Raw genomic sequence first — 72,089 nt, 5'->3', positions numbered from 1 at the left:
TTTGACTTTATTATTTTTCCAAATATTTAAAATAAGCTTTTAGACTTGTATGGGATCTACTCGAACCTATCAAGCAATTCCACCAAAATTCCAGAAATATACGTGACCTGTAACTCGACATACAACTGCCAAGTTTCATGAATCTGACTTTATTATTTTTCCAAATATGTAAAATAAGCTTTTGGAGTTGTAAGGCAAGTACCTGAACCTGTCAAGCAATTCCATCAAAACTTCACAAATATATCTGATCTATAATCGGACACACAACTGCCAAATTTCATGAATTTGACTTTATTATTTTTCCAAATATTTAAAATAAGCTTTTAGACTTTCCATTTTAGACCAATTCCACCAAAACTTCAGAAATATATTTGACCCATAATTGGACACATGACTGCCAAGTTTCATGAATCTGACTTTATTATTTTTCCAAATATTTAAAATTAGCTTCTGGAGTTGTATGGCATTAAAATTTTTTATATTTTGCTGAATATAAAAAATTTGCTGTTGGAGTTGTATGGCAGCCACCCGAACCGGTGCAGCTATCCGGTTCGGGTGGCTATTATAATTTTTAGAGCATGTGTAGAATATAATTGGGCACATGTATACAAAATTTTATATTTATAGCTTTATTAGTTTTTGAAATATTTAAAATAAACTGTTGGAGTTGTATGGCAGCTACCCGAACCCGTTGTCCGACTTAGTCCAATAACAATAGGGTTCGTCCTTGGCACAAAAGAAAAAACTTGTGAAAGTTTGGTGTCGATTGCATTATTCGTTTTTGAGTTATCGTGCGATCGGAAGGACGGACGGACGGACGGACGGACGGACATGTCTAAATCGACGCAGAATTTTACGCTGAGCAAAAATATATATATATGTCCATACCGCAGATGACTCCTTCAAGTAGTTACAAACTCCATACCAAAGTTAATATACCCTTCACGAAGTGCAGGGTATAAAAATCTGATGTAATCAGCACATAACCGATAGCAATGTGTACTGTTTAGTTAAGTAAAAGTGTTACAGAATATTATAAAAATGCCTGTTAAATACTTCTTTCCAATTTTAAGGGCGTTAGTAAGATTTTAGTTAACACACCTAGTAAGATATAAAGTTGGCTCTTAGTAGAATTTCGCTTTGTACTCAACTTTAGACAGACCTAAAAACAGTTTATTTACACTTCCCTACCACGGAGAAGTGCGTTCCCATCGAAAATTCGATATGCAAAATTTGTTGCCATCGTATAACCTACCTTATAGTGTATACAACGTAATTTCTGACGAAGAGGGTTAATTAACTTAAATTGTTTTTTATTTATGGATTGTTATAATCTCTTAATTTATAAGAAAATTTTTGATAAAAAATTGAAATTTATTCCTTTGAGAGGACTGTCGCTAAAAGATATTTCTATTTGTGTAGTAAGTTTTCTAAAAGTTTATGTTTGACGATAATTTTTACTAAATGGTGATTGTTTAATACATACGATCCTCAAAGGTATTTTCAAGTAATAGTAGTTTATCTAATAAATCTGTAATGTTGTGTAAGATTATTTTTAATAATATGAAATATGTAAAAGGTTTTGTTATTAAGATTTAATTATGCGATATTCGTCTTAATATTTACTTACAAAATGATTCCATTTCATATAAAATGTTGCTTGCTATAAGAAAATGCCTTACGGTACAAAAAAGAAATTAGTCTACATTACGTTTATCTATAAGTTTAACAATGCAGCGTTATGCTAATTTCAACTTGGCTAACTCAATTTCTTTTGAATTGAATCTGATATTCCTAATTTATTATGTATTTCTAACTTATCATATACCATTTAAATGAATTTTTAAAGGCTTTAGTAAATTTTTAAACAAAATTATATTTTTTTCACTAAATATTCTAAAATGGGATAGTATTCTTTTACCGGTGCAAAATAATTAAAATGACCTAATTATGCACTGACCTAATCTTAATCTAACAGTTTGTGTCGTGCTCCATTGTTATTAATGAAATACTAATATCAAATATAATGCTACAAATCAATTGTCGATAACGAAGGGGGCAATTGAACTTTTCCCGAGTTATTGGTGTTTTATGCCATTTTGAAGTACATGTTTTTGCCCTTCATATTTTTTGTTCAATTCACATGCAGAAATCGATTTATTTCCTACATAACATTTTACTAGTTAAGGTAGTGGTTTAATATTATTTTTTGCATGAATAACTGCAATTGAACATGGTTTCTCAGCTGTAATTTTTGATTATTAGTTTATCTTTGCACAAATATGGGTAGATATAGTAAACGTTTTTTGTTTTGATTGTTTACGGTTTGAGATAATTTTAACATGAGATGAACTTGATAGCCCCTCGTATTAATAACTTGATAAACGTTATATTTTCATGAAAATATTCCACATAAAAAAAGTTGTTACAAGAATATACATACCGGAGACAACTTCTTCAAGTGGTTACAAACTCCATACCAAAGTGAATATACCATTCACGAAGTGCAGGGTGTAACAAAGTGAATGTTTTATTAGGAAAGTGTTTTTGTTTTAACACAACAATAATATGCAAATATTACAACATGCGATACTTAATTCATGTTTTCATAATAATATGTTACGCTAGAGTTGTTTTATATTAAAATATGAAATTCAACTTTCAAAACTCTTGTATATCTATAGGCATGAGATAAAAATCTGATGTGGTTAGCACATATTCGACCGGAATGTGTATTGTCTCGTTAAGTGAAAGTGTTACGGAATATTATAAAAATTACTGTTAAATACTTCTTTCCAATTTTTAGGGCATTAGTAATCGTATAGTTAACACACCTAGAAAAATGTAAATTTGGCTCTTAGTAGAGTTTCGCTTTGTGCTACCCGAATTCCCTGAAATGCTCGCTAGTTAATTTTTGTAACAACCAGAACTCAAATATCAAATTTTTAAGAAATTCCATCAATCCGTTCCATAGATATGCTAAAAAATGTAAAATCAGTTTTCGAGCCCTGATCTTTCCAAAAAATTTATATGTTCATTGTTTTAATACGATAAATTCATATATTAAATTTGAATGAAATCGGTTGATTATTTCTCATTATATACGTAAAAATGCCTATTTGGCCCGTTGTAAACGTTCAGTTGCTGACACCTGATTTCCACAGTCGAAATAAACTTACACATAAAATTTCATCAAAATCGGTTCAGCCGAACATGAGATACACGCGTACACACACAGACCGACAGACCGACGGACCAACGGACCAACAGACCGACAGGTTGCTAAAAATAGTTTATTTACACTTCCCTACTATGAAGAAGTGTACTCCCATCGAAAACTCGATATGCAAAATTTGTTGCCATCACATGACCTACCTATTGTATACACAATAGTGTTGGTAATAGGATTATTGTTATTTTGCATATACAAAAATGCAATTGTTTTTCATAAGCATTTGCTAAAATGCAATTGTATAATTATATAAGCAAATAGTCAAATTATTTTTCTTAAATTTAAAAATATCAATTTAAAGCTTCAATTTCGTATTTTAAATAAATGAAAATTGTGGTGAAATTGAATGACATGTGCCCGCTGTTCCATATAATGGAAATTTATTTGGAATTATACATAAAATGTACGATATGCAATGTAATTGAAATCAAATAACATCCTCTGGATGAGAATCGGAATGAAAATAATGAAACAACGCAAACATACGTGGAGGCACAGAATAATAATGGCAAAAACTCATTTAAAATCCAATTTTTCCTTGACCGAAAACTTTCATATTTTGTTTTTTCCTTTCTTTTTGTCCTTCTACCTACTATAACATTATTTCTACCTTAAAAATAATTTGGTCTGTTTTTTTATATTTTCAAGTGCCTGTCAGTTCCGTTTTATGTCTTGTCTCTTAGTTTCATTTTTTTATTAATTTTCTGTTTTTGTTTTTCTTTGATTTTCTTTGAACATATACCATTATACATTATGTATTCGAGGTACATATGTATGTATTTCTTATGTATGCACTGAGTGCTATTAGTATGCCCAACGGCACAAAAAAGTGTATCCCAAAGGAGGCATTTTTAGTAATGGCAAAAAGATGTAGTACTAGTCCGTGATGTAATTATTTTGTGGTTTGCTGTTTGTATGCCTTTTTTTATATTACTTAAAATTTAATTCATGCACTGAGATGTATCTATCAGCGTAAGGCAAATTATGCGAGGGTTACGCATTTACTACAGTCATTTAAAACAACATTTTTAAAAATGCAAAATTCTGCAATGTAAAAAAGAAATACTGATTGATTTTTATTGGTCTAGGAGACTGTTGGTTTCGTGCATGAAAGGCTACAAAATTAAAAGCTCGATCAAATTTTTTGTATTCTCTATAAATTTAATCTGAATCAAAATAAAAAAAATACGTTCAGCTGGCATTACTGCTCATTTATATGCGTAAGAATTATGCACTTCAAATCCACTTATTTCGCTCCTCCGTAATTCTACTTCTTACTTTCTCTGTCTGTCATATACACTTCAAGTAGAAATGAATTTTATTTTATAAAGATGAATTACTTATGCTGGTACAAAAAAACTGATAGGCATGTTATTTTCTCTAGTTTGTGTTATTTGATAGGTTTTTTTTGGCCATCATGGTATCATCACATAAAAGAATTTAATTCTTTGTGTTCTTCTTTGTTTTCATTTTTCATTTTCTTTGTTGTTTTTTGCTATTTTATACTCAAATTTATTGAAGTGTATTATGAAGTTTATTCATAGCCCATAAACAGAATTTTATATTTAATTTTAAAAACTAAATGTTAGAACTTAGGTTAAGAAGTATGAGTATAATGGTTTATAAATAGCTCAAATAGCAATATGTACCGAATTATCAAATTAATTTAACTTTCCCATATAAGACTAAACACATCCCCAGATCATGAAGATACTAAATAGTTTTTATAGCACTTCTTTTATATATAATATGAACTAAATATTCTATATATTAAGAAAGTCATATTATATAAAAAATTAAATTATGATTCATCCTTACTTTAAATTTTAGTATCTTAGAGTTTCACCGACATAAAATTATGTTGTATAATATTTTAAGCGAAAGAATTTTAAAAGGCCACATTCTTAACAAAAATTAAGAAGTAATGTGCAATCTGTGTGGATGTAAATGTAAGAAGCTAATGTGACAAAATAAGATAAGACAATATTTTTTTCTCATCTCTTTCTTTCATGAATTACTTAGTGTTCATATAAATGAACATGTAAAATTTACATAGGCATACATACATACACACATTGCAGCCGTATAGAAAAACATTAAGAAATATATTTTCCATATTAAAATGCCTCTGAGAAAAATTTTTCTTACCTTTATTATTCCACTTTGGTGATAAAACGGAAAACACGGAAATGTTGTGGTATAGCGGGTTGGTTATACAGGTAAAAATTAATTTTCTGAAAAAAAAAAATTTTTTTGTTTTTCTTAGATTTTTTTCGCATTTTATTTTTTACGTTTTTTTTCTTATTTTTATTCTTGGTAATAAAAAAGTGATAAAGTTATGGTGTACTTTATAAAGCTAATATATCAAAAGGCAGAAAGTTGAAAAAAACGCGGGTTCCTAGTATAGAAGAGTATATAGTAGGGAAATTCTGAATTTAGATGCTGATGCAACTTTATATGAGGGTTGAAGTTAGAATTGAACAACTTTTGTTTTTCTTTCTACTGTCGCCGTAACTTTTAATCATTTGATACACGTGAGAAAATTTAATTCATGTAATAAGAAAGAAAACATAAGATATAATACACAGATTTTAATAACGTATAGATGAATTATTTTTAAATGGATAATAATTCGTGTTTTTGTCGTTACACAAAGAAACATTAATCTAATTAAGAGTTTTTACTTTTTGGATTTCAACCGTTTATATGATATGTACCTGTTCGAAATTAGAAGTTTTTAAATATGAAAAATTTTTATAATTCGTAATTAAACTTTATTTTTTTAAAGGAGATTGTTATATGAACTTACACACATAATTAATTTTAAATTTAATGTAAATACCTAGGTATGTATGTAAAATCATTGCAGTTCGTGAGTTGTAATACATAAAATTTTAATATTTTCTTTAAATATTTAAAATTTAAATGAAATGAGTGTTAGAATTTCGGGTAAATTAAATTTAAAGATTTAAACTCATGGTTGGAAAAAATGATGAGGAAAAGGCAAAATAGTACCCACGTATATGTTAGTACGTATAACCTACATACATACATATATGTATAGCAATTATTGCTTGATATGTTAAGTATTTTGAGATGTTTCTTTCTTAAAAGGCCAGTTTACAAAAATTTAGATTTTACGCTAGATGTATAACATACACAAATATATTTTTAATATTGTGTCTATATACATTAGCTTTTTTGTTTCCACATCTCCCGGAGGTGTGCAACGAGAATATCATATTTAAGTATTAATATTTAATGTTATATTTCCAATTTCTGTCCAATATGTAACATTTTGCATTTATTTAGATTGTTTTTAAAAAGCTTTTTTGAACCGATTCTGTTTTTGCAATGCTTTTAATATTCTTGTTCTACATGAATTAGTGCAATGTAATGTGTATATATGTATGTCTTTTATATACAAATACATATTTAAAAGGTTATAAAGTAACAAAACAATTTTGAGACAGACAAAAGTACTAGCAATTTTGTTAATTGTACTGATTTTTGGAGAAAGTGTAAATATATCGAAAGATAACAGGAATCTTGAGTTAAACGGTTTTAATATCCACAAGTTTTGTTGTTAATTTTATTTATTTAATTTAAATCTAAAATCATTCTGCAATTATGTCAAAAATATATTGCTTCGAATGTTAATATTCTAAGCAATATATTTTTAATAAATGTTATACATATGTATGTATTACATTTATACGATGAATTAGAAAATTAATTAATTATACCATGAAAATATATGCGTCTATAGATACATAATTCTAAACATCATAGGAAAGAAAGAAATATAAAATAATTGTACAAACTTTTTCTGAATAACAGAAAATTATGAATAGGTTGAATTTATTTTATTTTCTATGCCAAAGATACTTTTAGTTTATGCATAAAATAATACCACATTATAAGTTAGTTTACTAATTAAACAACTTTTTCGTAAAGAATGATGATTTATGATTTTTTCACTATGGATTCAAATTCATCATAATGTCAAGTTATAAATTAATTATAGAACAGGTTGAGTAAAGTTTTAAATTTTAAAAAATCTTAAATTTGGCTTCAAATTATAATAAAAATTTATTTTCTATACTTAATATAAAAAATTAATTGAAGAAAATTTATTAAAGAAATCTTAATAAAATTACTTTTCAAAAATTTTTGTGCTGACGTCAGACTTAAGAAAAAAACTGCATATTTTCACCTTCGAAATTTCAAAATAGTTTCCAAATTCTTCAAAATTTTCAAAACTGCTAAAATGTCATAATTTTCAGGAAGTCTGTAAGAATTCATAATTTTATAATTAATAACCTCAATATCAAACCATTAAGCCTTTATTACAATTTAAATAATGTTCTATTTAAAAAAAAAAGAAGAATTATTATTTCGTCAAACTAAATTATTCAAATTTAATAATAGAAAACTAAATTCAATTTCGTTTTTATTAAATATTTCTTAAGAATTCTAAGCGGTCATAAATATTAATTTATGAATATTGTAAAGGAAAATCATATTGCGACCATTGTTAATTTTATAAAATGGTAGGAAAACAAATTTATAAAACTTTATAGATATACATATGTACATATATTTAACTTTCTCTAATGAAATATTAAATAAAAACTGATAGGACGCCCCCATAAAATATTGAAATAACTTCAAAATAGCAAGATGATAACAAAAAAGAAAAAACTTCCTCTCCTTAAAAAAAAGAAAAAACAAATTATAAAAAACCAACGGAATTAATTTTATAAGGTTTCCTTTTATTATTACATAATATTTTTTTTTGTGGATTTGAAATTGCTGTGCTACACAAAAGGACCATTATAGAAGGGAAACCAGAATTTCAAAACAGTATATTAAAAATCAGTAAAAAGTAATAAAATTTGTGAAACATTTTCTTTTAATTTCATGAGCTCAATAAATTGTATTTTTCCTATAAGAATAATTTATATAATAATATTTATACTTACATAACCTTCATTTACAGGTTGTTTCAACTTAAAATGAAACATAGACCGCACAATTATTGACAAAATATTACTAAGCTTAAACTACTGTAGTAGTTATATTGATTGTTTACGAATTACAAACTTAGTGTAGAGCAGTATGCTTTATTAATTATACAGAATGTAAAGCTTTTTAAAGCCAAAAAAACCAAACATTTTTTTTAAATAATGTAAATTGAAATTTCCTAGTAATACATTCAGTTCTATTGAGTTGTCCTCAAGAAACGATGTAATTGACAGACATTATTTCGTTTTAAATTTAATGCTTAAAAAAGCGTAAAATTCCCCAACGTTATAGCATCAATTAATTTGTCAAAACTGGTATGGTGACACAAGAAATAAAGAGATCCTTTGCTATGCTATAGTAAATTTTGACATACTTTAAAACATTTTTTTTTTTTAATTTTGATAATACGCATGTATTACTTATAACAAGCAACTTGCTAATCGTGGAAATTATTTTAGTTTTTCATGAAAATTTAACGCTATAATAAAAAATTAACGCAATTTAAACTTAAATTTAATTATGACAATTAAATTTATAAATGTGATTTACTATTCTAAAGTACTTACAAAAAATGAAAACTTTAAAAATGGAACTCCTGCGTTTACCTTGTGTATACACTTTAATTTTTTGTTATGGTAAAAACTAATGGTTTTGAAATTTATTAAAATCTGCATTTTTTTTTTTCTGTGTTCACATTTCGGTTTTCTGAATTCTTTAGTATTTTCTATAATGATACCATAAAACACCCAGTCCTCAAAATATTCATGAAAAAAAATATCGTAAGAGGTTGTGGCTATTTAAAATGTTCTTTCAATATTAACAAAGTCTAATGAAATTCAAGAAAACTAAATAACAAGGAAAAAAAGCGAAATATTTGCTACTTGTACAATGTAATAGAAGAAGTAAAAAAAAACATATCAAATAAAAATTGAAAATTATTAAATCCTAACAACAAAGGGGACTTACCAACAGAATATTGTTTTTTCTTACAATTTTTTATTCTTGTTTTTATCTCCTTGTTGTTAATTGCTTCATTTCTTTCATTTTTATTTCCTTTTTTTTAATAAATAAAAATAATATCCTTTGATAGAGAAAACATTGCAATATTATATAAATTTTATAATAATGTATACATATATATACATAGTTGGTTTTTACATAACCAATTCATATTGTTAGATATAGTTATTTACACAACTTATATACGATATGCATGTATGAGTGTATTGTGGAAAAAACTCCCTTACATACTTTTGCATACTTGTACATACCCCCTCTACATACATACTTGCTTTTTAAGAAAAAAAAAAAATAATTTGGTAAAATTATTATTTTGACTTAATACACACACTGCACACATGTGAATTTATTTTTTAATCAAAAATTAAAATAGGTCAGATCCTGAAATTAATTTTTCTAGATTATTAAATTTAAAAAATGTAATTTTTATTTCAAAATTTTCTTTTGACTCTACAACATGAGATTCACACTATAAAAACAGATTATAATAAGAAGATAAAAGTAAATTTTAGGTGGTAATTTACTTATTAAATTCTTCAAATTAAAATTTATTTAAAAATTACGAATTAAGTTGTCCACCAAAAGTTAAAATAAATTTTTTTTAAAAATAAATTAAAGTAAAATGTAAGTTTCGTGTGCCAATTGTTTAATAGAAGAAAATTGCTTTAGATTGTGGGTTTCTGTACATAAATTAACTTCGTTTCCTATACATAAAAAAAAGTTAATGGTTGAACAAAATTATTGCCTAGGAAATTTGGTCTATCATAGCTTACTGTGTGCTTTTCAACACTTTAAAATGACTATTTTCCTCACCACTTCTCTTTAATCAATGCTTCAGATTTCTCATATTTTCTAATGCAATTATTTTTTATTGTGTTTCTATGTAAAATGAATATGTTATAGTTACATTTTGTCTCCTTTATTTTGATTATTACTATATTTTAGGACTGTTATTAATATATTTCAATAAAGTCTGTATTTCAAAGATATTTTCGCATGATTTGGCGTTACCAAGCATAGAAGTTTTGAAGCACAGACACTTAAAAAATTAGCTGTTTTTTTCGAATATAAAAAGTTTCTTATTTATTTTATTTTGAAATTGTTGTTTTCTCTTTTTTTCAATTGCTGATGGTTTGTAAGAAGGCGTCATATAGTCTTTTTTATATCCGTACGAACGTATGTTCGAAGGGTATACTAAATTTGCCTTACCGTTTGTAACGCTAAAAAATAATGGTCTGAGATATAGACTCAAGTGTATGGTTTTGATCAGAGTCGAATTCTGGATCGATTTAGTTTTGTCTGTCCGTCCCGTCCGCCCGTCCGTCTCAACGATAACTCAAAAACTGATTGGGCTAAGTTTACCAAATTCTCACAAATGATTTATCATAATAAATGCCAGAACCCTATTTAAATTGGTTATGGTCGTGATACTGGTCCGGGAACCTGACATACAACTTTCAAATTTATTTGGCTATATCTCAAAAACTATATAAGCTTTGGTATTGCAATTTCCCACAAGCGAGTATATTAGTAAGGCCAATGTGTTTGATAAAATTCGTTAAAATTGCTTGACTCTTTTTGGTAGCTGTCATACAACTTCAATAGTAGTTTGCAACACACAGTATTTTGAAAACAGTACTGAAATTTTGCATAAGTTAATACGGTAATATGGCAACTTAAAATTATAGTCTGTTGCTTAGCCAGCTCTGGCATATTTGTTCGCACATAGAATAACAAATTTGTAAGGGTAACACAGAGTTGACATGGTCAACTCGATTTTTTCTCGTTTAATATGATGATGTTACATTTTAAATATTCTTTTGTTTAATTCTATTAAACATGAATACTGGATACTTGCAAAAAATATTATACTTATGTAGTTTGTTAAGGATATTTGAATGTATCGACGTAGATATTTTGTGAAAAAATATTTTGTGTAAAACTTCGTGGTTGTTTTAGATGTGGTTGTTTTATTGAATTTTTCCAAACTGCTTTTGTTTTGCTTTTAATTTGTTCATATGTGCTAATAGATGTCGCGTTAATCAAAGTTGAATTCTGAACAAAGGGTGTTTTTCTAAGGGGACCAAACTATTTTCCTCCAAGGTTCCAGGTCCTGAGAAAGATTCTTTTAAATGTGGGCAGCATGGTTTATTCCATATTTATGATACTAGAAGTAAGTTCGGTAATTAATATTCATAATATTTTTTAAAGATTATCAAGAATGTAAATGCTTAATAGCTGAATAAAATTTTAACATTACGTTGTACTATTTTTAAATTATTCCTTTTATAAAAATCTTATAAGCTTGCCATTAGCAAGACGAAAAGTTTTAAAATTAACTTAAAAAATCTGATGTGGTCAGCACATAACCGACCGCATTGTATATTGTCTAGTTAAGTGAAAGGGTTACAGAATATTATAAAAATGTCTTTTAATACTTCTTTTCAATTTTTAGGACATTAGTAAGCTTATTACATGCCTAGAAAAATGTAAATTTGGCTCTTAGTAGAGTTTCGCTTTGTGCTACCCGAATTCCCAGAAATGCTCGCCAGTTAACCAGAACTCAAATATTAAATTCAGTTTTTTTTTCTTTGCAAATAAATTTTCCACAAATCTAGGTGCAGACATAACATGCTTATTGTAATTTTAATTTGGTGTAATATTCTCACCATTTAAATAAGATCGCACACATATATAATCGTTTACAAAATTATATAAAAAAAAAATTAAAATGGGCAAAAACATCGTTTTTGAAAAGTCCTTAATGTGCGTTTTAATATCCTTCAAGGAACAAGTCATGAGAAAATAAAACCAGAGAAATATTTTTGTTTTCATTTTCTATTTTGCTTTGTTGTTTTTTTTTTTGTATTGATGACCTGATGGCTCATAGATTTTATTACGATTTTTTATTTGGTTCTTCCTGTTTTTTGTTTTGTGTTTTTTTAATTTTTTTTTTTTTAGGTAGTTTGTTTTTGTAATTTTGTTATTATTTTGTTGCCCTCTAAACTTTTTGCTGTTGAATTTCTTGTATATGTAGCTCAAATCATACAAAGGAGAAGGAACTAGGCTGAATAAAGATTCATAGAAAAAAATGTGGGAGAAGAAATACACAACAAAAGCAAGCTCTTATCGTATTCTCGTTTTGGTTATTTGAATTTAATATCCTTCCTTTTTTCAATATTTCTATGAATATTGAGCACATAAATATCTATATATTTCTTGAACGTATACATACACAATATAATGTATTCGACTTGAAAGTGGAATACGTACATAATAATATATTTGAATGTTTTTCCAATGTAAGATGTAACCATCAAAATTCTATCGTAATTATTTTTTAAAAAACAATATACAATCAAACAACACGTATAGGACGGTGGAAAGTGTTTCTTCATTTCTGAATTTTCCAATGGTGTGTCACTTTATGTTCTAAACTAATTCGAAATTTAATTGCTGTAAATATTATTAAAAATTTTATGCAAATACTTATCTAGGAAAAGTTCAAATATTTTCTAAAAATAAGAGCTGCAATATATGCTTAACGAAATTATTTTAATGTTAATTTTAATTTAATTATTTTAATAAAATTCCTAATTGTTTTAATATTAATATTCTCAAATAATGTCAATATAATTTTGTTGGTTCTCACAAAAAATCAAAAATTTTTCTTACTTATTTCTAATATGGAAATAATAATCAGTCATAAATATTGTTTTAAATTATTGAGTTTGTGCAGCACCCTGTATACTCTATATTTACCATACACTTCATTGTTATATCTTGTTCCTTTTCTTATTTTACATCTCTGATTAAAATTCTGTTTGACTTTATGTGCGTTTTCTTCTATTTGATTTTCGTATGAGTCAATTTTATTATTTGTTACATGACTTCGGAACTTCTTTAATATGGCGTATTGATGATGATATGAAAGACTCGTAATATATTATGGGATAATAGATATTATTATTATGCTACAAGAATCAACAACAAAAATTTCCATGTTACGTTGTTTTCTTTGCCTTAGTGGTAAGCTGAGGGTGAATTGATTTTGTAAAACTTTGTTTGTTTTATTTATTTGTTTCCTCTCTGTTTTTTCTTGTTTTTTTTTTCATATTGGCATTAAAAAATTTGTGTTTTTCACTTTTTTTCATTTTCGTGTAGTAAATTAAAAAAAAATGATGTTTGTTATACGCACATGTTGGAATATTTTCTATATTCCTCTCTTTCTATAGGCTCTCTCCTATATATCCAGTAAAATAATAAATTATTTGGTTATATTATTAAATATTTCCAAATATGTATACATATGTATATTTACAGATTGCAGGGCTGAGGGCACATTGCTCTGTTCTAGGCAAGTTGTTCCTGAGCACGTTGTTCCGATATCAGTTAGTGATAAATAAAAGGGTATAATCTCAGCCATGAGACTTGAGTACTATTGATTTAATTGGATTGATTTAAGTGAATTGAACAACACCGAAAGCAAATTTTATATATTCGGAAAAATAATAGGGTCAGCTTCATAAAACTTAATAGTCGTTTGCCCAATTATAGTTCACATTCACCGTGAAGCTTTTATAGAATGGTTTCTTTACAGATTTCTATAGAATGGTTTACAGTTTCTCAGGTCTGAAACGTTATGACTTGTAAATTTAAACTGTTCTAACAATTAAATAAAGTTAGACATGAATAAGGTATAAATGGAAATTATTTTTCCAAAAAATTTTAATAAAAATATCAATATTAAAATGAAACTTTACTGTGTTTTATTTATTATAGAATTTAATAACATAAGGGAAAAATATTTTGTATATTTTCGCAACCAGTTGAGAGGGTGGAGATTCTTTAAAACAAATCACTTTTTTGGACTGGATTTAAGAAACTAAGCTATAGCTTTCACTATGTTAGTAAAAACAATACTTTTAGATATTATGCTGTAATATGATAGTGTAATACGATATCTTCACCGGTTTTTTAGAACGGTATATTTTGGTGACGTAGTATATACTTTACTAAAATTTTACTTGGTTCAAAAAGCCTGACTTGCGTTTTTACTTTATACTTAAATATTTTTGTAACTAGAAAACTCCTTGACACCGTTGTACTAAATTCATGTCTCAACCTGTCTGCTTGTCATGTTTCTTGAGCTATAAATAAAAATGTTAGAATTGGATGACTTTTAGACGTGTAAAACTAAATTCGAGTTCCCATAAATTGATTAGGAGTGCTCACAAATAAAAATGTCACTTGGTGTTTGGATAGAATGTGTTATCACCTTGCTTCCGGAGGAACATTGAGTTAAGCACTCCCTGTATATATATTGTAATACATATTATATGGAAACAAAGGACAAAGTAATTTAATATTGGTTTATGTGTGATGGGGATAGCTACCCGTGTAATGCATATACATAGTTTTATATAGGTATGTTTCTAAAAAACATCGAACAGAATTGAAAAGAAAATTAATTTTTTATTAAGTCAATATTAATATAAAAATTTTTCATTTTTTCCCTCAAATATTCAATTTTAAGTCAATAAAAAATCGTAAACTTGTCACAGATTTTTGTATTGGATCAACATCCGCAGTAATGATTTGCTGTTAAAGAAATTTTCTCTTTTTCTCCAAAAATGTGGTATATGTATTCAAATATGTGTTAAATAAATAGGTATACATATGTACATACATATTTCAATTTTTTGAATGAAAAATACATTAATTTTTTTAAGTTCTAAGTTAAGCATTGCTACTCGTATATCATAATGCTTCAAATAATATTTTTTTTCTGGTTTTTTATGAAAAAGAAGCTCTTCATTGAATTTAAATATTTAAGCAGTAAGTGAAAAATTTAATTTTTTATTGAAAACAAATATTGAAAGAACTATATCACTGCTACAAAGCCATAATTCTTCAGCTGAGTGCTATTTTGATCCATAAGACACAACTTTTGAGTCGAGAAAATCACGTTTGAAGTTTAGAAAAAATTTGTTTCGAAATTGCGTGATGGGATTTCCTGCAGTTTTGTCAGTACATTTATTATAGCTTTAAGGATTTAACTGTAAAATTTTATTCAATTTCGACAAACGGATCGGAAGTTATAGCAAGTTAAGTAAAAAGGGTCCAGTGCCATTTTGGTCTATATTGACGTGGATTTATACGACGTGGATCAAAAGTTTAGTGGATATAGATCAAGTAAGCACAAATAAAAAAAAACTTTGTCATCTATGTCATACAAATTTATTGCTATATGCTCATTAAATAAAATAAAATTCGCAAGTAATAGTACTTGATAAATAGATTCCTCTATAATGACAGTCTTATATATTTTAAGTTTTTTATCACAGAGTGTTTTAGTTAACAAATATTTAAATTAAATAAAAAAGAAATTGTATTCATTAATTCGTAATTATGAGCTCGTAAGGTGTCGAACTCAATCTTCGCATATAATTTTAGTGTTCTTGTGGTAAAAATGGGATTTTTTTTTGTCTTTTTCTTTAAAAATTGTTCTTTAGAAAGGATTATGCTTCTTTTTCTGTTTCTTTAGAAAGGATTCCTTAATAAATTCTTTGGAGCCGCTAAGTTATTTTTCCTCGCAGGCTTATATAAATTACATATTTTATAATTAATCTCGTTCATATTGTTTTCATAAAAAATCGCTTTGATTTTGCTGAATGGTACATTATTGTAGTTTAATTTGGTGGCTGGAACAGAGTATGTTTGAAAAGCATCAGGTTGCATTTGGATTTCGTTCGGAATATTCACCAATAATTGAATTAGATGTAGATGCATTTTTCAAAGTTTTGTCAATTAATGAGATGAAAGTTGTCTATTTCTCGAATATTGGAATGTGCTGCTTCACAAAAGTTTTGTGTGATTTCTAATGTATTTTCATTTTTTGGTTAAGAATATTAATTATACTAGTAGATATCCACTAATAGATTGCCTACATAGGTTTGTTGAAGTTGAATAAAAAATATTGCGGTAAAATATAATATGATTTTTATGTGTGTAAATATCTACATACAAACAGAGAGATTACATATGTAAAATGAAAAAGCATCCTCGGAAGCCTATGAAAGTGGTCTTAAGTCAAAAATCGTGAAAGGGGTGTACGAATCAAAATAGCATTCAACTGAAGAATTATAAAATTTTTAAAAATTTATTAATCATAAAGACAAAGAGAAAAGTTGTATGATAGCCGTACGATGAATATTGATTTAAAGAGTTGTTTTATAATAACCACATTGATTCATACAACCTCTGGTTTTGATAAATTAAGCGCACTTTTTGCAGAATCTATGGAAACAACTTCCATTCCATGAAATCCGATATAATCTGAAAGGCTTTTAGAGAAAATAATCGCTATTTCAACATACAAATTTATGTTTTTACAAAATTTCAATAGTATTCGATAGCGTCTACGATATGACTCAACAACTTTTAAAACTGTAAATCAGCAACAAGGAGTCAAGCAATTTAATAGTTTTTTTATATTGCACTAAATTTTTACATACTTTCAATTATATTTTGTATTATGTTTGTTAACATAAGTAATATAATTTTTATTTTCAGAATTATGTCAACGTATTTCGGCAATGGTAAGTAAGTATGAAAATTTCAAGTACAAATATAATTTTTAATTTTGTTAATTTCGTAAACGTTGAAACGCAGTGATATGTTTCTTTTACGGTGAAAAAGCTTCTCTGTTGAAATGACGTGTATTATGTAAGTTATTAATCTTAATTCAATTATCTAATTAATCTTTGTTTTTTCATGAATGAAAGTGATTTGGATTAACAATTAGGTTAATTTGAATTTATTTAACAGTAAGAGCGCTTACAAATCAAGTTCAATATATGAACATGATCTTTGATAAAACTTTGATAAAAGTGCAATTTATTAACTTTTTGGCATTGTCAACTAAAATGTCCTTGCCCGTGTTAGTCCAACAGTATTAAATCATATTATTACTTTGCACTTAATTGACCTATAGCAAGGTCTCAATATTTGCGAAATTTTATTTTTGTAGTTCATTGCTCTAGTAGATTTGGAATATTAAATTGACACGGTTAAACTAGGCATTTTATTAAATAGTAAAAAACCGCTGAAAGTGTTCATGTCACTGGACCAATTTCTTTTCATATATTATTCCAAAAAAAAACAGAAAGAAATTTCAAACTTTGATTAATTTTTTTTGTTATAATTACTTGGAAATTTGAAAAAGTATTAAAATTTTTTTCTTGATATCAGGAAAATTTTAACATTCGATTAAATAATGTTTAAATTCCCAAAAATATTCTTAATCGTCTCGTGTATATTGCACCCAAAATATGAAACGCTTATATATCATGTTAATTAAGTGCTCAACACAAATTTGCATCCAAATATTTCATGCAAATTACCCAAATCTGTATAACAGAGTTTGACCATGCTTAAATTAATATTATGCTTATTTGAATTCCGCATTCATTTTCCAAAAAGTCCAAAAAAAATGCTTACCGCATTTATTTGTTTTACTTAATCAAACAAATGTCTAGTTAATTAAATTTTTATTTGCTGTGTAAACTCTCAATAGACAATCACGCCATTTAAAAAAAAAATTATTTTTAAAGCTTTAACAAAAAACAAAAATCAATATTGATCAAATGAAAATAAAATGAAAAACCATGTCGGGACTTAAAATTAATTTTCCTGTTACTTGTTTTCTTGTTCAAGGCAAGTACTCGTAAGTAAAACTAAATTTTAATCAAAAACAGTTACAGGTATCATGAAGTTCCTTAAAAATGAATTCGCGAATAAAAAAATATTCTTATTAGAAGATTTTTGCACATGCTATTAATATTTAAAAGTTTTGGTAGAACGTCATAATGAATTTATTGCATTTCACCAAAGAAATAAAAATTTTAGAACAACTAACTACAGTAGCAGTAAATAGAAATTAAGTACGATAATAAAATAAAGTGTTTGATATTCTCACGTTAAAAACAAACACAATATGTTGAAAGCTCTGTACAAAACTCATGTTATTCGTAGAGCCTGGCAAAGAGTTGCCTCATGGTCTGAATTATACAATTAGCAATTCGCGACACATTTAGTTTTTTTTTATACAATAAAAAAAATAGGTATTTGTCTAAAATATTCGTAGATTTTTACCGACTGCATTGAATACAATAAGGGAGGTTATGTGATGGCAACAAATTCTACACATCGAATTTACGATGGGAACGCACTTTTCCATAATAGGGAAGCGTAAATAAACTATTTTTAGAGAGATGTTTGTCTATCGGTCTGCCTGTTCGTCTGTCTGTGTGTGCACGCAAGAATCTCAAGTTCGACTAAATAGATTTTCATGAAATTTTGCATGGGAGTTTGTTTTGGCTATGTCACGAATTGATCAACTTTTGGGATATATCAGACCTTGGGAACTGAACGCTGACCACATCAGATTTTTTTATATTCATAGAGTTTTTATACTCTTCCTTGTTTACTAAACGATTTCTATTTCGTACTTGATCCAGAAATATAAGTCCGTCTAAGTAGAACGTGGGTACTTATGACATCGCGAAGAAACTAGATACCCAAAAATATTTACATGTACGCTTGTCCATGTGAGAGGTAGTTGTATAAATTTTATTATTTATATGTTACAGATACTAAAAAACTCAAAAGAAACTTTTTCAACCATTTCGCAAAAATAAATACTCCTATATAAAAAGGACGATGAGGAGGTTATTTACCAAAAAAAAAATTCATTCAATGAGTGATCCTTAAAATGTTTGCTTTTTTGCTTCATCAACATGGAAAAATACCTTGCGGACATTTTCGAATTTTATGAATAAATTCTATTTTTTATTGTTACACAAAAATACTTCAGTAATTGAACGGAATTTAATTGCTGAATCGAAAACAATAATAACTATTGTAAGGTATATAGGAGTATTCAAAAGAAGGTATTGAATTTAAAAAATCAACAAAAATACGATTATAAAAATTTGTGACACCTATAAGGGTACAGCAATGAGTAAAACTTTTGTTGTCAACATTGAAAGAAAGCCATATTATTGTTGAAGTATTAGACAAAACAGTGCACTTGAGAATACTTAATAAAGTTAATGTCGCGCTTTAAAATTCATATAAAATCGTTGATGGTTCGTTGACAAAAAAAATAATAACTTAATATTTTGAAGTGCCCAGGTTATTTTAATGCCCCTTGATATAGAATTGACATATAGGAGGGCTACGGTTATGGTTTAATCTATTTAGCGTAGTCTTTTATATAAACTAAATAATAACAGCAACAAATATAATAATTCGAATTGGTTCGAATTGACTAACTTTATTGTGGGATGGTTTTAAACATTTAATTTATACTTTTTGTCAATCATCAAACAATAGCTAAAGTAGTTGATAAGGTGAAAGGAAGAAAAAACAATGTGGTAAAGTTATTGTCTGGGCAATGACAAGACATTGCCTAGTTTAGTTTTGCAAAGTTTACCATAAAATAATGAAAATTACCGTTAAACAAAACAAATTACTTTGTTTTGTTACAATGGACGTTTATGCCATCCTTATTAACTGAAAAAATTGTAAATTAATCTCAGTACCAAATAGAACTCACATATTAAATTTCAAAGATACTTTTTTTGCCTATGCGACAAAAATGGAAATTCGGTTCGAAGTAAAATCTAGTTGTTCTCTGCTGTCGTACAGGAAGTTTCTATATGGAATTGCAAGATAATCTGTTGAATACTTTCTTAAAAATGATAAAAATCGTATAATCGGCTCGTAGTAAAGATTCAGTTCTTGAGACCTGGCACATCCCAAAAGTTGATTTAATTGTCCCACACTCGTAGTAAAATCAGGCATAAATTTTTGTGAAATCGTTTTAGCCGAACTAGTGATACATAAATACATACATATAGACAAGCAAACATTTCTTTAAAAATAATTTTTTTACGCTTCAGTACCATGACTTTCCGTTTTTGATGGAACGTTTCTGTTCAATTGTATGCAAAAGATGTGTAGCAAAATACATCGCGAACTGATTAACGTACTGGTTAACGCACACTTTACGAGAGAGTGATTCTTTTAATATGCTTACGTGGGAAATTTCAGTAGTATACAAATTTTACTTTCCACCAGCTTTAGAGTACCTACATATGATCAAACTATTTTTCATAGGGGCGAAAGAATAAACACGAACAGATATATCTAAAGCTGAATAAACGACATCACTCATCGTTTTTTCTTCGCGTTGCAAACAGCATGATATAAATTTATATCCATACGAATACAGCTCATACATCAATAAAGTTTGTATCTTCGGATTTCGATGTTCCTTATTTAGGAAATTTAACACAATTTTTTTTTTAAATTTGGTAACTAAATATTATATTGTTAGCAAAAAAACACCAATTAATATTCTAAATCTTTATGGAAAAATTACAAAAAAAGAGCTGCATCTTCTATTAAATCTTTGGAAGGGCTCAAAAAGATTAAAACGGTAACCTAAAGGGTTAAGAAAAGCATCTTATAAAGGCTTGTATGAGTTAAATAAGATTAAAAGTTGAAGAAGATTTGATTTAGAAATTTTGCCGAAATAATATTGCATTTTAGAATAGCAAAATGAAAATTGCACTTAATTTGAATTACAACAAGAAACTAGTATTCTATAATGTAAGATTTTATCGAATTTTCCATTATTTACTAAAATAAATAAAAAAATATGAAATTATCCAATTTAACCTAATTTTCCACAGCATCAGTTCTTCCAAACAGCATACTGTGATTTTATTGTAATTGTATATATAAAAAGAAAAAGCTAGGTACTTTTTATGATTTTTATTAATATTACAATGATTTTCATTTTGCTGCGCTGATAAAAAAAACCTCTCAAAATGCCATTTTATGTGGCAATTTAAATAAAAATGAAAATCAAACTGAAAAGTAATAAACATTCAGATAATAAAATTTCCAGAATTATATTAGGGTTTTCTTAAAAGGACACCGTTTTCGACTTTTTTAAGAAAAAACATAAAATAAAAATTTCGAAAGTGAAAAAAATATTAGTGAAAGATCTCATTTTAAAATATTTATATAGAAATATTACCGAAGAGCAGGGCTGCCATAAATTGATTTCAAAAAATGACACAGAGAATCTAAAATCGTTCCAAATTTTAGTACTCATAAAACTAAGCCAAGAACTATTTAAATAAAGTATAACCCGTTCCTAATTCGTTAAGATATTATGTTGTTGAGATTATTTCACATTCTCATATGGATTACAGCATTCGATATCACAATTCACAGCTTTCTTTAACGTGTTTGTTGTTATATTATTCTTATATTTAATATCGTATAAAATGGTTAAAAAAGTGGCACAATCAGCGTTATAAATCAAAAGTTTTCATGGTACGAAACTTTGAAAAACGGTCTATGTACCATGAAAATGTTACGTTTGCTAGCACCGCCGGAAAGGAAAACTTACAACCATAATTTTCTCAATTTATGAAAAATTTAAATCGATATGACAATATGGTACTAAAATCTTCTTTGGTTATAAAAATTTTGTTACATAGCTCTAGAAATTATTTGAGAAGATCATTGGAATTGCATCAGGATTTGAATTTAAAAAAAATAATTCCACTAAAACCAATATGAACTTAGAAGAATGAGATTAATGAAAGTTTCTAGTGCACATAGGCAATTATATCAAAACATTTTTGAGATGCATATTGTGTCTATAGAAAAGATGTATTTTCATGGTTGTGCACATAACATCAACTTATCTTTATTTCTTTACGCATCTTGTTTTCAACTCGATTTCGACGCAATATGAATGCTATCGATTGAATTTATACTATGTAATTTCGAAAATCAAAATGATTATCATACTACATATATATACTTATGTAATACATATATATCTGCTATGTACAATTTAGTTTTCTATAATTTTTCGATTTCTTGAAAATGAAAAAAATAAAATTAAACGTAGTTTTTCCAATAAAAAAGGACTTCTCCATTTTATTTCTTGATAAATAAAAATTATTTTTACGTTTTTTGAATTCTTTTTTTTTCTATATTATCAATTGCGCGCATATTCCAGATGAACGATGAAAAGTTTTCCTTTAAAAATTGTAGCTAAAGCAATAAAGTTTTTATTCTTTAAAAAAAATTCATAGCTTTAACAAATTTAATTTAGAGTATTAAAAATTTATAAAATGCTTCCCCTTTAATCCAATTGTTTAAACACAGATTTCTTTTAGATTTTTTACATTCAACATTTTATGTACAGTTTTTAAGGGGATTGCAACATCTACTGAATTCGGTCAGGATAAAGTTTATTTTTTTTAATAAGAAAAAACAAAACAGAAAATAAAAACGAAATAGTTTTCCTTTGAATTGAAGTTCGTAAAATTTTTTATGCAATTTGAAGTGTTTTATTTTACTTAAAGAATAGATTTTAAGGACTTAGTCAAAAAAAAACTAAAAAAAAATAAATTATTTTATTTCAAGAAATTCTCGTGGTGAATTTTTGTAAATTTTCATATTGTACTTTGATTTCAAAGCAATTTTTTATTAAAAATGAAAAAAGAAATTTATTTGAAATATTTTGAAATTGCAAAAAATTGTGAATTCAAAAAAGAATTTAATTTTTTCCCGACAGTTTTAATGGCGGAATATAAAAGCGAACATGAAAAAAAACTTCTCCATATGCGCAGGCACGATGCAACTTTGTGAATTTTAAAATTAAAAATTGTTCATGACACATCAAATAAAACATAGTTAAACCTTAATTTTTTTTCCTTGCTCCATATTAACCAAGTCAAGTAAAACACTTATGAAAACTCGAAATTGCTATTCAAATCAATTTTAAATTCATTAAAAAATTAGAACATTTCTGAACATATCGTACAGAATTGCAAAAAAAATACCGCATGTTTCAACTTGTAAAAATTTCTATTTTTTTTGATTTTTTTTCTCTAAATATTTTTTCTTTCAAAATATAATTCATAAAGAAGTGATAACAATTGTTTGTTATGACCCAGACTTCGACATCATAAAATTCTTAATTATTGATTTGTAGTTCATCTAATTTATTATAAGGACTTCATAATTAAAAGTAAAAACCTGCAAGACTTAAGGCATTTTATAATAACTAAATGTAGATTGTAGCAAAATTCAAAATATCGTAAACTAAACAATTTTTTGCGTCTTGTCAACTAAAAATTTGACGATTTGAACTTTCTTTAGAAACTAAGGAAATTATCTATTTTGATTTCAATCCCTATCGGGAAAGTAAAACAACATTTCTTTTCAGTAAACTTCTACGAGTATTTAATCAAACGTTATTTTAAATTTCATTTTTTTTTCTGTAATTTTAAAGGTTGGCATAAAATCTTGTGTATAAAGAGTACTGTTAAAGCAGTATTTTAAATAGAAGAATAAAATTCTTAAATTATAATGGTCCAAATTACGTATTGTGAAATAAGTTAGATAGAGAACCCTGCATGCAATATTTTTAATTAATAGAGACTATGGTTAATTAAAAATATCTTAATCAAAAACCAAATGTTTAAAAATGGTAAATGAATTGGTAGAATTTAAATTGAATCACACACTTACTTCTCGCTACAATTACTTTTATTCAAATGACTATAGTAATAAAAGAATCATATCGAAACCAAACTCAAAAGGAACCGAAGATAATGTCTAAAATTTATTTTTTTATAGTATGCATACTAATTGTGTAGTAATTCACATGATGTTAATAATGTTAAAACTGTTTTGCATATTTGAAGCAACAAAAGAAACTCATTTTAATATCTTACGTACGGAAATTCATTTAAATATAAAATTCATTTTAATATATGTGTAATTGAAATTATATAAACATTTTTTCAATTGAATAGCCTTTACCCTTTAAGTATGAATATTCAAAATAACATTAAAATCCGAACACAAAATGAAAATAGTTCTTATTTACAACCACAATACAATTAGATACTAAAAATTTAATAATTTTTCTTTCATTCCGTTCATTTACTTGTATTATTTCTTTTACTTGTATTATTTCAATCGCAAATAAATTGAATTTATTTTTAAACCTCAAATTTTTCAAAATATTTGGTCAATTGCACAGAATAATTAATAAAATATCATAAGCCAAACATAAATTTCATATTTGCTAAAGCACATAGAAAAATATAATTTAATCTTTATTTTGTATATTTTTATTTCTTTAAGTAAATTCTCTGAATGAAATTTAATTTAAAATACTGATAATATTATTCCTGTATATTGACTTTGAAATTTAATAGATCAAAAAAGGATATTCTACAATACTTCCTTGTATTCTGTATTTATAACATGTACATTCATAAGTCACATATGAGCTAAACAAAATACGTCTATATATTATGCTTAGGGCAAATCTAGTTTGTTCTATTAAAAAATTCCAATTAATTTCCGAATAATTCATCTTAATATAAATTATTTTGTACATTATGTAAAGTGTAAATATATTTCATAATTTACACTCAATTCATTGTGTTATAATAAAATACATAATCTAAATTCTAGATAGAGCTGGAAAATATATGCAGAAATTCTATATTTTATTATAATTTTGTGCAAAAACAAGTATACTTACAGAGTAAATTTATCAAAACTTTGAATGTACTCTGGTTAATTTATTGTAAACATTAAGGCATTTAACTGCATTAATTAACTTTAACAAATTTGAATTTGTGATGTCTAAAAATTGATAAAGTTAATAAGACAAAATATTTCCTTGCCAAATAATATGGGCATGCTTAATAAAATACTGTAAATGTTATTTAAAAGCAACGTGATAAATTTTAGTTAGTACAATGCGAATTAGTATAGGATAATTTAAGTCTTGAGTTTTCCAAAATATATTAAATTTAATGCTCTTCGCAAAAAAAAAATTTAATTCTACATCATATTATGATAGATTAAAGTGGCTTCAAAAAATGCAAATGATGAAATTGTTATTGCCTTTACGCATACGAATGCAATAAATTTACAATTCCTCCGTTAATTTGAAATGCAGATGTTTTTCATTTGTTTGTAGTTAGTAATTCAGTTAGAAATATACCTTTGTATCGCAATAATGTTTCTCTAATATGGAATATTGCCAAAACTTCTTACTCAAAAACTAAGTAACTATTTATAGTATACCATTTTAAATACATAAATTTACGATATTGTGAGAAAAATTCATATTAAACATTTTTATATTATATTTATTATAATAGTTTCAAGAATAAATAGCCACAGTTCTTTTAAATTATATGCATACTATATTTGTAATATTATTTTATAAGAAAAGAGCAAATAAATATTTAATTATTTGCATATCTTAATTTAAAATAATAATTTATTAGTAGTATAAAAAATTCAAAATAAATTAATATGAAGCAAATTTCAACCAATTCAGTAACCACAAGTTATAAAGTAAATTATTTATATTTGTTTTATTATATAACAAGTATTAAATGCAGTAAAACATTCAATATTATTTTTATTATAACAAAAATATTGTATTAATTAAAAATTGCATAGTAAATTGTAATTATTTAATATTTTAATACTTTGTAATATTGTAAATATAATAATACGATATTATAAGCATTTACAAATAATTATTTTAAAATTAATAGATTTTTCTACATATTAAAATTTCTGTTTTTCATTTTTACTTTGTTAGGTAAATACTTATAAATGAATACACACATATTATGTAGGTATCTATAAATTTTTGATTTTATATCAAATTCATTAGAAAAACCACTACGGTCAACATGCATTTACAAAATTTAGTTTGATAATATTTTAAAAATTCTTTTATTATGATATATGAGTTTCCTATTTCCTTTAAATTTCCAAAGAATCAATAATAAAAAAATATTTTACTATAATATAGAATATTATTCTAATTATTGAAATTTTTGCTAGAACCACTTACTGTTTTAATTTTTGCTTTGTTATAGAATCATACGAGGACATAAATATGTTATGTTGGTATGTTTTAAATAAGAATATGCTGCTAGATACGTGCTTGCATGCGTTTAGTTTTCTAGGCTCAGGGAAGGGTGCAATCTAATTAAAATGGTACAATATTTAAAAAATGTAGTAGTGTTAATAAATTGTAATAATGGTTATGTGCATGTTTTCAACTTCATACCTCCTTGCTGCATATTCCAGTCAGAAAAAAAAAACAAATTTAATTGGTTAGGAACTTGCATAATAATCGTAAACTGAAAACTTATTACAATTTACAATACATAACAATTTAATTTTTGTTTTTGTAAAAATTTGTTAAAATTTAGCTATATGTAATTTTTAGCTACGTGTACAAGAAATAATGGGACTTCTTCTGAGTGTCAAATCACTAAATGATAGTACTAATTATCCTAAAAACTTCGATATTATTATTGTAAAGACAAATAAATTCACACAAATGACTCGTGTCTATAATAAAGTTGTTGGAACTTTTACGATAAAATATCGTTATCACTTAGAACAAGTCCCAATTTGTTTTTAACTTCTAAACGCTAAATGAAAAGCGTCAGTTTTTTCTTTATTTTAATTTTAAAAGGAAGTAATTAGTTATAAAAAAATGAAAAACACCCTTTGAGGATTTTGGGAAGACACCACTTAGAGGAAAAGCTCTACTCTAGGCTCTATATATGCCGAATAAATTTATAACTTTACGAATAAATGTATAACATTTCGATTTACATGTGTGTACAAAAATATAATTTTTGCAGCAATCATATATAATAAATTTGTATGCAAGCCAGAATAATTCAAATTTTGTGTTCAAAATATAATTTCATCATACTATGCAACAGCTCGGGTATTTTTTAAAATATTCTCCATAAAGTGCTTAACACAAGTTATGAGAAAATTCATACCACAGTCAATCCAATTTATGTAATAACCTTTGACATGTTTTCCAATTTGGATATTTTTCAATTTTAAATGGCATTGATCTTTCAAAACTAAACAGAGTTTTTTTGTGCACTATACTTGGCTACTGATGAGGCCAGTACTATGTATTCTGGTAATGAGAATTTCAAGTCAGAAAAGTACTTTCTGTTCTGGATATTTCTTTCTTTTAATAAGTTGTACGGTAAAAATAATGTAGTAAATATTTTGGGAGCTTCAAATACATATTGCTATACATTATTATTACCAAATTATAAGATGAAAAAACTAGAATTTGAAATTCAAATGCAAAGATTACAAATCTAATCGAGAAAACTATGACAATTTTAATTTGAAAAATGAACAAAAGGACAACTGAATAACTGCTATACAAAATGTGGTTCTATGATTCATTAGAACTCAACAAATCAATGATTTTGTTTTGGAACACAAACATTTTTGTAGAGGATTACTTTTATAATATACGGGTTGATTTTCGTATTTAACTTCATATTTTATAAATGAAACGGGAGATTTGTTTTAACCAGTGAATCGCAATATTGTGCCAGCATAGACCGCACACGTAAACCATTTATGTCATACTAAATTATATTTTACATTTAAGTAAAATGCAATAAATAATAATTAAATTTAATATGTATTGTATTTAATCATTTTTTAAATGAAATTAAATAAAAATTATTGATTAATTTGAAAAAATATAAAATATTTTCGCAGATACAAAATTTTTATCATATCATGGTGAAATTAAATAAATTAATTTTTATTCTTATAGAAATATCTAGAAATATAACAAGGTCATTTGTAGTTATATATAATTCGATATGGGCAATACAATGTCCAATTATATTTTTATACGAGTATATGTATTCCAGCTATGTATGAAGCGTGCTATTTCGAAATTATTTCCCATTTTTTGAGTATCATGACATAAAAGAGAAATTGCACAAAACCACATAGACCAAATATTTTATATAGTACCTTGACTTATAAAATATTGTGTCTTGTCCATAAAAATATTTTTTATAATTTATTTAAATGTCAACTTTTAATATTTATAGGCATATAAAAAGTACCTACTTATACATGCAATATTGTGTATGTAGAATTATTGTGTGAAATAAAAACTTTTAATAGCTTATAAATTTGTTGGTTTTATTAGGTAATAAGTGACTTATTATTATTGAAGCGTCTACATACAATAACCATTATTAAAATATATACGAGTAACACAGTTACATTTTTTGATACAAATGAGAAAAGCAAAGAATAAAATTATTTATCTATGTATTTGTATAAAAGTATTCCATTTAAATTTTGTGAGCCTATATTTATGCAATTATATAATTTGAAATATTTTCGTATTTGTTTTGATTTTACAATATTAGCTATGAATTTTTGCGTTTGTGTGAATCGTGTTATGTTTTTTTCCCTTGCATAAAGAGAGGGAATATTCCAAGGTCAATTTAAAAGAAGCATACTTACAACACACTTACCTCAATTATTTTCGCTAGAAAATAAGAAATTTGTTGAGTCTGGATATTATAATATATACAAGGGAGTCCGAGAAAATTGAATTTTTGGGGATGGGCGCTCCTAATGTACAAACCAGATGTTTCTAAAATTATTACAGCTTTCAAAGAAGATCAAAAGTGAAATAGAAGTAATTAAGTGTAAAATATACTTATTAAAAATTTGAACCATAAACATTTCAAAAGCATATTTTATAAACAATAAAAACAAACCACAGTTTAAATTTTAATTACAAATTTTCTTAATAATAACTTCCTAAAACCCCAACCACAAACAATTTTTTGATCCACTAAAGTTGAGTAATATCTAAAATTAAGTAAAAATAAATTAAAGTTCACAAAACATGAATGTCATAATTAACATTCTAATGCAATGATTAACAGCTTCACTATGATTGTTGCACATTTCAGTTTGGTGTCTAAAATTTACCACATTCTGAAAAGAAAAGAATATTATTTAAACTTTTAATATTCTGTTGATAAATATAACTATATAGCTAACCGCACAAATATGCACAATAATAAAAAAAAATGGCAAAAATAATTTTATATCTTGTGGCATACAACATCAGTGTGTAAATATTAAGCTAAATTAGTTTGCGGAATAAACAAAGAAAAATCAAAAACCAATTCATAGAAATTTTGCATAACTTTTTCACCTGAATGCTTACTTTCTACACAGTATTTTTACATTTTAAAGAATTTCAATTGCTCTTTCGTTTCTTTGACACAAAAATAAATGTAAGCATATTTTGATAATATAATTTACGAACCTCTTCATGGAGGATTGTGGTTAGTCATTATTTCATTACAACTAAATTATGAACAAAATTTCTTTCTTTAATGAAAGAAATTTTGTTCTATTCAATTTTTAGAAATTTAAAATTAAAGTTTTGAAGTTTTGTTTAGTAATTATGACCGCGTAAACACAGCGTTTCTTGTTTGTCCGAGGCATTCAATGTATATCTTTTTTTAAAGAAAAAATTTTAAAGAAAATTTTTATTTAATTTGTATTTGTAGGACATTATCTTACCTGCAAACATGCTGGAAAATTTTGTTGTTCATTTATGGTGCACAATATTTTAAACGTTCCGACAGTGGAACAAAAAAATAAAGCGCGCATAGTTTTTCGAGCATGGATTTCAAGAGGGTCGTATTATTGCTTATTCGTTGATCACAATTAACCTGTTATTATTCTGGTAAAAACATAATGTTCTATTTAATTAAAATGGGTAAAAAAATCTATGCCTTATCATAGTTTCTCTTATACACAATTTTCGAAAGTTTTCAGATTTTCGAATTTTAGCTACGAAACTAATTATGTATATAAAAACTGAGTAAAAACAAAAAACGATTTATTCAAATATATGTTACTTGATTGCGAATATGAACCGATTTCTTTGTAATATATCAGATACATTAGAAATTTTGTTTTGTATAAATTTTTAGTTTAAGTGTTTTTATGTTAAGTGTCTTTTATATTAGTTTGTAAAAGAGCTTATTTTAAAGCTGAGGTCTTTGTGATCTCAGCGCAAACAGTATTAAAACACCACGACTTCTCAAAGTTAAATCGAATAATTAATGAGCTATGTAAACGATTTACCATAAATGAATATTTAATTTACTTTTTATTGCAATCTGTGCTGCCAACTGACAGCAGCTAGACTTTCAACTGCTGCATAACTTCGACTGTAACTAAATCCGTTATTTGAAAGCATTTATTTCCACAAAAAAATAATAATTTGAAAAAGAAGAGGTTATAAGAAGAAAAACGCATTGCAGTTATTTAACATAATGCAATATACATTTAATTATTTTTAAATTGAACAAGCAGTCTTTGAATTAGATTTTGTATTCAAATCGACCATTTTATTTGGGCTTTTATGAAATTCATGAAGATTCAGTTGATATTTAAATCGAAAAATCAAGCAGAGCCAAGTTAGAAAAGAACTGAGAAGTGCCAAAGAACTGAGCAGAGCCAAGTTTCGTCATAAAAGAATTTCCAAATAACATGCCACATAAAATATATGTACTTGATTCTCATTGCATTTTCTGTGAAAAATAAATTTTTGAATCATTATTCAGTGCTGTTTGAAATTACTAAAAAGGACGTGATTTTTTAAAATTTATGTTCATATAAAGAAACCCAAAAAATACGTTGTCGCTTTTTAACTGACCTTTTTCAAAATCTATTCACAAAGAGGCCTTTTGGATATACGTATAGGCATTTTTAGAAGTTTCATAAATGGTATTAGTATAACATTAGTTTGGCTTTTTACTTAAAAACCATAATACTGCTCTTTTTTTACTATTAGTATTTTGATTTGGTGAGACTACCTTCAAATAAAAGAAACTGAATAAAATTCAGATTATAAAATATTCCACTTTGTTGAGGTGCATTTGTATGATATATTCCAACTTCACCGAAGTTTTCTTAGTATGTTGATGAAAAAGTTGAGTAATGAACGCGTGTGTTCTTTTAAAATTTGAATTTATTCATTTCTTAAAAAAAGATGCCATAATATATTATTAAAAGCACAAAAATAAAAGTTTTTTCAAAGAATGAAATTTAGGAAAGTTTTGTGTTTAAAAAGTCTAACAAATGTTGCCTCTAAGAATATTTTCAATAGATGTATATTAAATTTAATTATATTTAAATTTTTAATATCATTTTCTATCCATTAAAGACTATAGTGATTTGAAAACTATTGATAGAATGACGTACATCCAACCATAATTTTTAAACGGTTCAAGATTCATTGCAAATTGAAAAATAAAAATAAAATACTTTAGTATTAAACTGAGAATTTTAAGTTTTAAAATGGTTTTGATTACAAAGAACAAAAGAGATTTATTTAAAACTTTTTCTGCTGTTAAAAGCTGGTACTCGAAGATTCTAAAAACAAAAATTCGTAAAAAAGTTTTAAAAAGGAGAAAAGTATAAACGATTGCGCAAATTCAATTATTAAATTTATTTTGCCTCGCCAACTATGAAATAGAATATAAATCGCATTTAAGATTGTTCCAATCTTAATTGCGACGTAAGGAAACTTTATGAAACAGAATGGTTGAAACACAAAAACTGAGCTACCATCATTATTTAATTATATTTATTTTCATTTCGAATAAAAAATTGATTTTGTAAAAAGGTTTTTAGTACGTCAATCAATTTTAATTTAGTCAGCATGAAAATATCAAAACATTTGGATCATTCATACTTAAATATTGAATTTGATGCTTTATTGGTCCATTACTAATCATACTGTTCTACGAGCTCTTAATCAACCACCGATTGTTTACAATCACATAAGCAATCTAAACTTCTAAACGCAGATTGTTATGTTCGAGTCAAATTACATGAAGAATTGAAATTAAATTAATTAAGTTTATTGAGGCGACCACCGAATTACTTTAATTTATAAAAAAAAAAAAAATAATTTTAAAAACAATTTTAAACGCTTCTATTGAAAAATTTACAATTTTGCCAAAGAATTTTTTTATCCTTGTCCTTAATAAGTTTAATATGAGCAAAGTATTCATAAAAGTTTATATGAATCGCATACTCTGATATAAAACAGAACTTTTATTTCCATTTACCAGTTGTAGACCTTATATGCCAGTATGTTACAACAACACAAATTCAAAAAGTGATTATCGCATATTAAATTTTTATGAAATTTTAATTTAACTGTGAAGTTTTCAACCAAAACTAGAAAGCAAAAAATATTTTTGAGTGGAAAAAAAGGAAAAGATCAAAAAGCAGGAGAAATTTCTAGAGAAAACTAAATTTTAATTTTTAGCATAACTTTTTTTTTGAACCCAAGTCCCAAGGTATATTCAAAAAATTATGCGAAGGACATCTTTTTTTAGTTACGGCTTTACACTTTTACGGTGGGAAAGAATAAAAAAAAGTTTTTAATATTCAGTCATATATTTAAAGCATTTAGAAAGTTGATGAAAAGTTTTCAATTTTTTTTTTAATTTTGGTGCTGTTTTCGTATTATATTTTTTTTTTCCACATGGAAAGTTTTCATTTAAAAGTTTTAGACACGATGCATATTTACTCAAGATGACAGAATAATATCAATTTATTTATTTTGAATATGTAACCGTAATAAAACACATTCACGTTATTCAAGTTAACATAAGAGACAGATTGGATTTTGTACTGTTACGAGGGTCACTATTTATATTTCGGGTCCTGGCAATACTAGTGCTGCGAGGTGCAATCTGACACTTCCATTGGAAAGTTTGACATTTTTTATCATCATTTTTATCATTTGAAAAATTCATCTCGGTCAAAAAATGGAATTGTCCCGTGAAAATTTTCGTGCGATGATTTTTTACGATTTTCGGCGCGGATTATCGAGACAAGAGTGTCTCGATCAACTTGTTTCGACTTTTGGTGATGAAGCACCATCAAAAACCACTGTAAATCGCTGGTACCAAGAGTTTGGTTTCGGACGCCGTTAAACCATTTCCAATGATAAATGTTTGTTTTTTATTGCTAGACCCGAAATATAAATAGTGACCCTCGTATGAACATTTTGTTAAACGTAATAATTTCGTTTTTGTTTTAAAAAAGTGAAAAGAGTTTGAAAATTTAGACTAGCAATTTTGATATTTTAAATCAAACAATTCGCAATTGTTTAAAAACCTAATATTATTTTTAAACACAACAATTAGAAAAAATTTATTATAGAAAAAATCATTTTTGCAAAAAAAATTCTCTCAAACAATGTTGTTTTAAAATATGTGATTTGGTTCCTGTGATGAGAAATTAATTCTTAACTTCCACTAAAAATAAATCAGTCTTTAACAATTGAATTAACGTTCCGATTGGATGAATAACTCAAATAATAATGACCAACTATTAAAAATGAAAAAATATTATCAACTATTCCTATTCGATATTTTCAGTCTCTCTGCAAGCAAAAATGATTCGTAAGATTCCGCTTTATTTTAGCGGGTCTACTGAAGATTTCTCTTGCTTATCAACGATAAATTTGATATATAAAAATTATATAATATAAGCAATTCTTAAAGCAATTGTTTTTTTGAAGATTAATTAAGAAGCTGTGATTGAATTGATATTTTTTTTTGTAAAGTTCGTAAGGGATAATCATGTATGTATCGTACTTGCACTAGGTTCAGAAAAATTGGTAAATCTTGGGTTGATAATCACTTCAAAATATTTCGGAAATGTGACAATAGTTGGCATAAAATTTACCAAAAATATTCCTTTCTTAAAAATTCAAGTTATAATATTGAAGTTTTCAAGCATAATTAATTTCGAGTGTAAGAGATAAGAAAAGTATTGTAAAATTAATGTCTCCAAATCAGAAGGAAGTCCAAATAAATACTTGGGGAAGCGTAGTTGTTATTTTATAAATAAAACAATATTAGCTTTCTCGGCGAACAAATTGTTTGAGTGTAATTGAATTAATTAAAAAAATTATCAACTTCTTCTATGGCTTCATCGGCATTGGAAGTAGTTACTTATTTTCTTTAAGATAGAAAAATTAACAAACTACTTATAAAAATAAGGGCATATGATATTACTTACGTCATTTTTTGTTTTTCGAAAATTTAAACCTTCAAATAATTTTTTGACAAATTACAAGTTTAGTCTTATTATAAATACAATTTATAATATAAAAATGTAAGTGTTATAAAAAAGTTGAAATGATTGAAATTCGGAAAAGAAAAACAAATTTTAAACTTTTATTGGAAATCAAAAAAAAGAAAAGAGAAACTTTGAATATTTTAATGGATATTATCAATTTTCCTTTTTAAAAGAAAGCAGAAAACATTTTCAGGAAATTTTTTTTTATCTCTTCACATAGGTATCATAAAATATTAGAAAAGTTACGTGTATTGTATTAAAATTTGTTACAAAACATATGAATATCAAAAATTTCGGTTTTCCCATGTGTTTGTGATGTATGTACATAACACATTACTATATATACTTATGTACGTTACATGTATGTTATATTATGTAAGACAAATAAACCTTAAAAATAACACAAAACAACTATAGTATAAAAGTAAAACACGTGTATGACAGACTGAGAAAAATGTCAATTTTTCTAATGTAAAAAGTATGGTGCGGAACGAATTTAATTCGACAATAAGGACGGCAGAGCAGTAGAAGCTGTAGATTTTAAAATTTTATGTGTAGCTAAGTATATTTTATATTTTTGTGTACATAATAACATAATATATTATATTATATTTTACATACGTATGTATGGAGGGGCTTATATTTTTTAAATTGAAGCAGTCATGTAGCAAATATTTTCCTTAACTTAAATCTACGATCCTTGTTGTTTTACAAAAATATCGTCGGGAAAGTAAAAAATTTTGTTTTTCATATGTTTAACAAAAAATCAATACGGTGAAGATCACAAGTTTCAAGAATAGCGAGACATTGCAGTAATATAAGGTTTTGTGTAAAATAATTGTTCTAATTTCTCAATTTTAGTTTAATTGGGATTTGTAGCATTAAAAAAACTTGTACGAAATCAGCCTTTACCGGATCTTAGAGCCCAAATTATTTGATACCACAAAATAATGAAGTATATTAAAGCTTAATCATAAAAGCTAAATTATAACTGTATCTTATGATTTTTTTTCAAAATGATAAAAATTGAACAATTTGGAAAATTTTTGTGTAACACCCTGTAAGCATTTTTTTTAAATGTTATAAATAATGTATGTAGGAATCCATAATACTTTCAAAAGTATTTAAAGGTAATGAGAATTGCTTTTCTACTTATTTCTTTTTATATGTATGAGTACGTTTTCGCTTTTAAAGATCTGTATTAAAATGTGAATTTTATGGTGAAAATTATGATGTTTTCCATTTTCGCTTTTGTCTCTTTTTGGAGAAACAAAGAAAAAATGTAATACGTTTATTAAAGCTTTTACAAAAAGAAATTAGAAATATAAATAACAAAACAAAGTTAAACAAAATATTTTCGTATAACTTAAAGCAAAAATGCTCTATGATTTTGAAATTTGTTTTGCACATATGCGAGATACTTAACTACTTACCTAAGATAATATAATAATGTATATATTATAATAATATGTTACATCACATACAATGAGTAAAGGAGGTACAGTGAATAAAGGATGAACGAGGAGGTTGGATAAGTACATTACATTTTCGCAATCATATTAAGCAGTTTATAAAATTTATTTTTGGACAATTGTAAGTAATTTGGAGAATTTACTTTTTTTTTAGTTTTTCTCCACTTTCTTAGTTTTTAGACTCATCCATTTAACATAGATTTGGTCCATTTAATATAAGCAATGTAGGGAAATTTATAGAATAAATGTTAAAATATTAACATATTTCGCAAAAAAAAAAATAAATCTAGATTTTATGAATGAACATTTTCACAATACAGATAATAATGTGGTAAAACACTAATGAACCGAAAATTTGTGTAATACATACATTTTTAGTTTGTGCAATTTATTTTCAATAATTTTAGCTCACATTAATGAAAGCTAGCATTGTATTCCGGTAAATAAAATATCACGTTCAGTTTTATTAAGAACTGAGACCAAATTCTAACTAACTCAAACTAACTTTATACACTTGGTCTTTAAAAAATTATGTATAAAATAGTGCTTGCTCATTTTATTATTAAACTTTTAAGACATGAAGAATTTATAACTCAGAGACAGACGGTTTGATAGAACTAAAAATAGTTAACAAAAAAATATTAAAGATGGAAATATTTCGATTGTCATGGCAAGATCGAATCAAAATTCAATTGATATGTTGATAATAAAAATCAAAATTTGAATATAATTTAGTAGTTTAAATTTTTTTTATTGTGTGGCCCGAAGCAGTGTGCGGCAACCCCAAAATGGCCTGTAATGATAAATGAGTTTGACATGCCTGATTTAAAGAAAATAAAATTCAATCAAACATATTCATAGCAAAATGAATATAAGAGAATATTGCATACATTCAGGATTTGCAAAAAAATTAAAGAGTTGTTAACACTGTGTTAAATTGACCGGTTTGGCAAGTGATTTGAAATAAATAATTATCGATTTTTCGGTGGGAACGCACTTCACCGTGTTAGAGAAGTGTAAATAAGATATTTTTAGCAACCTGTCGGCCTGTCGGTGACAGACAGTGTCTGCATTCGTGTATATCAAAGTCGGCTGAACCGATTTTCATAAAATTTTACATGTATAAGTTTGTTTTGCTTATGTCAAGGATTGATATATCAGGCCTTGGGAACTGGACCTTTTTGCGGACCAATTTTAGATTTTTGGCCATAAAAAGATAAATAATCAACCTAGAAATTTAGTATTTGAATTTGGAGTGTTGAAACAATGAATATATAAATTTTTTGGAGCGATCAGAGATCGGAAACCGAACTAGGGGCCGGATTTACATTTTTTATCATATCTATAGAATTAATTTATGGAATTTCTTGAAATTTGATATTTGAGTTCTGGTTGTTACCGGAACTAATTGGCATGTAACATATCTTAAGACTTAACTTATCTTACATTAAGGTAAGTTAAGTCTAATCTTATGTGACTATATGTTATGTTTATTTTTGTTCTAATCATTATGTGTCCAGAAATTATTATACTGTCCCACAATAAAACTAACATCAATGATTGCCATGAAAAGTTTACAACTATAGTATCGTCATTTGATTTTACACATTTTTAGGAATAGGGAGCTTTCTTATTTTTTTCTAAAAACGCAAATGTCATTATAAAACTTAAATGTCATCAACCATCTACATTAAAAAATATTTTGTTGTCCAAACTTGAACCTCTTAAAAAAAATGTTAAAAAGCCTCTTAAATAAAATGTTAAGAGGCATTTTATTTTATAAGAACCATAGGAGCTATTTTTATATAGAGAGATTTTTGGGAAATATGGTTGTCATAAACGTAATATGTAAACATTAGTCAAAAGTTTATCTTACTCATTAACTTGTCTTATCAAAAAGAATTTTGCTTCAATAATAAGTGATAAGTTTTAGATTAAATATTGGATAGATTTTAAAGATTTCATTTTTTTCATTTCACTTCATTTTATTTCATTTACTTTCTTATCTTAAAATTAAATAACAATTCGAAATAACATATGTACATGTATCCAAACATTTTACAAGTATAATTAATCCAATAAGAAAAGTATAAGACCATTCAATTATATCTTAACATATAAGTTTTGAATGGAATTTCAATTAAAATTTTACAAAAAATTGTAAGATTTGGCAGTTAACCATTTCACGGAGCAATAATAAGGTAACTGGCCTTTCAGAATTATCTATATAAATAACGGCTTTAAATAAGGAAAAGGTTCATTACACTGATTTTTATTTCGTAGACAAGATGATGTTTAAAATTGTTGCAGGCGCTAATTTCAATGTCAGTTTTTAATTTTTTTCTTATTTTTATTTTTACTTACATAATATTTTACCACAAAAAATCACCTTTATTTTTCTAAAAAGCGATAAAAATTTAGAAAAATGAAAAATAACAATAAAAGTGACAGTCTAAGGGAAACATCCACCCCACATTAAAAAAACTTATGCTGACTTGTGTAATACTTTTAATGTTATTGTAGCAACGGTGTAGCATTTTCTTATTTGGTATGATAAAGGTAAAAATACTTAAATGACAGAAAATTTTAGACATGTTTTTTTAGGTTTTCACTTTTTACCTCGTGTTATATAGTTCGTTTAAGACAATTCTAGTGTGAAAATGTGAACAAATTACCTTTTTATAAAATTGAAAAAAAAAATACAAAAGATTTACTTGTTTGTGAATTTAATAAAGAATTTTTTTGAGAAACGGCCTCCTTTATTCCACCAAAAAAAAAATCCCTTGCGGAATTTAAGACATAATAAATTCAATTGAAACTTTATATTAACTAAAGGTCGAAAATTTTGAAACATAGGGATTGTAAATATTAGCAAAATGAATGTAATGATCAATATGAAGCACGACTTGATCGTAATTAAAATATCTGAACTCATTTCTCATAAATTATTATTGCTATTACAGTTTTGTTTTCTTAACGTCCTGTTTAGGTTGTTTTGTTTTATCGACTACAGAAGCTCACTTCAAAATTCCAATAATTTATTTTTCAAATGCATTTTGATGAATGCGGGAAGTGAATTCAAAACTATTAATATTGATTTTACTTCAATTTTAATACAAAAAAATTCTTATAAAGCATTACCCTTAGGTTTATAATAAAGCAAACTTATGTAAATTGTGTACTAATTTACACACATAATGCAATGAGTGTATAGCAACCGAATAACTCAAAGAAACTTATAGCCATAATTTTACGTTTTCATTTTTGTAAACTACATAGTAGTTTCCCCATTTTATAGATATAAAATAAAATAAAAGCTACTGTTGAGGAAGTGTTTAAAACTTCCTCAACAAATTTGAAAAAAATGTGCTTATTTGCATAATTTTGACTACTGATTTCTCAACCTAATAGCTTTATAATGTTTACAAATTTTTTACTGCCCATGGGGTCGATAGCTGCAATATAATAAGCACAAAAAATGTTAATAAAATTAATTTTTAAATACAGTAAGGTACAATAATTAAAATCCACAATTATTTTCAGTTGTATTAAAAATTTCTGTATAAAATGTTTTCCATAAGAGCTAAGTTTCAAGAGTACGAAATTTCGTTTAAGCAGAATTTTTTAAAAAATTTTCTACAAAATTATTTGTAACCCATCTAATAAGAACATTATTACACTACTGTGTGGTTTTCTTCTGCTGAGGAAATGTAATGAGAAAGTGTTATATTAAGATATAAATCCGGTTTAGGTCATATATATAAATTTTACATAGGATTTTAAGGTACTAAACTTAATGCATTGCTCCGACAAAATATTTTTTTCAACGAAATTTTGCAGCATTTATATTTACTTAACATTTATCGTAATGTATTTATGCCTTGAATTGCTTAAGTATGTTACAATTTTTGAGATGCTGAAAGAGTACTCAAGCCTCTGCACGAGTTTTGTCAATTGAAATATGAGCTTAATTTGGAATGAATGAATTTAATGGTGTTCTTTGATTTACATTTCTTTTGTGATATCATGTAATATCAAGACCCTATGCTAACATATCTAAATATTAATTTACTTAAAAGTGCAATAAGATTCTTTTTGGGTCTGCTTCTCTAAGCCCAGGATAAGTGCTTAGAGAAAAAAGTACAAAAAACACTACAATTTTGGAAATGTGCCATTTTGCAAACCATTCTTTTAAAAGGAGCCTATTTATATTTCCATACATCTCCTCTCTTATCTTAACGAACACAATATGAAAAATTTAAGCAAAAATTCCGTGAAACATTTTATTTAAAATCAACAACGAAAGCTCGCAAAACCTAAAGAGGTATAGAGATCTATATATGAATATTATTGTTATCAAACTTCCATACACATAAAAATTTGTATGTGCACAAAAACAAATAAAAGTGTGGAAACTAGCAAATTGAGTAGGTGTAAATCAAATAGGAAAATTATTAAGCAGGTAAGATACGCGAAAATATATGTGTTTTGTTTTTTATTTACAGAGGATAATGTATGTGTGAAAAATTAATTTTGAATGAGGAAAGAAAGGGTTACGAGGCTTTTATGCCTAAATCTAAAAGAATATATTTTTCAAGATTTGCGAGTGCTCGAATACCGCAAATAGAGTAAGAAAATTTAAATACAGACAGTATTGATTTATTTTTCAGTTATTTGATTTAGCTATTATAAACATACATATGTGTATTTAGATGTCAGTTTCGCATCATTTTATTGATCCAAATTTAAAGTAAGTTTTTCTAAAAAATTGTTTTAGAATAAACCTAGTTTGACTATTGGTTCATATATTCGAATACCACATAAAGTCTGTTATTACCGACCGTATTGTGTAAACAATAGGTAGGTTATGTGATGGCAACAAATTTTGCATATCGAGTTTTCGGTGGGAACGTACTTCTCCATAGTAGGGAAGTGTAAATAAACTATTTTTAGCAACCTGTCGGTCTGTCGGTCTGTCGGTCTGTCGGTCTGTCGGTCTGTGTGTGCACGCGTGTATCTCAAGTTCGGCTGAACCGATTTTGATGAAATTTTATATGTAAGTTTGTTTCCACCATGGCACGGATCGATCAACTTTTGGTATATATCAGGCCTCGGGAACTGCACTTTTTAGCGGGCCTGTTTTACATTTTTGAACATTTTGAAGAAAGTATTCAACCGATTTACTTGAAATTTTATATATAAGCTCAGCTGGACCGTTCGCGAAAATTCCTATGTTTTGGAAGAAATCAGGCATCGGCAACTAAACGTTTACTACGGGCCAAATATACATTTTTGTGTATATAAAGAGAAATAATCAACCGATTTCATTGAAATTTAATATATGAACTCCTCGTATTAAAACAATAAACATATAAATTTTTTGGAAAGATCAGGGCTCGAAAACGGATTTGCGGGCCGAATTTACATTTTTCACCATTTTGAAGAAAGTATTTAACCGATTTACTTGAAATTTCATATATAAGCTTTGCTCGATCATACGCAAAAATTCCTAACTTTTGGAAGAAATCAGGCATCGGCAACTAAACGTTTACTACGGGCCAAATATACATTTTTGTGTATATAAAGAGAAATAATCAACCGATTTCATTGAAATTTAATATATGAATTCCCCGTATTAAAACAATGAACATGTAAATTTTTTGGAAAGATCAGGCATCGGCAACTAGACGTTTACTACGGGCCAAACATACACTTTTGTGTATATAAAGAGAAATAATCAACCGATTTCATTGAAATTTAATATATGAATTCCTCATATTAAAGCAATGAACATATAACTTTTTTAGAAAGATCAGGGCTCGAGAACTGATTTGCGGGCCGATTTTACATTTTTCACCATATCCACAGAACAAATTGATGGAATTTCAGGGAATTTCTGGCGAGCATTTCAGGGAATTCGGGTAGCACAAAGCGAAACTCTACTAAGAGCCAAATTTACATTTTTCTAAGTATGTTAACTATAAGCTTACTAATGTCCTAAAAATTGGAAAGAAGTATTTAACAGACATTTTTATAATATTCTGTAACACTTTCATTTAACTAGACAATACACAATGCGGTCGGTTATGTGCTGACCACATCAGATTTTTTATATTATGAAATAATAGACCTTTCATTAGTGTTTCCACATATTACAGTAAAGACTGTGGAAAATAGATATTAAAATATTAAAATAATGTAGTCGGAAATAATAAAACGGAGCAAGTTTTAAAGCTTCCTATAGCAAAGTAAATTTGGAAGATAACTTTGCCTCTATAATAATAGATAAGAATTCAACACAGTTTTAATTTCTTTATAGATTCATAACAGAATAGGAACTTCAATTGCCGAAATATTTCTTAATAGGTAAGAAAATAAAGCAGGAATTTTATTTGAAAGTTTTCATGGTTACTTACTTTATACGAGTATACCTATCGTTTTTACAAATTTTTAACAAACGGGAAAATTGTTTCTTGTTCCACATACGTTTTTTAAGTATTCTTGTTAAAAAGGAAACTGTTATTATACAGAAACTTCGAATGTAAAGGTGTTTTTAAAACACATAAAACATTTTTTATACAAATCCTTTTTTTCTGAAAAAAAGTTATTCATTTATCTTTACTCATCTGTTTCTTGATCCAAAAAATTTATGATAAATATTATGTAAATTCTGAAAACAAAAAATATTCTTCCTCTTAAAAATAAAAACCAAAATCTTCCTTCGAGGACTTATTAAAATCATATTCGATTTCACAAAAGTATTTTACTTTCGGGTAATCTTTAAAAAAAACTCACAAGAAGATCTTTAACAAATTATTTAATAAATATTGACAGTTTATGAAATTTTTGGAGAAAAAACTCGCAATGAAAGGCAGAAATTTAAAAAAAATTTTCATCAAATTTCTTTAAGAATCAGTTTGTTAATATTTTCTACTTTTTTATAAAAGAAAATCATATATGAGTGAAAATCAATAGTAAAAGAATAAAAGTTTTAAAAATTATACAACACGTAAAGGTATTGAGAGAACTAATATATTAATAAAGTAACTTTGGTATAAACTAAAATCGGTCCAGTTACACGAATTCCGTCAACAGTTTTTTATGTAAAATATTGCCAAGACGAAATGAACTGGATCGCACTGTGAAAAATTTATCAAATTTCAAGTAGAGCCAAGCGTAGAACACACCACATTCCAAATTCTGCATTCACTATAAAAATGTTTTCGCTTGGAAGACGAACCTCCATTGTTTAAAATAATGTTAAAATTTTTGTTATTTGTGTAAAAAAAACGTACATACCATATTTTAACTTTCTAAGAATTCAGACGCTATTAATTTTGATGTTAATCAGTGAGTCAGCGAAGAAATTGTGGTTTTTTAAGTATAAATAAAATCTAAAGTATAACAATTATGCGATAGAGACTTTCTATTTTTAATAAATCTACTACTATTGGCATGACACGATTTTTTTTGCATGGTGTAATCGAAAACTAAGTTGTGAGGGTTCCAGAAAACAGAAATCTTTAGGTAAACGTAGATAGTGTACTTCGTTTTCACATGGCTCACCTTGCTTAGTCTACCATGCGCCCATTAATAATATTGTTAGTTGCTCATAGATATAAGGTAAAGAAAATAAAAAAAGTTCTCCATATAAAATTTGCAAAATTTTTAAGTAGTATTCAATTGCTTAGCGATTTCGTAAATTTTCAGATATTTAGGTGCAAAAAATTAATTGTACATATACCTTTATTTAAACTTATAAATTGATGTAATAATAAGAGTTAAAGTAAGAACAAAACCGATGATGTAGGTAAACTAAGTTTTTTAATTTAAAATTTTTGGAAATTTTTTTTTATTTAAATTTTTTAGCAGAAATATGCCTGCTTTTAACAAAACAAATAAAATTTTCCAAAAACTGAAAAAAATTTCATTTACATTAACTTGGAATCATTCGCGATTGTTTAAATAACCTAAGGTGTTTAGACTACCAATTATTATTAGGTACAGTTTTTAAAAACATTGCATAATTCACATACATAACACATACATAATATATGTATGTGTAAATAAATATTTCAGAACGTAAAAGAAAAATTATTTGGAATGGAAAAGAATTTTCTCTTCTATTTTTCTTTTAAGAGTTTCAAGAGAATAAGACGAAGCAAGTAAAGAGAAAAAATATTAGGCCAGAAGCAAAATTGTTTTGAAAGAAAAAAGTGAAAAAGCACAAATAAAATAGAGAAAGGAAGACAAAATTTTTCAAGTGTTTGAAATATTTGTGGTCTTGTTTTACTTTTCTTCATCTTGGTATACTTGCTAATATTTTATAAAGGTAGTCAGTCACGTAATATCCTTTATGAAATGTGAAATTTTTTAAGAGTCACCGCACAAAAAGGAAGGATTTTGTTTTATAATCAACTTTTTTTATTTTTTTTCTGTTTTTTAATTTTGACAAATCTTAAACTTGTCAAGCATGCTTTGAAGGCTAAACAAGAGAATAGAACTTTGGAGAAAAATCTCTATATGGCAAGTATTAAAGAGGTATCTTTCTATATATACACATACATTTTACCACAAAATTAATTTAAAGAACTACTTTTCTAAAAATAAAACAGTACTCGTAAGGTGTATTTCACATTATAATAATATGTTTTTGTTACAATGGAGTATACCAAAAATTATAATAAATACTTTTAATATAATATCATAAAATATTTGTTGAATAAAATTGTAAAAAGGTAAAACTTAATATACTGCTTAAACGTTAAGGGGCACTGAGAATTTAGCAGAAAATTATAGAAGTGAAGCAGTCAACAAGAGAGAAAAATTTGGAATAACAATATGAGAACGCATTAAACAAATATAATTAAGAAAGATCCAAAAACTTATTTTAAAGTGAATAAGAAAACTATTGAACAAAACGTCATTTAGGTTCTAGGGGATTCATAGATATAATAGGAGTGAACTTCAAATTCAATTCATTGTCTTTCATAAATTCTTCGAATTTCTTCCTAAATTTTGTATTAATAGTAATTATTACATATTCATACATTATAAATTTTATGTTAAGTATCAATATTTTATACTATAATTTTGCCAGTTCACATACACACTTATGTGGTTGTATTGCATATAATACGTTTATTTAATATTCTACAATATAAAAAAAATCTACATATATTTATAAATTTGAAATATATATGTATATGTATAATGTAACTATTAGTTACGTGTTAGTAACGTGTTAATCAATATTTGATTTTGTTTTTATTTAATATTTAATATTATTTTTATTAAAAATTTTACAATGCTTTAGGATACGATTACAAAGGGATAATATTATTATGCACAATACACATATACATATATAATTAATTTTATATACATATACAAAACAAATGAGTTTTTTGTTTAACTTTTATGTTTTTGAAATAATTATGATTTTTAGAAAATTTATTTTTTAAGTTTTTAATAAATTTTGCATGTTTTTTATTAAATACAAAATTTAATTAATTTAAGCATAAAAAACTTTTTTTTTAAATTAAATTTATGAATAATTTGGATTATTCATAATTTGTTCTTATAATATATTTTTGTAATTTTATAGTGTGATACTATTGTTGATGTCATGAATTTATTTTGATTTGTTCTGAATTTGTTTGCCTTATTTGATTTTAGTATAATTGATTATGAATGATATCTGGAATTCAATAACAAACCCATGCGAAACTTGACCTATTCATTATATTTTAATTTGAAATAAAAAATCAAATGAAATAAAAAATAGTTTAACACGTGTAATCAAATAAAGGTACTATTATTTTATATTAATTACAATATTACAAAAGCGAAGAATAAAAATATTTCAACGAGCGACTTAATTGAACTACTATATGCAGTATTACGATATTGTGTTGTACCCAATACATATATTATTATTTCCTTAGAAAACTCAATTTCTCATAAAAGTAAACCATTAAGGTAATGAAGGGCAAAATTGCCTTCTGCTTAAAATATTGTCATAAATACATTTTTCACTAAAATATTATGAATGTAGTATGAATGATATTGTTAGGAATGATTATTGCATACTTTTTGAACGAGAAGAAAAAAAGACGCAAAAACAATATAATGGTCGGAATTTGATATGGTAATTCGGTTGAGTTTTTCGGTGACCAGTTTTAGTAAGATATTTATTATACCCGTACGAACGTATGTTCGAAGCGTATACTAAATTTGCCTTACCGTTTGTAACGCTAAGAAATAACGGTCTTACATATAGACTCAAGTGTATGTTTTTGATCAGCGTCAAATTCTGAGTTGATTTAGCTTTGTCTGTCCGTCCATCCGTCCGTCCGTCCCAACGATAGCTCAAAAACTAATTGAGCTAAGTTCACCAAATTTTCACAAATGATTCATTGTAGTAATTGCCAGAACCCTATTTAAATTGGGCATGATCGGGGTACCGGTTCGGGTAGCTGCCATACAACTTCAAAATTTATTTGGCTATATCTCGAAAACTATAAAAGCTGTGGTAGTGAAATTTCACACAAACGAATGTATTAGTAGGGCCAATATATTTCATAAAAGTCGTTGAAATTGCTTGGCTCCTTCTGGTACCTGCCATACAACTTCAAAAGTTATTTGGCTATATCTCAGAAACTATAAAAGCTATGGTATTGAAATTTCACACAAACGAATATATTCGTAGGGCCAATGTGTTTGATAAAAGTCGTTGAAATTGCTTGGCTCCTTCTGGTAGCTGTCATACAACTTCCAAAGTTATTTGGCTATATCTCAGAAACTATAAAAGCTGTGGTATTGAAATTTCACATAAGTAAATATATTAGTAGGGCCGATGTGCTTGATAAAATTCGTTAAAATTTCTTGGCTCTTTCTGGTAGCTGCCATACAACTTCAACAGTAGTTTAGCACACACAGTATTTTGAAAAACACATTGTACTGAAATTTTGCATAAATTAATATACAGCAACTTAAAGTCATCGTCTGTCCCATAGTCAGTTATGGCATCTTTATTCGCACATAGGATAACAAATTCGTACGGGTATCACAGAGTTGACAAGGTCAACTCTATTTTTTTCTCGTTTTTATTATTATTATTTGCTAGCAAAATATTTACTATGAAATTATTATTTACAGGTTGACTCTTTTGGAAGAATGGCAAGAAGAAAATTGCATTTTTCATAATTTTGAGAGGTTATAATTTGGAATAGGAGGTTGGTTTGTTTTGTTCAATTTACCTTAATTATAATGAATTTAACATTTTCATTTCATGACATTTAAATATATATGTATGTATATTGTAACAAATTAACAAACTCATAACATATCTATTCCGAGTTTTCTATGAATTTTATTCAGAGTCAAAATTTACTATTTCATATTGTACTAATTTGAAACATTATTTTCAAAAATTATTAAATTATAGGACTTGAATATGAGACTTGAGTATAAGTATATCTATATATTTTATAATAAAACAATATTAAGTATAACATAAGACAGGGTAAGATGTTTAATATATAAAATATTATTTATAATTCTAAAATTATCAAAGATTACAATTTTGTATTTTAGAGATATATTGGTTATTTTGAAGATAAATGAATTTCATATATAAGCTTTGAAAGGATTTCATTTTGAATAAGTGCTTTAGAACAATATTATTAAAAGTTCGATTGTTTTGATTTAAATTAAAATTAATGAATGTACAGAGAAAGAACTTGATTGGATTAAACATAATAGATAGTATTTTATTATACATACTATATGAAATTTGATAAATTAACTTAAGGATATTTAAAATTAAATTAAAACAAATTTACAATAATTACATAAGTACTTAAAAATTATTAAATTTTATCTACCATTATAATAACTTATCATTTTTCAAATGTAAATTCTAATATTTAAAAGTCTATTAAAATGGAAGAAGTATTTTGTAATATTTTTTGTATTTTAAAACTATAACTAATTTTCTATAGGTAATATACAACTTAATTATTGTTGAATAATAATTGTACAAAAATTCAGTATTTTAATGTTATCAACTTTAACTCAAAGTAAATAAAATCAACTTTGAAGACTGTGGATAAATGCATAAGAACCTTTCTTCGTACATATTATGGTTGTGGTTTACATACGGAAATTTATTCTCAAATCTCGTTTCATTTCATTAAGGCAGTGTGGTTAATACCAGTAAGTTTTATTTCACGGAAAAATTTAAAAGTCAACCCAATATCAATTTGTATCTTAACGAGAAAAAAAATAGAGTTGACCTTGTCAACTCTGTGATACCCGTACGAATTTGTTATTCTATGTGCGAATAAATATGCCATAATTGACTATGGGACAGACTATGGCTTTAAGTTGCTGTATTACCATATTAATTTCAGTACAGTGTTTTTCAAAATACTGTGTTTGCCAAACTACTATTGAAGTTGTATGGCAGCTACCAGAAAGAGCCAAGAAAATTTAACGAATTTTATCAAGCTCATCGGCCCTACTAATATATTCGTTTGTGTGAAATTTCAATACGATAACTTTTATAGTTTATGAGATATAGCCAAATAACTTTTGAAGCTGTATGGCAGGTACCAGAAGGAACCAAGTAATTTCAACAACTTTTATGACACACATTGGCCCTACTAATATATTCGTTTGTGTGAAATTTCAATACCATAGCTTTAATAGTTTTTGAAATATAGTCAAATAACTTTTGAAGTTGTATGGCATCTACCCGAACCAATACCCCGATCATGTCCAATTTAAATAGGGTCTGGCACTTACTACAATAAATCATTTGTGAAAATTTGGTGAACTTAGCTGGATTAGTTTTTGAGTTATCGTTGGGACGGACGGACAAAGCTAAATCAACTCAGAATGTGACGCTGATCAAAAACATACACTTGAGTCCATATCTAAGACCGTTATTTCTTAGCATTACAAACGGTAAGGCAAATTTAGTATACCTTTCGAACATACGTTCGTACGGGTATAAAAATCATTAATAATATTTTGTGGTAAAAATTTCTGTTAAATCCAAGTTAAAGTAAATTAAAACTACATTTTTCTTAACATTATGTTGGGAAACTTTTTCAAATCGAGTCAATTAAAATAAAAGTTTATTTTTTCTTAAATGGAATCCCGTTGCTTCACTATATTTTTATAATGTTAAACGTGAAATAAACCACCCAACTGATAAGTTTAACACATTATGGATAAATTTTCATTTTATATACTTTTTAATTCTTCACTAAGATTTCTCAAAAGGAATGCACATTTACTAGATGAATACAATCAAATAATTTTTCTTAAAATAATGAAAGTTATAAAGTTGTTTAACTGACGGTGAATAAGTATTCATTAAAATGACCACAATTTGCTATTAACTTTAAACTTTTTTTCCTTCTTAACCCTTTATTATTATAAATTTATCTTTTAATTTAAAATTAAAATTTACATCACCTCTTTTTAAAACAATTTTCCAAAAACAAAAATTTTATTACAACATAATCTCGTCTTTCATTTCAATTGTAAATTTAAAAATTTCATTTTTGAATTTTTTCTATCACAAGTAGTTTTTTTTTTTTTAATTATCAAGATTAAAATTTTAATCCCGGAAAAAAAGGAAACAAATTTGTGTCTGGAATTTCGTTTTATAGCTCTTCGTTTACATTCAAAATTATATTACTATGTTTCGCTAATAAACGTTTGCCTTCACATAAGCGAAATAAATTAAAGTTATTTCAGCAGTTTAAATGAAAGCAAAGTGATAATACATAACTACATACATAAAACGAAGTACATATATATAAACTACAAATACATGAACATTTTTATGTTATGAACAGTTTATAATTTTAAATATTAGATAAGTATAGTAGAAATAGTAAAAAGAGTAAAATTCAACGCTGTGTACTAATCTTACAGGAACAAACAAGTAAAATTGCATTATAAAATTCTGTTTTACAACTATACGAGCAATCATTTTAAGGGGGTTAGTGAAAATATGCATATTCTGCATTATAGTATCATAATTTTAATGCTTTCTATTTTATTGTGCAATTTGTTTTATATATACATAAATTGAATATACCTAATTCTATATAGTTAAAATTTTTAAATAATAATATTTTGTACAGTGTGTTCCTAATTAAATTAACCTTACAGAAAGAAACTTTCAATACCTGAAGAAGTTACAGAAAGAAGCGGAGGATTACCAATTTTATGTGTTAAATAGTTTCTATTTTGCTGCACAAGAAAATCAAGTGAATCTATTTTGCTGCACAGGAAAACCAAATGCACACAATGAATTTAATTATGTAAAGATTTGGCTTAGTCGCATAGATAAACGAGCTTTCATATACTTTGTATGCCCATTCTTTTTTAACATTTTTTACTCAATTATCCAGTTTTTTTTAAAGTTTAATAAAAGTTGTTCCATAAGTTATACAGATAATTACTGAAATGAAATTTTGTAACTACTGAATTTAAGGTTTGTAAGATGATAAGATTGCAATTAAGTTCTTGTACAAAATTTTAATAACATTTTACAATTTAAAATTTCTTTTATCTATAACTGTTCCCTTTTTAAGACCAAATTATTTTTGGCCAAAGTTTTATAAAAATATCTATATTTTTGATTATTTCCAAATGTCAGAGAAACTAAAATATCCTTTTTCGGTGTATAGTTTCAAATAAAATTTTTAATTATAAAGCACATTAAATAACACGTATTATTTTAGTCCCTGCGGAAGAACTAGTGGGAATGTAGTATGACCAAGTCTACATATTAAAACTATATATAAAAAAAAATATGTTATTATTCTTATAATTTTACCAAACTTGTGCAGCATACCAATTTCGCAGTTACCTACATTAATAATTTCCCCCTGTACGGTATATTCCTAAACACGTATTCATTTTACGATCTTAATTTATATTGTGCACAGTTATATACCAAACAACGTTTGTCAAAACTCATTATACAGTAGAACGATTTTATTGCTATATAAAACCTATTGTATATTGTTTTATAAAAGGCAAGCAGTTAATTCAAAATCTCTAATGAAACTCAATGATTGTTTTGAAAAAATATTTTTGCATACAAAATAAAAATAATAACCATAATCAGGATCGCGAAATAATTAAAAATGAAACTTAGTATATAACAAGTATCTTATTTTCTATACATAATTCTGAATGCAATAAAGTTTAATAGCCCACCATTATAAGATTTTTGTTTTTGTATTTTTTGCTACTGTGGGTATATGTTCACTCCACACCACATCACATTCCGAAAAATTTATATTTTTATTTTATAATAAAATCACTATACATACATATATGTATATGTATGTAACATGCATGTATACATATTGGGTCTGTTCTTTTCTGAATATAAAGATTAATAAAAATAACTTTAACTTTAATAATAATTTGTATTAGAAAAATTTTTGCTGACTTTCATTAAAAACCAAAATGAAATTTATGCTTGGTAAAATGGAGCATAAGCATAATGTTGCATAAAATTTTATTTTTGTATTTAAATGAGAATTTTATTCTTTTCTTTTTAGTTTTTAATTGTCACGAAAATGCAAAATTTTACAAGGGACATGATAGTTACAATTTATGCACATGCTTACATGACTATATCAAAGTTTATATTGATAATATATTAAGGAATATGTTATTAAGGATCTGTTAAACATAAAGGAATCTTAAAATTGCTAAAATATTTTAATAATGAGCAAATATAAATCATAACGTATTATGTAGCATGTTACATATTATGCAATGATATTATGTAAAATGGTTATATGCTAAACTTGTTATGGCATAATTCATAAAATTTTATCAACATGAAATGTACCATAAAACCTGGTGAGATTTTAGTCGATTATACTTTGGCTTGTTACTTCTTATATACTTAATATAATACGAGTATATATAGTAATAAAGGAAATAATAAAGTAAATTTATTATCTGGATGGAATTTTTTATTATGAATATCATTTACAGTCAATTAAAAATATTCTTTTATTGCATGGTATTTGTTTAAGATTATAAAAAAGCAAAAAAATTTATTATTACTTTAACAGCTACTTATAATTGTATTCCATGAAGATTTAAAAGGTGTGACGTATTAGTAAATAAAATTCTGCTTTATTAAAATAAACTACTTTAGTCGTGTTAATAACAATAAAATGTAGATTAAAACTTTTACATACATACGTGAAAATTATATCGTATTTTACAAGATTTTTTAAATTATTAATTTTATATTATAATATAATTATTATTTGCGTACCAATAGTTATTTTAGAACTATAACGTAATATAATTTAGTAAGGGGAGTTTTGATTTATTATAGAAAATATGTTGCTTTGAAACTTGCAAGTGCATTGCCAAACCATAATAATGTATTTAAAGTTTTGTTTCCATAATTGCAATACATTTTTTTTAAAAAAAAATTATTTTAAAAAAAAAATTATAGTAAATAAAATATTAGTGTAATTTTTAATCGTAAACAAAAAACAAAAAACCTTGTATTAACCTTATTCGAAAAATTATTCTTTTGTTTAATAAGAGTTTAATAAAGGTAAAACAAAGCTCGAATCGTTTATATCCTTCCATTGGTTTGTATACGCCAGAACTGTTCTATAGTATTAGCTTGGGAATGGTTAAAAAACTTTTATACATGATTCAAATTCTGAATTTGAATTTACCAGCTATCAAAACAAGTAAATTCAGTTTAGTTCGTATTATACTTAAAAAGCAATCATATTGAAAGATTAGATATTAGATTTCCTGGTTAAATATATTATTTGGAGCACTGAATATTTGCAAAAATGTACTCAAGAGATTATCAAAATGAGTTTAGTTTAATTGTGTCTCTTTAGTTCTATTGAAGTGAAAAGAGTCTGTGAGAGACTTTTCACTTCAAAACTATCTTAATAATCTGTTTAAAAAATAATCTTTAGGTGACCTGAAGTTTATTACAAATCCTTTTAAAAAAGGGTCCCTATTTTAGAAACAGGTTACCTAAAACTGATAATATAAATCCTTATATCGAAAACTTATGAAATTTTAAAAATCATTCAACCGTAAGTGTATATTACAACGAAGTTGATATTGCACACTCTATTGGTTCTCATAGTTAACGAAAAGTTTGGCTTTCTTTAAAAATGCTTAATATAATGCATAAATATTTCTAAAATCTAAAAGTATTTAATATTATTTTTTCATTAAATTATAATTAATAATTTTTACACTGATTTCTGTGTAAGAATTTAATTAATCAAAAAAAAAGCCTGGACAGAATACGAGTACTCGTATTAGAATATGAATTGTACATTTCTTTAAATACTTTAAATTTCCATTACAATTTTGCGGTGTTATATTCTTAATACTCGTAATTATAGAAAAGTGCCTGTGGGATTAAGGTTTTTTCAATTCAATATGCATTTCTATGGCTATCCATAATATATTTAAACTATATGTGTAGAAAATGTGAATTTAAATTAAATTTTCTATATATTTCTGTTGGAATATAAATTTTCTGTCAATCATATACATATATGTATGTATTTATATTACGTACATATTATGTAGGTTATAAATACCCTATGGCCTTAGTTAATGCAGAACATCAATATTTTACCTTAAATGACATTTCATTATTATATTGACATTCTTTTCAAATTTTTAGTCTGACAACACAAAATATTTTTATTAAATTTTGAATATTACTATCGTTACATAACTTAAGTAATACAATCAAAAATTTTATCGATTAAAAACTTTATTAGTCAACTTTCAATAACATAATTTTGAACTTTTTAACACATAATATTTTAAAATTAAATTTAATTCATTGAATTGAAGTTTTTGAAAACTATTAGAAACTCTCATATTATTAAATTTATTTCTTTTGTGTTTATAAAGAAAGCATTATTGTGCACTTAAGTTAAGAAGAAGTTATGCAATACATTGAACCAAAGGTTTTACATATTTTTTGGCAAAAACTTTTACTTCTTTTATAAGTAGCCAGGGTGTAGTGTAAATAATAACGATAAAAGTATTAAATACAATTTTGTTACAAAAATTAAATTAAATTTTTAATAAAATAGTTTTCACCAAGAAAAAGTTTTGTACTCTATAAAGATATGAGTTTTGAGTATCTCAACGTTGTAAATGCTACTTATTTAGAGCAAAAAATTGAAGAATTCTGATTTTTTGATTAATTTGAGAGAAGAGATTGATTTGCATAATATAAATAGTAGTTTTTTTGAAATTTCGTAAATTGTATTGAAAAAAAATAATTTTTGGGGCTATATAATATTGAATTGTATTGTCGATACATGGCATAAAAAATAAAAATTTTAACATAATGTCACAAAAATAAGCAGTAAAATTAAGCTGTTTTTTTCTGTTTCTTTATAAAACTTCAACGTCATTTGAGTTGATAGCTAAAATTTTGTCATAAATTGACTTTAGAAATTCTAAAGACTTCTTGTGAAACTCTTCTTTGTCAATACATTAAGAACAATGATTATTTAGAGTTTGCGTCGATCATGCCTTAAAAATTTTTCTTTATCATGACTGGAGCAACAAATATATATAAGTGATCGAAAATGTAACAATATAACATTATATAAAAAGTTATATACCAATTCAATTTTTAATAATTTTAGTATGAAATGTGTATTTTATATGTGTTAGTATGTAGAGTCTATTTTATGTGATGTGATCTCATTTGTAAATAAAGTCCTTGAAAAAAAATGGAATTTTCAATTCTGGTAAAATGTCAAAATGAATTTTTAAGACAAGATAAGGGATATAAATTCTTTTGTATTACACATAAATTTATATGTATATAATAATGTATATATGAATACATATACACATGTAAGTATTGAAATTTGTACATGGCGTTATAACTTGTTATTACTTTTAGTTGTTATAACTCAGAGGTATACTTGGTCATTAAATTATAAACACACATACATATGTTTTTTTAACTTATACATATGATTTTTTTTATATTTAATGAATTTATAATTCAAACTTTCGTGTACAAATAATAATGACTTTTTTGTGTACTTTGTCATCTACATTCTATGAATTTTATTGGAAAATTTTCAAAAATTTAAATTAAAATTTAAAAAGGATATCAAAAAGAATTAAAAAACAAATAAATTTTTATAATAAAAGAGAATTTAAAGGATTAAATAATTTACGTACTTACTTTATGTTAAGGTTTCAAACTTTTTTTGTTTGCATGTATATAGTCAAGTAGCTCTTGAAAGAAATCTTTTGCATACAATTTCAACAAATAAATTTTTTTAAGGATTTGTTTGATTTGAGCAAAGAAGAGAAGTTCCAGTGAGTACTTCGAATTCATGACTAAATGCTATTAAACACATAAGTTCTATTTGAAGTACTAAAGGTATTTTTTACATTGTTATTGGTTTACTCTCTGTGTTGGTTATATTATTTGATCTTTGATGCCCTTGTAAGTTTCTATATTTAAAATCAAAAATAACATATTTCAATTAATCTCTATAAGTTCTAATGGGATTTTTTAATTTTTTAATTTCTAAAAATTTTGTAAAGGGAACTAATCTGTCCAGTTATATGAACGGACCTTTAATTATAAATATATTTAAAGGTCAAAACTGTAAATTTTTTAGGTTGCTTGCAGTAATTAAGTAATTTAACAAATCTTTAAGATTAAGCGGAAATTCTTAATTTTTAACTTGTTTTCAAAAAGTGATACTATAATATACTTCACTGGCTCTATGTAATGGGGAACATAAAAATATTTTAACTTATAATTATCCATTTTAACTAGAATTGTTACATTGAGACGGTTCACATTGCTTTCAGGCCAGGTTCTGAATTGTTCAGCGCCTTCCGCGGTTTTCAGAAGTGTATTCCCTCATTGAAATCAATCAAGAATATGCAATAAACATTGCACATTGTCCATAATAATTCACTTTCATGCTACTCTATCATGCTGAATGTAAGATTAGTCATAGAATTAAAGGTTGGAATTAAACTTTCATTTTTTTTTTAACGTTTGAAAAAAAATTAAAAAAAACGCGAAACGGAAAAAGTGGCAAAATTTTTTATTTAAATTTATTGTGTTTTTTTTTAAGTCTTCATTAGATCACTGGTTTTTTCGGTCCTCATATATAGTGAATTTGGCGTTTTATTTGAAAATACTGTGCATTTGATTTGAAAAGAAGTTGATTTTAATAGTCTTTGAAATTATTTGAATTTATGTTGTAAGTTTTATATAGTATGTATAAAATAGCACTACATGTAACGTCAACGATCGACTATTACTGTTAAAATTTTTAGTAAAAATTAGTTTTTCAATAAGCTACATAATATTTTCATACAAATTTAGATATTATTATAAAGGTAGTTTCGAAAATACAATATTTTGGAAATAAATTTTCAAATAAAGGTTTTTTACATGGGATAATTTACAGCTAGGTAACATTTAGAGATACGTGATATTTGTAAAGTCTAGTCTAGTCTCTCAAGATATTCTATTTATTTCCAAATCAAGTTTTTGCGAAAAGTTATTTAATTATTAAGTTTAGTACTTTTAATTTTTAGATGCTGCAAAATATTATTAAAAATTTTGAAAATTGGAAAGATATGCTATGAAAAATAACTTTTAAATTCATTTAGCTGCTAATCATAGTAAAACATGGTTTTACTCTACTGTAAATAAAACGCATTAATTATTATTTCGGCGGTAATGGTAATCTTTTTCTTACATTTCCCATTTGCAATATCTTCAACTTCTATCAGCTCAGCTAGTGTTGTTTTATTTTACTCCGTGATGATTTTATCTTTAGTTTTTTTGCACATTTTTGCGTAAATAATAAAAATTTTAATTTCATTCTATAGTGTTCGAAAAATTCTCAAATAAAACTCATTAGTATTGACTTAAATTTTTCTTATAAAAAAAATTTAAAAAATATAATCCACACTAACTAACACGTTTTTGTCCGGTGGATACACGTTCATTAAGACCTCCATTCACTAAAATTTATCAGAAAATATATAAAAAAAAATTTTCATAAAAATATATAAAAAAATATAAATTTTTTTATAAATGTTGTCAGTACGTTAAAATGATAGAAATGTGTGTTGCGTTAAAAAAAATTTATTTTTTTTAATACAATTCAATGTGGTAGCCTTTGGCAGAAAAAAAATTCATTTTTAGTACTTTTCCAAAAAATTTTTGAAAAAAAGTGTTTATTAGTTTCATTCTATCCGTCCGTCCGTCTTCCATAGAAGAAAATTTTTACCTATCTCCCCCCTTATAGAAGTTCTACCAACCTAAAACCCTAAAAATGGTATTTCTAACCATTTGTTACAGTGAAACTGTAAGCATTTAGTAAACGCACAAATATAGTGGCTGCGTTGTTCTACTAGTGTATAATATATTAGAACTTTAAAAAAACAAAATAGCCGTTCAAATTTCCGTTTTTCCTAAATTTTTGATGTCGTTTTCCTTCTAAGCCCCACGTTGTAGGAGCCTGAAGCTAACCGCACGTTTAGCAGCTTTTAGACACTAATAAATACTTTATTTCGCTAAAAGAAACTTCTTTTTCATCTCCACTCTCTCTCAAGTTATCGCCTCTTGAAATTTTTAAAATTCGAATTTTTGACGCCTTATATTTCCGAAACCACAAGCTTTTTCGAATTTCTATAAATGTAGAAATCTAGCAGTGAACTCCGTGCCATTAAAAAATATAAAGTCGAGCATTATATTTAATTTAATTGTTGCTTTATTTTACAGACTACATAAATCGCTCATCCTAAATATATGCAATCCGAGAAATAGTTTCGTATATGAATGAAAGTAATTTTAACAGTGTGGTATACATGTGGCTTTTAGGAAGGAAATTTATTCCAATTGAAAATTAAATCTGAAATTAATTAAATTATAGAGATAATTAAATAAGAGAGAAGATATTAATAACAGAGAAATATTCAAAATCCTCATAATATTATAGGACTAATAATTTTTATATAATGTTTTGGAATTTCAATTTTGAAAAATTCAAATATCTGTTTTTAACACAAATTTCATAACTCTCTTTTAAACAAAGACATAATTTAATTTTATTCCAATTTTTTTCGAAATGACTAAATTTTTTGTTTTATTTTCTATTTGCAGATTCATAAATGAAATGTTTAAGAACATTTGAATTTTTGGAAGAAAGGAATCTCGATGAAGCAAAAACAAAAAAAATAAATAAATTTAAAAGGTTAAAAAGTTGTGAAAACGATGTCCTTGTTAAATGTCAAATTATCTTGAATGTAAAAAAAATACAATATAAATATAAATACAATATTTTCGTCACAAAAAGCCGAAGATTTAAAATTTCTACAAAAAGGGGAAAGAACGAAGAAATTTCAATTTATTTTTTCGTAATTTTTTCTGTCATTTTCGACTATAACCGCCATTGCTGCAGAAAAAAATATTCGTATTCACCTGAAATTTTTATATACGTATATATAAAATAAGAGGAAATTTCGTTAACCGTCCATGTTAAGTTTTACGATGTCATCTTCGTTTTTACTTTTAGTTTTTGGTAAACTTTAGAATCTGTTAAAGATCTGAAGGAGAGAAGAAAAAGTTAAAAGAACGCCATTAACAAGAAAATGGTAAAAAAGTCAAAGAAAAAAAATTATTAATAAAAATTAACTGTAAGTAAGAAAAATCTCTTTATTGGAATATCTTCACAATTATCAAGAATATTTACGGTCATTTATTTATTTTTTTCTTTACAAATCAATTTCGTTTTCGTCACAAATACTAATTTAATTTCAAAAAGGACGAGCATATTATTATATCAAAAGTAAAACGTTAAAACTTTGTACAACTATTTATTCATTGATTACAACGCAAGGAAGTTGCGTAGGACAAAGGGCTAAAAATTAGTAAATAGCTATTATGAATTTGGTATTACAAATTGAAAAAAAAATTGTAATTAGGAATTAAAAAGGAGAAATCAAATCTTAAATGGAAATTTGATAGTGATTTTAACAACAAGAGTGAGGAAATCAAGAAGAAATTAATTAAAATATAGAAATATATTCCTTTAAGAGTCTTAATAACCTAGAAATATTTTGGGCAAAGATTTAATAAAATGTAATTTTATGCATAATCTTCATGTTATCAAAATCAATGCCCCGAAAAGATATACAATGAAATTTTGGAAAGCTTAATTGGTAAAGAACAAAATAATATAGTGTTCAATTAAATAAAATACAATACGAAAAGTGATATTAGATGACCTAAATTGTACATGATAATTTCATAGTTTGAAATAAATAAAAAAAACTCAACAAGCTTAGAAGAAAAGTTGTAGAATACTAAAATTAAGACGTACACACATTAGGAACTCCGAGAATGTACATTTACTAGAATACATTTGTATGTATTTTACTGCACATAATGTGTTTCATAAAATCATAACGAATAATGTGTTCGTAAGCAAAATAGCTATACATATGTTTTTCATAAAAAAATTATCAAAATTTATAAAAATTTATGAAGTAGGATTTGGAATCGGAAAGATATATATAAAATTATAAAAATTTTGATTTGCAAATTTCGTAATTTGATTTCGAAATTATTATTTAATGAACAATATTGAACAGTTCAAACTTAAAGGTTGTGTTTTATTGAAAAATAAGCAAATCAACATAATATACAAAAAGCATAATAAATGTAGCCACAGCAGTTTCTACATTACTGAAATATTTATAAAAAATCCTTAAACAAAAATAGCAAGCGAAGATTGAGAATCGCACAAGGCGTATGAAAAACAAACAAAAGACAAGCGTAATTTAATTTGAAGAAATTAAATTTTATTCAAAAAAAAACAAACACATTGAATTACAAACCAAGCAACAACAAGAAAAATAAATAGAGAATGAAAAAAAACTTTTGTTGATTTGGATATAACACCATCTACAGCTCGTAATCCAACTATCTCCATTTTATTTAACAAATCTTCCATATAAACCTATGCATAATCAACCTTTCTTTGATTTTTGGAATCAGAATCATTATCATCATTTAGTTCTATAACATTAATGATACCATAACATTAAATAAAATTAAATACATAATTGTATGTTATAATGCTACATGCATAGTAGAATATAGTGTTTAATAAAGAAATCAAAATTACATACTAAATGTTAATAAAACAAAAAAAAGGGAAAGCAAACAAGATAAATTGAGAATATAAAAGACTAAAGGAGCAAAATTTAATTGCAAACAATATGAACAAAAACTTCATCCAAAATAATTAAGCAATTCCCTATGACGTAGAAAATATGTAAATACATGTGAAAATAAGGGCGAAAATAAGATATTCCAAGAAAACAAGTAGCTACACTACTAAAAACTTCTATTTTTATAGAACAATAATAATAGTATTGCAAATAATATTCGACCACAACTGTTTATACTCAGTTGTAAGTGTAGTTAGATAGTATAAAACCATTCTATGTGAACAAAAATTAAAAATACATTAAAAAAAATATATAAATTGCGGGTAGAAAAGAAAATAGGGAAATAATACTACATCACTCAGTATGTCACAGTTTTTTCAACCATTTGCGTAAAAAAGAGAAAAAGGAGAAAAATAAAAGGATTAAATATTTACTTGGTAAGGATTTTTTTTTATTTTTTGAATTAAACCGTTTTATTTATCGTTTCAGGACTAAAAGGATATTGGAGCCCTAGTTTCGTAAATTTGCAATTTCGATGTACTATTCCATATTTTTATTAATATTTGTATTTGCGCTAAAGCCCCCCAATTACGCAATACAATTTTTTGTGTATGAAATAAGACAATACAAAAAATATAATTTTTTTGTGTAGCATAATTAGCGGGCTGCTACGATATCGTTTGAAATTTTACACAAATTTACCAATTTTGAAATTTTTGTACGAGTATTATGAAAAGTCAACACAACTAACACTTATCGGACAAATAAAATTTTCAATTAATAATTTTTCAAAGTAATATTTTAAATATCTCCCATTTTCTGGGATTTATTTTTATATGAATTGATGAGATAGTTTTTTTTTTGGTGAATGAAGCTTTTAGGTATGTGAGTGTTTTTTCAATTCATTTTAGTCATTAAAATGATATTCAAATTTAATGGTTAATTGCGTGAGTTAGAAAAATAATTATATTTTTTAATGACACGACACTTTCCGTTAGCTTTCTGCATTTACAGAAGTTAGAAAAAGCTTACAGTTTGCCAAAAATTTAAACTGTACAAATTTCGTGAGGCGATAATTTGAGAGGGATGAAGATCGAAAAAAATTTTTTTCTAACAAAATGAATAGTTTATTAGTGTCTAAAAGCTGCCGAAATTTCAGACTTCTACAACCTTCTACAAGTATAATTATACATATTTTTAATTATTTTTAATAATCATACATAGGAATAGCCTCAATCCTATTCCTATGAACGTCCTAAATTGGAAACCAAACCTGCGAAGAAATTTTAATGTATAAGGGTCATTAAACTCCTTCGACCATCGCTTAATCCAACCCAAGAAGTAACTTGCCTTGTCAACAATATAAATGTAATGGTCCGAAAACGACAATTTAGTGTCGAAGTAGATTCCCAAGTCCTTAATAGGAAAAACCCTTCTAAGACCATCACCATTAAAAGACTAATTTGTCATAAAGAGACGTCTGCGGCGTGAGTAAGTTATTACAGCACATGGGTGCCCTGAGGCACAATCGAACTTGCCGCAAATACAGACGATGAACGGAAAGTTACCCTATAAGACCTTCCCACTAAATACGATTTTATCTAATTTATAAAATTGGCAGGAAAACCTTGTAGTCTTCACTTATAATTGGAAATATGTATAATTATAATTACTTCCTGAGGAAGAATATCGAAAGCCTTACTGAAATCAATATAAATAACGTCAGCCTTAAATCCAGCTTCCATGTTATTAGTAAAAATTGAATTGCTCTACCAGATTAGTAACCGTGGATTTCTTTTTCAGAAAACCGTTTTGGTTCTTTACAATAAAAGGTGTGTAATGGTCGTAAACGGAATCATATAACATCAACTCGAAAACTTTGTGAATAGTAGAAAACCTAGCTATCGGCCTACAATTTTTTACCTCAGCCCTAGACTCCCTTTTATGTATCGACTCTATAAAAGCTTCCTTCCAACGAGATGGAAAAACTTCAGACGAATATGTTTTATTAAAAATTAAAGTAATTTCTTTAAATAATCTCAGGGATGCCATCCGGCCCCGGGAAAAAACATGAGCCAAGACCATCCCATTTTTTAAAAATACCGGATTCAGTATCAAAACCCGAAAATGTAGTCCTAGGATAGGTACAGAGGTGTTGAAAATTGCTGGAATTTGCAACGAAAGACGAAAGAAGTATATAAATCAGTAAAGTATGCTCGGAAAATTTCATATACTTTACCTGAGTCATTACTAGATGTATCGCTAATCTTGAGAAAAGTCGGCAAACTATCGCAGTTCCTTCTAGAATTAACGAAATTTCAAAAAAACTTCGGGATTACAAGCGATTTCTTCCAATATCTGAAAATTATTCAAATCATATTGTAACTTACATTATCTGTTAAATTCAGCAAAGACCTGCTGAATAGCGAAATTTTCTACGGAATTCCGGAAAGCCACGAATTTACACCACAGTTTGTTCTTTTTATTGCGCAAAGTGCCTTCCCGGGGAAACCAAGAAGGACTGGAATTGATATCTTTGTTCCGAATTATGGAACAAAGAGGTCGAAGGCAGAAAAATTATTTCGTAGAACCTGTTCGTCATTAATTCAACATCAGTAATTGCATATACCGAAGAAATATCATAGCTCGAAAAGAAATCGTTCAATAAAGGAAAATTAACTCTCCTAAAGTCAAAACGATAAGAATAATAATCAGCATAAAAGACAAAGTTTCAAAGGGGGCATAAAAGACTAAGTAACGGGTCAGAACATTCAATAGAAAAAATATGATGCCAGTCATAGGTAAAAAATATAATAAATTCACTTGCATTATATTATAATATAGCCTTCTCAGTAAATTATTTGACAGAAGTACTTGGCGCGCAGAACTCCAATTTAATTTTAGTATTCGTTTAGCTCTATGACGCTGTCAAAGAAAATAAATTATTCAATGTAATTTTGCATGGAATTTTTCCTCTTTAATTTTAAGTGTTGGCCATGCTTTTTTTATTTAGTATAAGCATTTAATAATACACTTCTAATATTGGAATTTGTAATAAAAACAACTTTTTTCAGAAACAAACGGATCAACTTCAAAAAACTTTATGAGCTACCACACTGAATTTTACCCAACCAAACGAATGTTATTATTGCTACTCTAAATCGCATAGACAAAACTGAAAATATAAATTCTCCATTGTTTCAAATTTACAATTCAAAATTACAAAACTTTATTTATATAATACATCTATTAAATAAAATGAACTATATAAAAAATATATACTTAGTAAATGGAATTAATAATCATTTCCATTATCAACACCACCACCATCATCATAGTCAACATCATCATCAGAATCCTAATTATCAACAACTGAATAGTAACAAAATTTTTTATTTACTTGTCATGTTATTGACATTGATGATAAATTTACAAGATAAATTAACATTAGCATGTCCATCGGATGTTTGTATATGCAAATGGAAAGGTGGTAAACAAACAGTTGAGTGCGGTGGTCAAATGTTAAGTAAAATACCAGAAGGTATGGATCCTGGTACGCAGGTATTAAATTTTTCTGGTAATCTGTTACAAGTATTACAAAGTGAACGTTTTTTACGTATGGATCTAATAAATTTACAAAAAATTTATTTATCAAGAAATCAATTAATTAAAATTCATGAAAAAGCATTTCGTGGTCTATCAAATTTAGTTGAATTAGATTTATCTGATAATATGCTACAGCATATACCAACTGAAACATTTCAAGACTATACATCATTAATGCGTTTATCGTTGAGTGGTAATCCTATACGTGAGTTAAAAACAGCTAGTTTTCGTCATTTATCATTTTTAACAACATTAGAATTAAGTAATTGTCATATTGAACGTATTGAAAATGAAGCATTTATTGGTATGGATAATTTGGAGTGGTTACGTTTAGATGGTAATCGAATCCAGTATATACAAGGAGCTCACGTTTTACCAAAATCCTTACATGGTATTAGTTTACAATCAAACCGATGGCAATGTGATTGTCGTTTAATTGATATACATGCGTGGTTAGTAAATTACAATACACCACAAACAGAAGAACCAAGATGTTTAGAGCCAATACGTTTAAAGGGCCAACAAATTAAATCATTAAAAAAGGATGAATTAGCTTGCTTACCAGAAGTTCAACCAAAATCAACGTATACTGAGGTTGCGGAAGGTAGAAACATATCAATACAATGTACTGTTAGAGCTATACCAGAACCAAAAGTGTTATGGCTATTTAATGGGCAAGTGTTAACCAATGAAACAATTATGGATAATTTACATATGTACTATTACATTGATGAAGGTACTGGCTCAGCTGGCGAAGAAAAACGTAGCGAGGTTTTTATATATAACGTTGGACCTGAAGATAACGGAACATTTTCATGTATTGGTCAAAATACAGCTGGTACAACTTTTAGTAATTATACGTTGCGCGTTATTATTAAAGAGCCACCAGTTGTTAAGGAAGTTTCATTTGCAAAAGATTATATGAATTATATTATGATATCCGGTGGTGGAGCAGGTTGTTTATTTGTTCTCTTAGTTTGTACGATAGCTCTTAAGTGTAGTTGTAGAAGTAAACAACCGTCTAGAAGCACAAAAAATATTAAACAGGACACTAGTAGTAACGAAATTGGTTTATTAAAATGTCCTTCAATAATTAATGAGGAAGATATGTCACCTAAGTCGACAAAAGAGAATGGAATTATATTAGCTGGTGGAAATTGTAGCATAGGTAAATAAATATATCATATTTGCAAACATAAAATTTAATCAGCAAAAATAAATAACCAGTTTTTAATTTTATAAAAAGTTATAAGAATGATTCTTTTATTTTATTAGGTCACCCCAGTAGTTTAGGGATATCAAACGGGGCTAGTGGTCAAATGAAACAAGGTTTTATGATGTATGTTCCATCTTTACAACAAGGTCATATTATGGATAATGCAAGTATGCAAATAAATGAATCAAGTGCACCAACTCCTCCTTTAGTTGACACAGCATTCGAAGGTATAGCTTTACAAGGTCAGTATTGTAGCCCACCCGGTTCTGTAATGCGTAACTATGCAGATAAGAACCCAGATTTAGTAAACGATGCTGAAAGCGTAAAGAACAAATTTGTGAAGCAAGACAGTGAATATGATGGATCAGAATGTTCGGCAGCAACTGCACCTTGCAATCTGCAAAACGCTGGAGGTGGTACTAGTATAGGACCAGGTATTGCGACAACTCTACAAAGTTCACAAAATTTTGAATATCAATTAGCTAATCAGTTTGGTTCACAAATAATAAGACCACAATCTGGTCAGAGAATTGCAGCAATGTCAACATTACCACGTGGAATGCATTTAAAATCCTTATCCAATAATAGCGTTGGTGGAGGCCAACACCAAGTAGATGTTCATTTAAACCCCGTATGCTTTTTAAGCCAAGATGGAAGTGGTTATGCATCATACGAAATAAGTAACAATAGTCCAAATATGCAAAATGCTATCCAACAACAACAACAACAACAGCAACAGCAGCAAAACTTTTATAGAACTTTACCTCATAACCGCGGTGGTCATAATAATAAATTTAATGTATCGGCAGCAAATCCGGGTACTCGATATAGTTTGGAAGCCGAATTTCTACAGCGTTCGAACAATGGAACACAACCATCATCACCTTATGATAAATATACTGTTCCAAGTATGAGATTTACAGCTGAAGGATATCCAATACATCAGCAGCAACAACAGCATCCAGCAGCTGCAATTGCTGCTATTGTGCAGTATCCTTCTCCGCCAGAAGGCTACAAAGGTGGAATTGTTGATTATAAAGAAAGTGGGCAAACGCTATGTCCTGTTACGTCAGCAAGTTTCCAGCAATGGCCTCCATGTTTGCCAGGTTATCATGTACAGCCAATAAGATATACGACAGCACCAATTGTAGTTCCTTCACCTACAACAAATTTGTATGGAAGTAATAGCAGTGTCAATAGTAGTACCCAACAACAGCAATCATCCCAGACAATACAATCATCGGTATTAGGAACATCAATAAATAGTAACAACATAAATAGCAGTAATAATAATATAAGTGGCAGTAGCAATAATAGCAGCAGCAGTAGTACACAAACGCCATCATCAAATTCAATTGGAATTAATGAAGTTAAAAAACGTTGTGTTGGTGCTCAAACCACTGAATTGGAGCCATCAACAATACCAGAATGTGATGAAGAACAAGAACTTTTGCAATCAACAACAACTGGAGCATCATCAATGCATTCACATCAGTCAACATCATCATCCTCATCAAAATTACGTCACTTAAATGGTCCGTTAGCTGATAGTCCAGATGAAGGGTATGTCGGTGATTCACAAGATACTTGTTCGGATATATGACATTCAAAGGATTCAGATACAAATAGTATATCAAATGTAGTTAGTCATCATGGTGGCTATCGCAGCGCCGATTCTTTAGATGATTCAGTAGCACTGTAAAAAATAAAGGTAGGTATAAATATATTATTATCATTATAAGTGTAATTAAAATAAAATTAAATAAATAAAAGAAAATTGAAATAAAAATTAATGTTATAATTTATACCTAGTTAATTAAATACTCACATACACAAAAAAGGCAGTCTAATTAGTTATTAATATTAGTTTATTTAAATAAGAATATAAATTGAATTGTACATAAATATATTACATAATAATTTCTATATTAAACTAGTTTTATAAAACATACGGTACTATTAAGTTCTTTGAGAATGAAATCAACAAAACATGTAATATACGCAATTATGAAATCAACAATCATAAACGTAATGTAAATATTATAATAAGATTATTATTTACTTTTTGAAATTTTAATTTGAATAACAAAAAAATCTACAACAAAATCAACAATAAACATAATAATTTAAAATATTTCAAATATGACGATAATTGTGTTTCACCTGGTAATAAATAATAATTACGAATTTATGGGAAAAAAATTCACAAATCATTTTCATATAATGTGATGTTAATAAAACTTATTCTATATATACTAAAATTACTTGCTTGTATATATTGTTATCATACTCGTAATTGTTATATATAACATGGTATACGCAAATAAACTTAGATTTGATAACATTAAATTTATAATGGTATGCAAAGCATTTTATTAATATATAATTATGTTTTCCAATAAAAATATTAATTTCATGTATAATAAATCATGTTTTAAATATAAATAACAAAAAATTGTTTTAAATATGAAAACAAAAAGGATATTAAAATACATACATACTTAAAGGTTTTTATTTTTCACCCCAGAGCAAAATAATAATTATAAATATACAGTCGGACATCCAATAACATAACTTAACATTTTGCAACAAAATTAGTTCGTATAAGTAAGAATTCGCATGTTGTAAACGTAAAATTTTTTATTAAAGGCAGTCTCGTCTTGCGAGAGTTTTTCTTTGTGGAGGTTTCACTGTGTTAAAATTATATTATACATTATTTTGATATTTGTATGAAAGTAATAAGTTATGTATATTTCATATAATGAAAATACATATATTTAAAATTTATTAAAATTATTTCAATATTTTGAAAGGTTCCAATGAATATGAATAATGAAATAATTTCATACTCGTAAGTTCAAATACGAATATTTTGATTAAAATACTTTTTTATTATTTTATGCATAAGAATACAATAAACAAATATTATTATAATAATAATGAAATGATTAAATTATGTAATGAAAAAAAATTTAAATGCCTTGTTCTTTATGGCAACTTTCTGAAAGAAAGAAAATTTAATCGATTGTTAAAATTCTTGAGACAAATATGTTGGTTATCGTGACTTGCATTTGTTAAGAATGCTATCAAAAAAAAAAAGAAAAATTTCTGTTTACATGTCTTTATTAATATAAAACTAAAAACAAAAATTTAAGCAAAAACTAGATTAATAAAATATGAGACACAACGTTCTTTTTACTGACCAATAGCAAATTCCAAATTATCAAAAGTTCTTAAACGTTTTTGACAACAATATTCTTGTTACGATTTTGTAGGGAAAGCAGTATCGTCATGAGGTGTGTATCTTAGGACATGCCCTACAAATATCTAGAATTTTACAAGCTTTTCAATTTCGAAAGTTTTTAATAGATAGTAAATAGCTAGTATTAAATGAAGAAAATTTTTTTGAATGATTTTGATTTTTGACCAACATTTAAGTTCGGATATTTATTGTTTTATACTTTTAGCCTTTAGTCCTTAGCAATTGTTACATCTTAGGATTCTTTGGATTGTTACATCATGACGGAAGTTTTCTTGTATATCAAATAAAATATCAATGAATAAACTTATGCGAAATTCTAAGTCGTTTCCTATTTGAATTTTATTTTTGCAAACATATGAGTAATCTAGTTAAAGTATGGAATAGAACATTTATCTTAATTTTTATCTTTATTAAGGTAAAGTAGCCGCTTCAATATACTCTTTACTTCGATTAGAAAACTCGGGCTTGTATTTTATTTTTCAATCAAATTCGTTATTTGAGTTACTAAGTCAAGTATTAGCTAACTGTAGTTGTTACAAAAATTAAACTTATGGAAATACTGCTGCCACCAAATAATAATATTGCTTACAATATAATTTATTAGAAATTATAAACGAAAAATTTATAATTGTAAAATATTTTGAAAAATAAAACAATAACCATATGGATTTTATATAATTCCAAAAATCTTGTTTGATACAATTGATGTACATGTGTATATATGTATATAATATGTGACTATATGAAATTTAAATGAATGACTGTAAATGTCCCTAAATACAAATAACAATAAATTTCTTCAGCACGATAAACAAAATTTTCATTTAATTTGCAATATGACTGCTAATTATTTATATATGAATTTAAATAAATAAATTTAATTTTGAATACAAAACGAGAAATAATTATTTTTTTTTTGTATCAAAACCGCTGATAACAATGTAAATGCAGAAGCATTAAGAGTTCAATTATTTTGATATTATGTAGAGTAATGTAATTTTTAATCAATTTACACAATATTTTTAATACAATGCTTTTAGTTGATTAAAACTCCACCCAAATAACTTTCAAAATTTATTTCATCAACAAATTTAATTTTATTACAGGTAAAGTAAAACTACACCCTCCATACAACAGTCAACAATTTTATTATTTTTGTATCAAAATTAAGAGAAATATTGAGAATCAAGAAAATCAATTGATTTTATGTTTTGAACAGCCTTTTAAAAGATAAACTAATGTTTAAATATTTTCAGAATTTTGAAATTGTTTTCTCTTCGACGAAAAATTGTAGATTGTGGAGCTGTAACAGAATTAATAAATTATTTATTTCTTAAGAAAATTTTCTACTACCTTCCTTTTCTTAGTTATTGGCTCTCAAATTTAGTAAAAAGCCAATATTCGACGTCTTATGTTTTTGAAACTACATGCTTTTTCGAACGTTTATAAAAAGCACGAACTAACGACAAAGTATCTTCTTCCCGAAAAATATAATATTGCTCAACTAATCTCATTAACTGGTCATTAATTTTGATCATTACCTAAGAGCTTTTTTCAGTTTAATATTATTTTTTTTTTTCACCCTAAAAGCATGCAATAGTTGGGTATATTTTGATTCTTTTATTTAAACCTCTTATTCAAGGGGTTTACTCTTCAAAATTGCCAATTTACAAATTGAAAGTTTCTTGGTTTCAATAATTATTGGTTGGCAGGAAAGCAAAATTAAATATTTTCTAAAAATAGCAATTAAAAGCTTAACAAACATTTTGGTCAATATAATTGCCGTTACATAACATTCCGAATTAGCGAATTTCCGAATATACGCACATATTAGTGCGAGTATATTATTATTATTATTATTATTATTATTATTATTATTATTATTATTATTATTATTATTATTATTAATAAAACAAATAATATTAATATTACTCTATATTTGGTCCCATTATTATTAATAACAATTCACATCATTTAAATGGCGAGGGTGTATAAAAATGGTCGAAAATAATAAAAAGAAAAATTATATTTTCTTATAACTTTCTATTCGTATTTTTAATGTTTTCTTGTTATCACTATGCATACTCCGTTTCGTAGTACACATAAACATAGTATTGTTTGAAAATTCCTTTTTTATCGGATTCTATAGAATCCTTTTAATTATAATTATATAGTGGGTGTAAAATTTATATTCCTCCCTGTATTTTCTTCCCGAATGTTTTTAATTAAAATATAATTTTTTGTAATAAATTTCGTTAATGGTTATTCATTATTATTATAATTTTACTTTGCTGAGAACATGAGTATAATTAAGTACAAGGCTATTTTGATATTTGTTCATAAGAATTTTTTTATGTAAACACGTTATGTGCATAAAATTATTGAACGTGTATTACATAAAATATTCCATAAAATAACACAATTCTAATAACAGAATTTAATGGTATATGGTTGCTTTAAGGAATTTAAGACGAAACACATTTCTTGTGTTTACTGTATCAGAATGATTAAATAATTTAAATATTTTTCCACATCACATACTTATGTACATGGTTGTTTTGTTGAGCTTAAATTAAATTGTCATCGCGATACAAGGTCAAATATTTTCTTTAAATTTTCATTTTCATGTAGTATTTCATTGAAGTGTCGCAAAATTTTATGAAATATTATAAAAATTTACATAATTTTATCATGTACACACCAATAAATTGATAATTCTGTTCATTTCATAATTTTTGTTCTATTTTTTGCCAAATCAATGAGTTTTAATTGATTAAACGTTACATTATTGAAATGTCATAGGTTCTAATTTAAATTTTATTTCTAGTTTAATACTTGTTTAATGGTTGGTTAAGTACAAGTGTTTATTAATTCAAAATTTAAAAACATAAAAATTTCTTGCATTTATTTTAGGAAGAATAATTAATTTGAATTAAAATTTAAAAATATTTGATATATAGAAGTTGATATAAAATTTTATAGTTTAATCAAATTGTCAACGAATCATTTAAAGACTCTACAAAAATTAAATCAGTATAATAAATTTAATTAAATAATACAGTCAATATATTGACATACATGTACAATTAAAATGACTAATAAAATATGATGGCACATAATAAACAACATTTTATGCGTTAATAAAATATTTGAGCTCTGTCAAATGAATCTCAAGCCACAAGTTTTCTCTTAAATCACAGTAGTAAACATTTTCCTATTTAAATTTTAACAGTTATTTTCTTAAATCAGTATTTCTAAATTTAAATATTTCTCGGCGACAAATTTCGTTTTCGACATTTCAAGGTCAATCCTTTAAAAATAGATAAATTTGCCGTTACTTATTTAGGTATAAGAGTTTTGTTACATTAATACTTAAAGGAAATTTATAAAAAATTTTTTATAAAAAATAAAATTGCAAGAAATTTATTGGTTTTTTGTTTTCTAATTATAAAATAATTTTGGACTGCTCTATTATTAATATTTGAGCTTTTTAAATTTATCATAATATGAAGCACACCAGTTAATAATCATCTTAAACAAAATATCAGTCAATACCGTTATTTGAATAATAATTAATCAAAAATTTTTCTGATCAGTAACAAGGGATATTGCGGATATTATATTAATTTTTTTAGTACAAAATGTTGTTAACGATAAAAAAAACGTGCACTTTTTCAAAAGATTAAAAACACCGTCCTTGGGTCTGTTGACAAGTCTTCTAGACTTTTTAAGACATGAAAGCGAATTTATACACAAGCAGATCTTTACTGCCTTGGGGCCAAAAATATAATTATATATCGTAGCATATTT

General features: G+C 26.2%; 1 protein-coding gene across 1 annotated transcript; it reads left to right on the top strand.

Annotated features, from left to right (window-relative positions):
* Positions 1-58,673: 58,673 nt before the first annotated feature.
* LOC129615149 (uncharacterized) lies at positions 58,674-66,962 on the top strand. Its single transcript, XM_055530233.1, has 3 exons — positions 58,674-60,632; positions 63,270-64,969; positions 65,077-66,962. The coding sequence occupies exons 2-3, from the start codon at positions 63,454-63,456 to the stop codon at positions 66,618-66,620; spliced, it is 3,060 nt and encodes a 1,019-aa protein (XP_055386208.1). The 5' UTR covers positions 58,674-60,632; positions 63,270-63,453; the 3' UTR covers positions 66,621-66,962.
* Positions 66,963-72,089: the final 5,127 nt, after the last annotated feature.

This window comes from Condylostylus longicornis, unplaced genomic scaffold, assembly GCF_029603195.1.
Source record: "Condylostylus longicornis isolate FDR11 unplaced genomic scaffold, ASM2960319v2 ptg000135l, whole genome shotgun sequence".
NCBI classification, from domain to species: domain Eukaryota; kingdom Metazoa; phylum Arthropoda; class Insecta; order Diptera; family Dolichopodidae; genus Condylostylus; species Condylostylus longicornis.
Note: the sequence above shows the minus strand (reverse complement) of the source record. Positions and strands in the feature narration are given on the sequence as shown.

Excerpts from the sequence above, each read along its gene's own strand:
- LOC129615149 (XM_055530233.1), top strand. The coding sequence starts at position 63,454 with ATGAACTATATAAAAAATATATACTTAGTAAATGGAATTAATAATCAT. Across the intron at positions 64,970-65,076 it reads TGGTGGAAATTGTAGCATAG|GTCACCCCAGTAGTTTAGGG; the intron begins GTAAATAAATAT and ends TTATTTTATTAG.